The 72,089-nt window shown below is 42.1% G+C and overlaps 2 protein-coding genes and 1 non-coding gene across 11 annotated transcripts; 1 reads left to right on the top strand and 2 right to left on the bottom strand.

Annotated features, from left to right (window-relative positions):
• The first annotated feature begins 4,417 nt into the window (after positions 1 to 4,417).
• LOC110531602 (INO80 complex subunit B) lies at positions 4,418 to 10,198 on the top strand. Of its 2 annotated transcripts, none has more exons than XM_021614890.3 (5): positions 4,418 to 4,998; positions 6,571 to 6,844; positions 7,123 to 7,277; positions 8,775 to 8,953; positions 9,159 to 10,198. In XM_021614890.3, exons 1-5 carry the CDS (start codon positions 4,956 to 4,958, stop codon positions 9,624 to 9,626), a joined length of 1,119 nt encoding a protein of 372 aa, XP_021470565.1. In that variant the 5' UTR covers positions 4,418 to 4,955; the 3' UTR covers positions 9,627 to 10,198. The 2 variants fall into 2 exon arrangements, with proteins under 2 accessions (XP_021470565.1, XP_021470566.1); XM_021614891.3 differs by having other exon boundaries at positions 7,123 to 7,265.
• LOC110531601 (protein inturned) lies at positions 10,197 to 52,108 on the bottom strand. Of its 8 annotated transcripts, none has more exons than XM_021614888.3 (17): positions 51,576 to 52,108; positions 46,773 to 47,356; positions 44,991 to 45,076; positions 28,632 to 28,850; positions 23,262 to 23,380; positions 22,738 to 22,827; positions 22,233 to 22,310; positions 21,800 to 21,983; positions 21,101 to 21,154; positions 20,766 to 20,828; positions 20,220 to 20,459; positions 19,754 to 19,965; positions 17,688 to 17,997; positions 17,409 to 17,503; positions 17,023 to 17,212; positions 12,719 to 12,858; positions 10,197 to 11,681 (listed from the first exon to the last, which is right to left on the bottom strand). In XM_021614888.3, exons 1-17 carry the CDS (start codon positions 51,668 to 51,670, stop codon positions 11,570 to 11,572), a joined length of 2,871 nt encoding a protein of 956 aa, XP_021470563.3. In that variant the 5' UTR covers positions 51,671 to 52,108; the 3' UTR covers positions 10,197 to 11,569. The 8 variants fall into 8 exon arrangements, with proteins under 8 accessions (XP_021470563.3, XP_021470562.3, XP_021470560.3 ...); XM_021614887.3 differs by having other exon boundaries at positions 12,719 to 12,861; positions 51,576 to 52,107; XM_021614885.3 differs by lacking the exon at positions 51,576 to 52,108 and adding an exon at positions 50,687 to 51,011.
• Positions 52,109 to 54,710: 2,602 nt separating this feature from the next.
• On the bottom strand, positions 54,711 to 54,919 carry LOC118966198 (small nucleolar RNA U3). The gene has a single exon (XR_005053464.2). It is a non-coding gene; the product is annotated as a small nucleolar RNA U3 (small nucleolar RNA).
• Positions 54,920 to 72,089: the final 17,170 nt, after the last annotated feature.

Here is a 72,089-nt window from a genome sequence, read left to right on the forward strand (position 1 = left end):
ACCAATGCAGACCACACACACACACACACACACACACACACACACACACACACACACACGCACACACACACACACACACACACACACACACACACACACACACAAACACACACACACACACACACACACACAACACACACACACACACACACACACACACACACACACACACAGGTTGAGAGCGCTATAGACCAATACGAGACACTATTTATACAGATAGTAATAAAGCTAGATAAGGACCCATTAGAGAGATAACCTCCCTTCTAACACTGCCATTGACTAGTATAGGTGTCATGTTGTCCTAACCTTTTCAATGTTGAACAGCACTGTGACAGGTCAACAGTTTAAACAGGCCAATGATTTTACATTGTAAACTTAGCCAATTCCTGACCATATGAATTGTGTGTTAGAGCTAGCCATGTACTGTTTATTACTCTGTTTGTGTCAAGGGGAGATTTTGGAGGCTATGTTCTTGTTGACTCTCCTATATTGTAGCAATACGAGGGTAGCCCTGACCAGGACACGAACCAGTAACTGTCAACCCAACACCTTAACCGTTACGCCAAGAGATCCGAACCTCTTGACGAGGTCACTAGGTGTTGGGTTAAGGTTGTTACAATATCATGCTCTGAAGAAGCTTCCAGGATCTTTTAGAAGACTAGCCCTTTCGTGGGCTAAAATACTTAAGGGGGTTGTGGCCAATATACCACGGCTAAGGGCTGTTCTTAGGTATAAACCCCCGAGATGCCTTATTCCTATTATAAACTGGTTACCAACGTAATCAGAGCATCAAAAATAAATGTTTTGTCATACCCGTGGTATATGGTCTAATATACAACGGCTTTCAGCCAATCAGCATTCAAAGCTCGAACCACCCAGTTTATAAATCATAATAAACAATATCTTGGTCAAAAGTAGTGCAGCATATAGGGAATTGGGTGTTATTCCGTACACACCCAGTGTTTCCCGCTGGAGGCAGAGTACTGTAGAGCCCTCTTCATCATGGTCTCGTCGAAGGTGGTCGTGTCACCATTCTGTCCCCATTCTTCACCTGGATGGAGCAGGACTGGAAGGGGAAGGTGTTGGGAGCCCCTCCGGCCAGGGAGATCATGGAGGGGGAGACCTCTGCTGGGGGAGGATAATTATCTAAGATACTGTTTGAAGAGGTAGGGACATATGGACAGATAGGGTATTTACATGCTGTCTACTAATGTTGATTTTTGGGTCAAGTTACAACAAGACATAAAGACATAGTAAATACTGTTCACCCATCCCATGTGAATCATCTTCAGAAAAACGTGATTATGGTATAATGATGAGATGTGTTATACTATGTTTAGTTTGAGTGTGATATCCTTGGCACGTTGATAGAGTGCCTTGTATGTTACTGGCAAGACAAATACAGTAGTAGGTTGTGAACTAAACTCCTAAGTAGTTACGGTTACTATGTTGTCCTGCTCCTGCGTACAGCAGCACTGGAGTGGATTATCTTGCAATAAAGGCAGCGCGAATAGAGAGCAATAGTAATGGAGTATTTTTGTAGGCACTAACTCTGCCATGGTTGGTTGGGCAAAGCCTATGGGAAATTGAATGGCGTTTTTGTAGGGGTTTTCGATAAACGCCAGAAACAAGGTCTGTGGTAAACACAGTCTGAGGAGAGTTTTGTTCTGTGAGATACAGTTAGAGGACCATTTTCTTTTCATGAGCCTGGTTTTATTTCTATTACAGCATATCGGATGACTCTCATTCATATTCCATTCACCCAGTTCAATGTAACAGCGATAGGTTTAGGGTACTACATGATACTCAAATTTTCCCTATATCCACCATGAGGTTGCTGCAACCTAGCCTATGCATGAAAGTTTACAATGTTGGTGTGCACACAGGCCGAGAGACAAATGTAAGGCACTCTTGCCTGCATCTAGCTGATATAGGGTGTAATCATTAGTCCAACAGTTGCAAACAGGTATGTTTATCTCCGTTTTGTTCCATTTGCTTCCGTTTAAGAAACGTTTTTCAACAGAATCGGCAAAATGAATACACCTGATCACGGGTAAACAGAGTTCACTCTCATAACAGCAACGTTGTAATCATTTCAATTCAATTTGCTTTATTGGCATGACGTAACAATGTAAATATTGCCAAAGCTTACTTTGGAGATTTGCCATGTTAACATTATAAAAATGATAAAAATCAATGTTGTCAACGGGACAACAGTAACAACAATAATCAAGGGTCAAAATAACCAAACGCTGAACAATAACAATAATAATAGAGGACATGTGCAGGCTGGTTTGTGTCCCTCATCTTATGCTGCTTGTGGACTTCAATGCACAACAAATCAGCTGCATGTGACCAGGCGAGAAAACCTTTCCAAGCCAAACCTCTACAAACAGTTTACATCGTTGTCACCATATTAGCTCAAGTAACCTCATAGTCAGTATAGTTAATCTTTGAGTCAACTACTCACCACATTTTATACACCGCAGTGTTAGCTAGCTGTAGTTTATGCTTTCTGTACTAAATTAATTATCTGATCCCTTGATTGGGTGGGCAACATGTCAGTTCATGCTGAAAGAGCTCTGACAGGCTGGAGGACGTTCTCCGGAAGTTGTCATAATTACTATGTAAGTCTATGGAAGGGGGTGAGAATCATGAGCCTCCTAGGTTTTGTAAGGACGCCAATGTACCCAGAGGAGGATGGAAGCTAGCTGTCCTCTGGCTACACCATGGTGCTACCCTACAGAGTGCTGTTGAGGCTACTGTAGACCTTCTTTGCAAAATAGTGTGTTTCAATCAGTTATTTGGTGACGTGAATATATTTAGTATAGTTTTATCGAAAAAGGATCACTTTTAAAATCTTTGACAATTTCAATTTTTATGAAATTCACTGAGGAGCATGGTCCTCCCCTTCCTCCTCTGAGGAGCCTTCACTGATGAGATAATCTTCATCAGCAAACGACACTAGAATTTATGTAATAATAAAAAGACACAGAAAGCACAAAGACTTCATAATTCATAAAGATCATGTTAACTGACTGATATGATCTCATATAAGAAAACATATAAAATCTCCTAAACCTGTGTTAACCTCAGACCTTATTTTCAGCATTTATCCCAAAACCCTTTTCCTTCCCCATTCATTTTTGACATAGGAATGGCTGAACGAACCAGAGGTAACTTATTTCTGGGTTTTAGGAATGTTTTATATATATATATATATATATATATATATATATATATATATATATATATATATATGTATATATATATTTATGGGGATACAACCATCCCAGCTCTGCAGATTTTGCTGCAAAGAGACATAATCATTAGATCATTTGTTTTTGTACTGTCCATATGTAGCTTGTTTTTGGTTGCAAGATCGGGAATGGCTGAAGAATTGCAACATTTATTTGGAGCTAACTCTGCAAATAGCACTGCTGGGTGATTTAAAAAGTCATAGTCAATCGATCAACAATATAAGACAACTCTTAGCAAAAATGTTTATATTTTATTTACAATATGTAGAATCTATGAGAATAGAAAGGTTCAGCACTTTTGTGAAACATCACAGGACAGTTGAAAAATATATGGCAAATAGAAATATAAACTGGATGGTGTTCAGAGATAGATGGACGGGGTTGAGTCGAGCTGAAGGATGGGACTAAAAACAAACAAAAGATAACTATTTAAAATATTCTGTGTCCGTAAAATGCATATAGTATGTATAAGCTGGAAGTAGAAGCCTAAGAGTTGCTCACTATTAGTTTACTCCAATTAGGGGCGGGATGGTAGGGTTAGGGGAAAATATATATAAAATATTTACAAAAAATATATATGGGGGATTGGAAATGATGCAGACCATTACATTGATTGAAGCCGCAATCTATCTGCAATATTAAAGCGGATCTACCCTCCCAACAACAACAAAAATATATAAAAATTAAAATAAAGAACATAATGCACGGATTAAACCTGAAATACAGTGCACAAAAATCATATAATAGGAATACATTTGAGCAGACGAACAACAGATGTATGTATACAACCAAGTTTGTTTCATGACTGACCTTAAGCATTTGACACTTAAACGTACAGTGGCCACTGGATAATGTAGTTTTCACTGCAATAGTCCACTGGAGTCCAACCAAATCAAATGTTATTTGTCACATGCCCCGAAGACAACAGATCTTACAGTAAAATGTTTACTTTCAAGCCCTACATTACCCAGGGGTCAAAATAAGTATATAATTTTGAGATTACTGTACAAGTAATTATACGTATATCAACTAACTGCATGATGCAATTTAAAAAAAAATAATCCCTGATAATAAAATCGTAACAAATGATCTCCGATAATTTAATACTGAACCAGATCAACGTAACAGTCAAGGCTAGACAGTAATTCCACCGCCGCACCGGTGGGTGGCGGCAGCGTACCCGAATACACGTAAATAATCGTATTGAAACCCGCGAGGAAAATATTCCATTGCTGCTAGCACGTAGCTAGCTAGCTATTTGTTTTGATTTCTCGGGCTTGTGTATTTTCAAATAATAACTCAGTCATTACTGTCCCGTTTGTACAAATAACTAGCAACTTAACCGAAGGAGAGCAGCTGCATCCGCACCGTGAATCATTGATTTGTGAGCAACTAATTTATCTAAAGGCTAATGTTAGCTACAGTAGATAGCTAATCATTCCATCTAGCTAGTCAGTTGTTATTTGTCACATCAAACGTGCTTGCAACTGCGTTAGCTAGCAAAGTAGATGATTTTCAATTTACCAGGCTATCAAATCGTGTGAAAACTCTCGAGTAGGTTGCTCGTGCGTCGAGAAGCTATCGCGTTTGATAACACGACTTTTCCGCATATAGCTAGATCAAGGCCAACGACCTTGCTGTGATGTAAACTTGCAGAACACCTTTGCTTGTTTTGATTTACATATAGTCGTTTTAATGGGGAAAAGGAAAGACATGATCCACCCAAGGTTTCTTTTAGGTGAGTTTTTTTTAACAATTTTACTGTTATGTTATGTTTACTGTTACTGTTATGCTCCCACGACGCAAGCATGGCTGTTTTTATTTTAGTCCCCACCCCCTCTCTCTGTTACTGATCTAACCTGTAATCATCTGGATACAAATGCCTGGTTGGTTGTTTGTGAATTGAAGATTTGACACCATCATATTCACTTGCCATAAGAAGCGATTAGGAACAGTCCAGATGCCACTTGTCATTATTTTGAGTCATACATGGCATTATTATAATAATATATGCCACTAACAGTCATGCGGTAGAGCTGACCCTGCTTAGTCGACTGGTCAATACGCTGAGACTTCCTTAGTCAAGCATTCTCAAAAAAACTCCATGGTGCACAAGACACATAATATGCACGCAGCTCTCGCTCCCATGCCCTCCCTTTTCTTGATCTTCTTCTTCTTCTATTACAATTATTGTTATGATCATCATTATAATAGGTAATGTCATTATCATTAGTTGGTTTCTTGTATAACCACCATCGAGCCTTTAGGCCTTAGAGCCCGTCCTCTTTAGTCTTAGTACTGTAACTTACTTAGGTTTATTTCAATAAATAGGCTACTGTATCAATCAATGAATCGTTCGCTCATGTCATCATACAAGTCATTCACGCTTTGAAATGCAATTAAGCATTTTAGTTTTAAAATGAAATAAAAAAAGAAGCGAAACAATAAATAAACCGCAATTCACGAATGCATGCAACTGTTTATAGTCTGCTGTAATCAATGCTTCATAGACATTGACTGGTACATTTATACTTTATTTAGTGTAATTTACACTGTTCCAAATGGTAAGAAAAAATAATAATATTGTGATCTAAAAGCACCTGTTTGGTACCCGTGGTGTGTTACGGTGTTTGGAGTTGGTTATAACCAATTGATTCATGTGATTATGAGAGGTCAGGCCCTATTGGTCAAGTTCATGCAATGCATACATGTTTTACATAAAGAGAGTAGGGGTTGAGGGAATAGGGAATGATGTTCCTAAACAAATGAGGTATTTTTGGCCATTGGACTCCCCCTTGAGTCATTTGTGTGTCTTAGTTATTTCATCACACACTGCGCTTAAAGCATCAGAGAAGCTCAGTGCATATAGTTGATTTATTCAAACACATAGGGTGTGTCTATATATGAAAAAAATACATGTTTTAAAATTTTGAGCAGACTGGTCGAAAGAACAGAGCACTCTTTTTAAAAAATGTTTTTATTGTTGTGGACAACCATGCATACATTTTTTTTGATGGGTGGTCCCAGCAGAAATCAAACCCACGATCCTTGGTGTTGCAAGCGCCATGCTCTACCAACCGAGCCCATAACACCAGTGGAGGCTGCTGAGGGCTCATAATAATGGCTGGAATGGAGTGAAACCATGTGTTTGATGTATTTGATACCATTCCACCTTTTCTGCTCGAGCCATTACCTCGAGCCTGTTCTCCCCGATTAAGATGCCACCAACCTATGAACAGCACTTCTAAATAGGCCTGATTGTCTTTCTATCTATTTTGTCTACATCTTTATTGGTTATCTGTGACTACAGGTGATGGAGACCACCTGGGGTTACACAGCCTCCATAGGAGGAAACACAAGAAGCATAAGAAGCACAAGAAGAAGCATCACCGTGACGACGGACACAGCTCCTACTCCGAGGCCCTGGAGTCATCTTCTGGCATCCTGATCAAGCCCCCCACGCAGCTCCGACTCAAGCCCCCCACGCAGCTCCGACTCAAGCCCCCCACGCAGCTCCGACTCAAGCCCCCCACACAGCTTCGACTCAAGATCAAACTGGGAGGCCAAACGCTGGGGACCAAAAGGTGAGACCTCGCTGGCTTCTATTTTAAGAGTGACACAGAGACTACTGAGCTTAACAAGGGTGAGATTCTCAGAAAACATAAATATCATGGTTTGCCCAATGCCTACCAATGGTTTTAACATGGTCTTAGTGCTAAAGATATTCTTTATATTTTGGAGAAACTCACCCTGGCCCTGATCAGTTCCTATTGACTTCTGATGCAAAATATAGGTCCATCGTTCACGTGACCTGAAATTCTAACCCCGTTCTCGTTATCTCTCCTTTTTCTTAATGAACCAGTGTGCCAACATTCAGTGTGGTCCCTGGTGTAGCCCGCTCCCCGTCTCCTCTGATGATCGTGGACGATGATGACGACTCGGATGATGATGACGATGAGGAGCCTTCTGAGGGCGTCCCACTCGAGCAGTACCGGGCCTGGCTTGGTGAGTGCCAAGGTCTGTCTCTTACTCTCATCATGTCCAATCAATATAAAAGTCATTTCCTGTTTAAACTGATTGATTTACTACACACAGTGCCTTTAGAAAGTGTTCATACCACTTGACTTATTCCACATTTTGTTGTGTTACAGCCGGAATTCAAAATGTATTAAATAAAAAAAAATCTCACCCATCTACCCAATAATGACAAAGTGAAAACATGTTTTAAGAAACATAAGTATTCATACCCCTGAGTCAATAAATGTTAGAAACACATTTGGCAGTGATTATTGTGAGTCTTTCTGGGTACGTGTCTAAGAGCTTTCTACACCTGTATTATTTTCTGAATTCTTCAAGCTCAAATTGGTTGTTGATCATTGCTAGACAACCACCGAATCGTGCCATAGATTTTCAAGCAGATTTAAGTCTAAACTGTAACTCGACCACTCAGGAACATTTACTGTCTACTTGGTAAGCAACTCCAGTGTAGATTTGTGTTTTAGGTTATTGTCCTTCTGAAAGGTGAATTCATCTCCCAGTATCTGTTGGAAAGCTTACTGAACCAGGTTTTCCTCTAGGATTTTGTCTGTGCTTAGCTCCATTCCATTTATTTTTTCTATCCTGAAAAACTCCCCAGTCCTTAGAGATTACAAGCATATCCATAACATGATGCAACCACCACTATGCTAGAAAATATGGAGAGTGGTACTCAGTAATTTGTTGTATTGGATTTGCCCAAAAACATAATATTGCATTCAGGACAAAAAGTTAATTGCTTTGCCACATTTTTTCAGTGTTACTTTTTTTGCAAACAAGATGCATGTTTTGGAATATTCTTTATTCTGTACAGGCTTCCTTCTTTTCATTCTGTCAATTAGGTTAGTATTGTGGAGTAATTACAACATTGTTGATCCAGCCTCAGTTTTCTCCTATCACAGCCATTAAACTCTGTAACTGTTTTAAATTAACCATTGGCCTCAAGGTGAAATCCCTGAGCGGTTTCCTTCCTTTCTGGCAACTCAGTTAGGAAGGACACCTGTATATTTGTATTGACTGGGTGTATTGATACACCATCCAAAGTATAATGAATAACTTCGCCATGCTCAAAGGGATATTCAATGTCTGCTTAGATTTTTTTTAAATTTACCGATCTACCAATGGGTGCCCTTCTTGGCGAGGCATTGTAAAACCTCCCTGGTCTTTGTGGTTGAATCTGTTTGAAATTCACTGCGGGACTGAGGGACCTTATAGATAATTCTATGTGTGGGGTACAGAGATGAGGTAGTCATTCAAAAATCATGTTAAACACTTATTGCACACATAGTCCAATAAGTCCATGCAACTTATTGTGATACTTAAGCACATTTTTACTTCTGAACTGATTTAGGCTTGCTTTAACAAAGGAGTTGAATACTTATTGACTGAAGATATTTCAGCTTTATTTTTAATTAATTTGGATCGCAGCCATGTCATTCTAATATCTTGACCATGCACTTGTCTGTTTCTTGTCTCTAGATGAGGACAGTAACCTGGACCCGTCTCCTCTGCCAGACATGGACTCTGACTCCCTGGGGGGACTGGGGGGGCCGGTGGACGAGGAGGAGAAGTGGCTGGACGCCCTGGAGAAAGGAGAGCTGGACGACAACGGAGAGCTGAAGAAGGAGGTCGATGAGTCACTGCTCACAGCCAGACAGGTAACAGGGTCCGGACAGGCCTAGTCTAGTCTGACATGTAGAGTTCTGAGTTTTTCCTCCACCATGTGATTTAAGGTTACGATATGACCTGAGAAATTGCTAGTGGTTATAAACTTAGGTTACAGAAATGCCCTAACCCTATAGATTTAGGTCTACATCCTACTGTACCTGACTGTGTTTGTGTGTGTGTGCTTCTGTCTTACAGAAAGCCCTCCTGCATAAGCAACAGAACCAGCCTCTCCTGGAGCTGCCCATGGGCTACAAGGAGAAGGAGATGACCGCTGAGATGATGCAGAAGAGGGAGGAGCGTGCCCGCAAGAGGCGTCTGCAGGCTGCCAAGAAGGCAGAGGAGAACAAGAACCAGACCATTGAGAGGCTCACCAAGACCTCGAAGGCCAAGATCAAGAGCATGAGGGAACGCAAGTCCAAGCAGGCCCAGTGTCCCATGGTCCGCTACTGCGACTCGGCCCAGGGAATGGGGATTTCCTTTCCCAAGGGGGTGCTAGCCCCCACCCCTGCTCCCCCGTGCCCCCCTCCACCGGCACCGGTAGGGTGCGGAGTAAACGGGTGCAGTAATCTGAAGAGGTACTCGTGCTCCAAGACGGGGATCCCGCTCTGTAGTCTGGAGTGCTACAAGAAGAATCTGGTCCTTGTTGTGGAGAGCGTCACTTGAACTTGACCTCTTTGGAAGGTTTTGGCTTGCTGGCCGTACAGACTCTAGGGCTAAATCAAAGGACAAGGTGGATATTTTTTATTTAGCAGATTATAAAAATGCTTTCTTTTTTTTCTTGATATGTCCAGTAATTTGTCATTTCCTCTGCATTTCTGGTGGCAAACTAATGACATAATTATGTGTACTTACAAAAGAGATGAATGTTGTTCAAATCAATGCATCAGTCAGTCAGTCAAATTTAGCCCTGATAACACGCATCATAATAATGGAGGCTACAGCCACATTAGCCAGTTTGTATTTCATTTCTAGATCCTGTTTGTGGAAGTCCACGTGATGTAGATTGTATAAGAATTTAACAAGGTAACCTTGTTTTGTGAAATGAATCAGCTGAAGTAAATCAGCTTTTTCCTAAAATTACAGTGCTCGGTTGCCTGTTGATCATGAAGGACTTTCTTTTTTGTAAATATATCGTTAATGGTTTTGTATTCATTTAGGAAGCTGCAAAGCACTGTATAGCATCATGTTAACATGTTACACACTGTTTGATAAATTGAGAAAATGACCCCAGGAAACCAAAACAGGTTTTTATTTTAATCAACAGACTCAAAGGTGCATTTGTATCACAAATTATTTGACTTCTATGCAAAATACTGTACAGCTTAAATACAATACCACCCCCCCCCCCCCCACACACAATCAACAACATATAGGAATTTAACTCCACTTAAGGCGGTTGCCATGCCAATGTGGAGAGGCTAGCAAGCAAGAACAGTCACATTATTTGGTCAGGCACACTTAAAAGGTGCTACACATAGGATTTTTGCAGCTGGTGGACCAAAACCCAAAGTAAAGGCTCAAGTGCAATTCTCCGCCATGTTACGGGGAAATGGGATGAGGGGGAGTTTTGTTTTGAATGCAGCCTTAAGCTAGGTGAATTGCAAGATATTTCACAGAAATTTAGATTGTACAATGATTCCCTACACTATCCAGTGCTCGTTTTCACACAAACTGAAATTGAGCGAACAGTGTAGAATTTTTGCAACCAGGAAATGACAGAGGGATTTCCACTAGATAACACAGCCAAGTCAGAACAGCTTTCTCACTTTGACAACAGATGCTGCTCTGGCGGGTCAAAATGCAAAAATAAAAATCCAATGTGTAGCACCTTTAAATGAACAACAATGTCAGAATCACTGAACTAGAATGAGATTCTATTTCTACGGTCAGAACAGCAGCAAAATGCTTTCCCTGCAGCCTGTTTTCTGAGGTATTATTGAGTTTAGTGGCTTGTCCTACATGGCACACTATTCCCTACATAGTGCACTACATTTGACCAGATTCAAAAGCTGTGCACTCAATACGGAGTAGGGTGCCATTTCAGACACAAAATTGTTGCATCCAGTAAACCCAGGGCTTCGTTCAGTAGGCAAGTGTAGTGAGACGTTACAGATAGAAATGCAATGAATAGAGCTGACGTGATTCCTTACAATAATATTCTACATATCAGGCGTGTTTTTTCTATTTAATATATTTCTATCTGAATGTTCCACAGCGTTGTCCCCTGCTGTTCCACTGGAGCTGGTCCAAGTCTAACAGAGAACAACCTTGGTCTTTCCTTTCCTATCTGCTGTCAGGTGATCAATGTCTGTCTGGAACAAGACAAGTCTTAGTTCCCGCAATATCTCAGACAGACAGTAAGCAGGCGTTGAGGTCGACTATGAAACGTTGAAGACCAGGGTCGTGTTCATTAGGGTGTACTGTTGTAAAATATTTTGTGACGGGAAACAAACAAGCGGTTCTTATTGGAGTTCAGGTAGCCCCTCCCTGTTTCTATCAGTTTTCTTCCATTTGATGCCTAATGAAAAGAACCCAGGGTTGTGCACCGCTGTCTGTAGGTAGTAGTGTTATCAGAGTTCATTAAGAGACTGTTGGCAGACGGCTCGTCACAAGGCCAGGCCGAAAGATAGGCGGAAGGCCATCTCCACGGGAACCTCTGCCACGGAGTCATGAAAACACACATAGAATTCCTGAGGGACGGGTTCTAGAAGCATCCGGCTGGAACACAGAGACAACAGAGCTTCAAAGTGAGAAAGAGGAGGAAAATGGCAGAGTGGGTTTCTGGGGCATCCTAATAATATCTACATTCTCCTGAAGTGTGCACTTGTTCACTTCCCTTCATGGATTTTAAAGGAATTGACTGGTATATGGAAACACTCTCTAGCCCTTGCCTCCACCAATCCAATGCTTTTCATTTTGTGGGGAATAGTGAACGAGTGCACACTTCAGGAGAAAGGAGATATTATTGGGCCGCACCCAAGGCAGAGGAGCATAGGTAGGAGGACATAATTGCGAAGTGATTAAAAAAATTGAATAAAAAGCCCTAGAGGTCAAGAGAGTAGGCAATACAGGACCACCTTGATAAATGAAGATCTCTGCCCAGTATGCGTCTAACTGTCACTGAAACCTAAAACCCAGCTGTTACATGGTGATCTGCTACTCCAAGCCTCTCACTCAAAGTTAACTCCAGTGTTTTACTTCCTTTCTTTACTCTACCACCCAGACAGTTTTACTTCCCTTCTTTACCACTCAGACAGACCTCTCTCCCTGAGGGCCACCTGTAGTCTCTCTCACACACACAAAGGCGTCCAAAATCAACAGCCCGAGACAGAACCAAAGTGCCATCAGTCATTTCTACAAGGACAGACCACCATCCCTACACTAGAAACCCTACATTCATTACAGACATCACTCATAATGCTGCCAATGCACACAAAGCCATTATTCATAAACACTGACCCTGTATAGCAACAGAGGCTAAATAAATATCATAATAGGAGAATCAATCATATACAGTGGAGTTGGGTGGGCTGCCACACTATGTAAGCACAGACACAGTTGGCCTAGTCTTAATTGGCACCCTATTCCCCATATAGTACACTGAGCCGCTCTGGTCAAATCTAGTCTACAGCATATAGAGAATAGGGTACGTGACAAGACAAAGTGTTTCCTCATATAGTATATTGGCTAGGTCTCTAAATTGTGCACTACATAGGGAACAGGGTACCAATTTAGTATTTTGCACTGTCATATACCCTATCACCCAGTAGGTCATGGTAGGAGCAGGCTTCCTCTGGTCGGTCCAGTTCTCAGGTTTACACTGGAACAGAACCCCGTGTTCCTTCACTGGGCCCAGCCCATGGGTCCTCTGGGGTCTGTCTGTACCCCGCCTACCCTGCTAACAGAGATAAAAACACATTCATATAGACAGAGAAGTCTATGATTTTATACATAAACACTACCTTTGTTATTACAACTCTAGTCTCACATTGCCATACATCCCAAAAATCATCGTTGTCATACCTCCCTTGGAGGTATGGAGAATTTTGTATTGCAAAAACGGTTTGAATTGTTTGCTGGCTCCCAACTGCAAGATGTTTTTTTTTTGTACAATATATTTATTGGCATTTTTTTTAAACAATTTAACAATCATCAAAATATGACACAGATAATGCCCCGTTATTCCTCAACTGCAAGATTTGGATAGGATGTTAGATTTCAAGAACCCTCCCCCACACACCCATAGAAGGGGTGCTGTGTGTTCTGTGCATCACTGTTTTCCGTCTGGGTAGTTGTTCCCTATGCTAGTTTCAAGTGCTATTTTTTAAGTTATCAAGTGTGGCCGACAGTCTGCGATTTATACAGTGCCTTGCGAAAGTATTTGGCCCCCTTGAACTTTGAAGCCTGAAATGTGGCAAAAGGTCGCAAACAAAGATATAAAACTGTATTTTTTTGTGAAGAATCAACAACAAGTGGGACACAATCATGAAGTGGAACGACATTTATTGGATATTTCAAACTTTTTTAACAAATCAAAAACTGAAAAATTGGGCGTGCAAAATTATTCAGCCCCCTTAAGTTAATACTTTGTAGCGCCACCTTTTGCTGCGATTACAGATGTAAGTCGCTTGGGGTATGTCTCTATCAGTTTTGCACATCGAGAGACTGACATTTTTTCCCATTCCTCCTTGCAAAACAGCTTGAGCTCAGTGAGGTTGGATGGAGAGCATTTGTGAACAGCAGTTTTCAGTTCTTTCCACAGATTCTCGATTGGATTCAGGTCTGGACTTTGACTTGGCCATTCTAACACCTGGATATGTTTATTTTTGAACCATTCCATTGTAGATTTTGCTTTATGTTCTGGATCATTGTCTTGTTGGAAGACAAATCTCCGTCCCAGTCTCAGGTCTTTTGCAGACTCCATCAGGTTTTCTTCCAGAATGGTCCTGTATTTGGCTCCATCCATCTTCCCATCAATTTTAACCATCTTCCCTGTCCCTGCTGAAGAAAAGCAGGCCCAAACCATGATGCTGCCACCACCATGTTTGACAGTGGGGATGGTGTGTTCAGCTGTGTTGCTTTTACGCCAAACATAACGTTTTGCATTGTTGCCAAAAAGTTCAATTTTGGTTTCATCTGACCAGAGCACCTTCTTCCACATGTTTGGTGTGTCTCCCAGGTGGCTTGTGGCAAACTTTAAACAACACTTTTTATGGATATCTTTAAGAAATGGCTTTCTTCTTGCCACTCTTCCATAAAGGCCAGATTTGTGCAATATACGACTGATTGTTGTCCTTTGGACAGAGTCTCCCACCTCAGCTGTAGATCTCTGCAGTTCATCCAGGGTGATCATGGGCCTCTTGGCTGCATCTCTGATCAGTCTTCTCCTTGTATGAGCTGAAAGTTTAGAGGGACGGCCAGGTCTTGGTAGATTTGCAGTGGTCTGATACTCCTTCCATTTCAATATTATCGATTGCACAGTGCTCCTTGGGATGTTTAAAGCTTGGGAAATCTTTTTGTATCCAAATCCGGCTTTAAACTTCTTCACAACAGTATCTCGGACCTGCCTGGTGTGTTCCTTGTTCTTCATGATGCTCTCTGCGCTTTTAACGGACCTCTGAGACTATCACAGTGCAGGTGCATTTATACAGAGACTTGATTACACACAGGTGGATTGTATTTATCATCATTAGTCATTTAGGTCAACATTGGATCATTCAGAGATCCTCACTGAACTTCTGGAGAGAGTTTGCTGCACTGAAAGTAAAGGGGCTGAATAATTTTGCACGCCCAATTTTTCAGTTTTTGATTTGTTAAAAAAGTTTGAAATATCCAATAAATGTCGTTCCACTTCATGATTGTGTCCCACTTGCTGTTGATTCTTCACAAAAAAATACAGTTTTATATCTTTATGTTTGAAGCCTGAAATGTGGCAAAAGGTTGCAAAGTTCAAGGGGGCCGAATACTTTCGCAAGGCACTGTATATATTGAAATTGAGAGTGGATTACGCTGGTAAAGTCAAACGTCCTAGCACCTTCTAAACCGGGATCGAACCAGGGTCTGTAGTGACGCCTCTAGCACTGAGATGCAGTGCCTTAGACCGCAGCATGCTACAACCGAAAATATTGTAAAGATTGTCCATTATTTTGTTTTTGTAAGAACCAATAAAACATGCAACGGGAGAACCTATTCAAGTAAGTAAATACATTTTTTAAATGTTAAAAACAATGTATTATTAGCTAGCTATAGTAGGCACCTTTGCAGGCTAACTCGACTGAGCTGTCATCTAGCTAACTTTGCACACTCTTTAGCTAAGTTAATCAAATGTCATCAGCTAGCTAAATTCCTATTAGATCTCTATCTTGATGTAATCAGCTGTCAGTTAAGGCTACTGGATAGGGCAGGTAATTTTGTGGGAGGACATTCTCCTGTTCCAGTCCCTAGAGAGGACAACTTTGAGGAGAGAGATAATAGCAACATAATATTCAGTGCTGTCTAATTGGAGTATTCTGAAGCCTGTTTCTTTGTAATGTTTTCTGTCCACAGATAAGGGAAGCTGTGAAAGCCTGTTTGCAGATAAATATAGGTCCCAATAAATATCCCAAGAGACTAAGGGTATATCCTATATGTTAGCAAATGTTGTATACAAAATACAGTTAAAAATCACACACAATGTATAAACCTATTAGAATTGGAGCAGGGCAATCCTGCTAGAGGTCTGCTGGGTGTGCAGGGTTCTGTTTCAGCCCAGCAATAACACACCTGATTCAACATATCAAATCTAATGAGTTGATAATCAAGTGTGCTATTACTGGGTTCGAATAGAAGTCTGCTCACCTAGTGGATCAGGGATCAGTGGAGCAAGGTTGGCCAACGCTAGTATAGGGGATGCGCATTACAGGTAGCATTGTATTATTTTTTTGTATATATATATATATATATATATATATATATATATATATATACATATATATATATATTTTTTTTTTTCTGGCTTACGGCACCTGGTATTCCCATGCGGTCTCCCATCCCAGTACTAACCAGGCCCTGAACAGGTGTGTTCTGCTACTTCTTATCACCCTGCTCGCTTAACCTGCAGCGATCTAATAGGAAGTTAGCTAGCTGATGACATTGAATTAACTTAGTTTAACAGTGTGAAAAGGTAACTAGATAGCAGCTCAGTTGAGTTAGCCTACAGCCGCAACAATGTGTCAGAGGAAACACTGTTCGACTGATGTCCGGATTCAGCTTGCAGGCGCCCTGCCCTGTCACAAGGAGTCGCTAGAGAACGATGTGCCAAGAAAATCTCCACCGGCGAAACCCTCCCCTGCCCCGGACTGCGCTTGGCCATCCTGTCAAACAGCCTGGGATCAAAACCCAGGCTGGCTGTAGTGGCGCCTTGGCACTGCGGTCATTCATTCATTTTAGCAATGTTACATGCAAAATGATTGCAGTTGTTCCCATAGATAGACAGCACATGGTATCACTGAGCCTGGATAAGCTAGCGACTGGGCTAATACAGCTAACCTTTTAGGTCAATAATATGCTGTTTTTATTTAAAAAAAATGTGTAGGCTTTATAATGTTGAGAGAAATGTAACTAGCTAGTTAGTTATACCTAGGTAGCTTACAAGATTAGCTGACTTTTATCAAAACAAACCGCATTGTGGCTAGCTATTTATTGTCCCTCATGCTTTCCCTCAGGTCAGCATTGTAGGCCATTTCTCCCCTCTTGCTGCAGCTTTAGCACATCTCGAAATAACAGAAAATGTTGTCCCTACGTCACTAATTTGATTGGTTTGACGTGTTGCAAGGCGTCACTGATTTACAACGAGTTCCGACCCCTCTCTAGATGATTTCTGCCATGGAACATCCCCAGGCTTCCCATTTTAGGGAAGCCTAGTTCGCGACGAGGCTATTACAACTCAGACACATTGTTACATATGAGAATGTGTTGTGTGTGTGTGTGTGTGTGTGTGAGAGAGAGAGAAAGAAAGAGTGTGTCTGGGTATGTGCGTGCATGTACACACCCGTGTGTGTGTGTGTGTTTCGTATCTCACCCTGGACGTTAGACTCTGCTGGAAGGTGGCCCGTATGGAGAGGCAGCAGTGGTGGAAGTTACGTATGAGCTGAGGGTGGATGGAGCCGCTGAGCTGGGCCAGCTCCCTGTGTGTAGGAGCTATGAAGATGCCCTGTACTGTCTCCATCAGCACATAGTGGAACAGAGTGTTCTCTGCCCCAGATGTCAACCTGGGAACACAGCACAGAGAGAGAGTGGAATGGGATAGAATAGTAGAGAATGAATGGAATAGAAACGAATAGAATGGATGGAATAGAAAATAATGGAATGGAATAGAATGATAGAGAATGGAATAGAATGGGGCGTCAGACCATTATTACAACAAGGATAAACTAACTTCTAACATTGCTGGCCTGTTTCACTCACTTAATGGTGTGGTACATCTCCTCTGTCTCTCTCTCTGTCAGACTCTTCTTCAGGGTGCCCAGGTAGAATGGGTTAGGGTGCTTCATCTTGGGAATCTAGGGGAACAAATAGACAACAAAAGGTCCATTGGTAAATGACAAAAGCCATGGATTCCCACGCATACTGTGCTCACTAAAAACTATATTTTCTCCTAGTTGTGTATGCGTGTCTAACAAATGTAATGTATCAAAGTCAATACTGCTGATGGAACCTTAGCAATGGGGAAGGTTATGACGATACCTTGAAAATACTTCCACTGGCTCCACTCCCATCAGATCCACCCGAACCCAGCGAGTCTCTCCGCCCGTCCAGCTTCCGGGCTGAGTCCGGGGTGGAGTGTGGACTGAGCCCTGTCTGCCCTCCTACACCCCCCTCCGGCTGTCCCTCGCTCCCACTGTCCGACTGACTCCTCTGGGGGCTAGGTCTCCGGGCACCCCCTCCGAAGAGGCTCCTGCCCACTCCCTTCCCCCCTCCCTGGGTGGAGGACGGTGGCTTCACAGCCCCAGTCAGCTTACTGAGGACAGGGGACGATGCAGCCATGGTGTCCAACCTGAGGACCACAATGGAAGTAAGTATTCTGACCACTTTGTCTCATCCTGGAGGATTTTATACCAATGTCGGATCTTAATTTGATCACCCCTTTACAGTATAACTTCCCTGCAATGCAGGAAATGTAAAACTTGTAGTGTACAGTGCATTTGGAATGTATTCGGACCCGTTCACTTTGTTCACATTTTGTTACGTTACAATCTAAACACAATACTCGATAATAACAAATCAAAAACACGTTTTTTACATTTATTTAAAAAAAAAACTACTGAAATATCACATTTACAAAGGTATCCAGACCCCTTACTCAGTACTTTGTTGAAGCACCTATGGCAGCGATTACAGCTTCGAGTCTTCTTGGGTATGACGCTACAAGCTTGGCACACCTGTATTTGGGAAGTTTCTCCCATTCCTCTCTGCAGATCCTCTCAAGGTTGGATGGGAAGCGTTGCTGCCACTCCTGCGTTGTCTTGGCTGTGTGCTTAGGGCCGTTGTCCTGTTGGAAGGTGAACCGTCTCCCCAGTTTGAGGTCCTGAGTGCTCCGGAGCAGGGTTTCATCAAGGATCTCCCTGTAATTTCCTCGGTTAATCTTTCCCTCGATCCTGACCAGTCTGCCAGTCCCTGCCGCTGAAAAACATCCCCACAGCATGATGCTGCCACTACAATGCTTCACCATAGGGATAGTATTGGCCAGGTGATGAGCGGTGCCTGTTTTCCTCCAGACGGGACACTTGGAATTCTGGCCAAATAGTTCAATCTTGGTTTCATCAGACTAGAGAATCTTTTTTCTCATGGTCAGAGTCCTTTAGGTGCCTTCTGGCAAACTCCAAGCAGAGTGGCTACTGTCTGGCCACTACTATTAAGGCCTGATTAGTGGAGTACTGCAGAGATGGTTGTCATTCTAGAAGGTTCTCCCATCTCCTCAGAGGAACTCTGGAGCTCTGTTAGAGTGACCATCGGGTTCTTGGTCACCTCCCTGACCAAGGCCATTCTCCCCCGATAGCTCAGTTTCTTGGTGGTTCCAAACTTAATCCATTTAAGAATGATGGAGGCCACTGTGTTTTTTGGTACCCTTCCCCAGATCTGTGCCTCGACACAATCCTGTCTTGGAGCTCTACGTAAAATTCCTTCGACCTCATGGCTTGGTTTGGCTCTGACATGCACTGTCAACTGTGGGTTTACCACAGGTGGACTCCAATCAAGTTGTACAAACATCTCATGGATGATCAATGGAAACAGGATGCACCTGTGCTCAATTTTGAGTCTCATAGCAATGGGTCTGAATAGCTATGTAAATAAGGTATCTGTTTTTTATGTTTAATACATTTGCAAAATGTCTAAAAACAAGTTTTTGCTTTGTCATTATGGGGTATTGTTTGTAGATTGATGAGGGGGAAAAAGTATTTAATCAATTTTAGAATAAGGCTTTAATGTAACTAAGTGGAAAAAGTGAAGGGGTCTGAATACTTTCCGAAAGCACTGTATTCAAGGTTTAAAAAAGGCTTCTGAAGGTTGTAATTTCCACTTTGAAATGTCAGACTTGATTTTCCCTTACGAAAAAGGTATCAAACCCTACAAAAATGTACATTCATTAAAATTCACATTTCCTGTTGCTGCAAACTTATTTTCCAGGTGTAGCAAACTGGCTCAAATCAAGATCCTAAATGTGTATGTGTGATTTACAACTAAACTAAGGTTAATTTGTTGTAAAGTATTTAACTTAACAAACTAAACTTAACTATTAAACTAAAACTAACCTGTCCCGGGCAGAGGGGAGGAACCAGTCAGCACAAGAGAGGCAGGGTGCGGGCGGGGCGGCCAGGCGTTCCTCCACCCCTACGTCCAGCCCCTCCAGCTGCAGGAGGGTGGCCTTGACCTGGTCCACGTACACACAGTCAGGTCCCGGGGCCCCCAGGGCAGGGGACGCACAGCCCCCTGCCTCCAGGAGGACGCACTGCATGAAATGCCTCTGGGGGAGAAGGAGAGAGAATGTGTGGGTTCACAGAAATGTCTGGGTGGAAAAGGGTCAACTCACTAGATGGAAAAGGTTGATAGGTGTCTAAGTTGATAATGGCAGCCATCTTGGTCAGGGATCAAGTCTAACTGGATTAAGATGCATTTCTTCTTTTTAGTAATGCAGAAGAAAATAATGTGTTTCTAGAATGAAAGCTTTCCAGACCAAGATGGCCATCCTTTAGTGTTCTATTTAATACTACGATTTACCAGTCCCACTATGAGCAGGAAGTAGCGTCCCTGTGGCTGGCAGTAGCCGGGCCTGGTACAGTGGTTGTTATTGGTCTGTGTCTGGGTGTTCTGGGTGCGATGTTGTGGGAACACCTCTCTCCAGATGACCAGCTGGCCCACGCGCTGCTCTGCTGCCAGGGGGAGGAGACAGTAGTGCTGGCAGTACAGACAAACATCCAGCAGGTCCTCCTTGGGGAGGTGGTTGGCTATCAGGTAGCCCTGTAGAGAGACAGAGAACACAGACCCACAGGAACAAACACACACACGTAGACAAACAGAGAACACACACACAGGAACAAAAGAACGCACACACGCGCACACACACAGGGAATGAAGAAGTACAGCGTGTTATCCTGGGTGATGTTATGTGATTATATAGATAGCATTTAACTGGCTCTTTCTTCCTATCCATCCAAGGGTGTCTGTGAGGTGTTGGGCTTCACCGTGGGCCCAGGTGTCAAGTGTGTGTGGAAAGGACAGCGATCCAGCAGACAGGTGTCAGGTGTGTGTGTGTGTGACACCCACCTTGTAGAACAGACAGGAGCCCAGCGTCACGTAGAGACGCCTCATGCCATAGAAGTCTTCTGACTGAGAGAGAGAGAGAGGACTATCTTCATTATCAGTTTCAGAAGGTCAGACATGAATGATTAAGTGATTAAGTAGCCTGCTGCTCTCTCTCTCTCTCTCACTGGCTCATTAAATATCCACAGGCAGGTCCAGAAATAGACTCACCTTCTCCTCTCACTACTAGGCCCAACAGAGGGAAGGAGACAGCTGGTGGCTCTGTTTAATGAAATGGCACCCTACTCCCTATAAAGTGCACTGATTTGACCAGAGTCCTATGTAACGATTTGACTTACCATTTCTCCAAAATCTGACGATTCAAAGTCTGAGAGAACAGTGTCAACCTCCATCTGTGAATAGACAGACGAGACGATCAATAGAATTCTGACATACAATTGTAATTTTACAGCACAGATGTAGTGACTTATTTCTGCATTAACAATGGCTGCAGAGTCAACCATGCTCTGGAGCATCTCGCATTGGAAAAGAGTCTGAGCAGAAAACTGGTTGGCAGGATCCCTTGTAATTTTTACCGCCAGACAGCAGAGGGCAGCAAAGACAAGACATAAATCAATAAAGACATCCAAGATCATGGATGGGCAAATCCAGTCCTCAGGGCCTGATTGGTGTCACACTTTTGCCCCAGTCCCAGCTAACACACCTGACTCCAATAATCAACTAATCATGATCTTCAGATTAGAATGCAATTAGTTAAATCAGCTGTGTTTTGCTAGGGATGGGGGGAAATAGTGACACCACTCCAGCCCCAGAGGACTGTAGTTGCCCATCCCTGATCAAGATTGCAAAAAAGCCCAGTCATATTATAGCAAGAGCAAATTCCTAAACTTATCACTGACATGCGAGTCTAAAACACTTTTCATAGGACAAGAAAAGTAGTTAAAGCATGAGAAAGCACAAACACCAAATGGTGAAGACACAAATGAACAGGAAGTGCTTCATCACATCCATGGCCCGAAGCTGTGGCCCATGCAGACCTTTATCTCAGGAGGCAGGGTGAGCCATCGGACCGCCGGCAGTCCGTCCAGGAAGAGAGTCTCCGAGACATCAGGGGGCGTGGCCACGGAGCTGCCACTCAACCTGGAGGGGTGGATCAGCTGCTGGAAGAACAGGCAGAAGAAATGGTCCAGTCTGGGAGCGTGGTCCACCTGGCAAAATGCACTGAGGAGGAGAGGATGAAAAGATGGAGGGAGAGATGGAGGATGGGAAGAGGTGGAGGGAAAGAAGCCTATTTAGGTTTGATGTAATATAACAGCATCAAATGGGAAGCCAGAAAGACTGGAACTGCTTGAACCGGGAAATCAAACTAGCGTCCGAAATGGCACCCTATACCCTACATAGTGCACTACTTTTGGTCAAATTTAGGATGCATCCCTAGTCAATGACCAGGACTGGAGACCGTCAACAGACCTGCCCAGAGAGCCATACATCACGTTGAGAGTCCTGACCACACCTCCCAATACCGTCTGCAGAGAGAGCAGAGGAACCCTGAAGAAAACAAGAGAACATAACACACAGTCAACGAGGAGGAGGAGATCAAACATATTATTAGGGCACATGGTCAAGAAAAGCTATAACATTTAGCTGACATGTGATTGAGTGAGACGGTGTATTGAATATGGAAGTATGTATTTGATGCTATGATTGACTTCGGATGACTTTGATGTGTTGATACCACAGGAGGTTGGTGGCACCTTAATTGGGGAGGACGGGCTCTTGGTAATGGCTGGAGCCGAATAAGTGGAATGGTTTCAAATACATCAAACACATGGTTTCCACATGGTTTCCACATGGTTTCCACATGGTTTCCACATGGTTTCCACATGGTTTCCATGTGTTTGATGCCATTCCATTTACTCCATTCCAGACATTATTATGAGCCATCCTCCCCTCTGCAGCCTCCACTGGTCGGTACCTCTCAGCAGGCAGGCCGATCACCAGCAGGTTGTTGCTCTCCTTCCAGTAGCCCACATGGACCAGCTGTTTACGGAGCAGCAGAGACGAGCTGATGAGAGGGGGATGGGAGGGGAGGAGGAGAAAGAAAAAGAGAAGACGGGTAGAGTGCAGACAAAAAAAGAGGGGGAATAAGACAGAAGAGGAGAGGAGGGGGAGGAGAAGGCAGAAGGTTAGAGCACAGAAAAGAAAGAGGAGGAGAGGAAAGCGAGAGGAAGAACCGGAGCAGGAGAAAAGATAGAGAAGAAATATAACCATGGCAGGAATTTCCATTTTTAGTAGTTCGTATATTTAATTGGGGCTTTGTATATTCACTACCTCCGTGGCAGTCTTACCTGACTAACCTAACCCTTTATTTGCTGTTCCCAATAAACTTCTTCAGTATTTCTGGAGGCCACGGCAAACAGGAAGTGGACATTTTCTTATTTCCTTGGAATTCTTACTGAGCTCCCACAATATGTATATGATTGTACAGACTTTGTTTACCTGACTATCTGTCCCCCGGTGACATTCTCCAGCATGTCACACAAAGTGAGGAAGATCCCTCGGACTCCCTTCAGCTGGCTGGACGCCTCAGAAACAGGGTACTGGTACAGGATCTCTTGCTGAGAAAGTACACAGACAGACAGTCTGTTAGAGAAGACAGAGCACGGGGCAGGCTCCCCTGTATTGTCTGAGCCGACTACTTCAGGAGAGGGCCGGGGGGAGTTTGGGCCGACCACCTTGGACAATGGCTGGGGGGGGGGGGGGGGGGGGGGTGAATGAGGAGTAGGGCTAACTATCAGCTTCCACCCTATTGCTTTCACCTGTCAAGTCTGTCAAGTCCTCCTTTTTCCATGAAAATAAATAGAAAAACACTCACACTGTGTGTGTACCCACAGAAACACAGATTTCAAAATGCACACACACAGGCTACACACAACAACTTCTGTCATTTCTCCTACTCTACAATCGGCGGACAAGCGGATGTGTTTTCGAATTCCAAGTTCTGAGAGAGAGTACTGGTGTAGAGAGAGAGAGAGAGAGAGAGATAAATGGTGTAGAGAGAGAGAGAGAGAGAACTGGTGTAGAGAGAGAGAGAGAGAGTACTGGTGTAGAGAGAGAGAGATAGAGAGATAGATAGAGAGAGAGAACTGGTGTAGAGAGAGAGAGATAGAGAGATAGATAGAGAGAGAGAACTGGTGTAGAGAGAGAGAGAGAGAGATACATGGTGTAGAGAGAGAGAGAGAGAGAGAACTGGTGTAGAGAGAGAGAGAGAGTACTGGTGTAGAGAGAGAGAGAGAAAGCGGGAGAGAGAGAGAGTACTGGTGTAGAGAGAGAGAGAGTACTGGTGTAGAGAGAGTACTGGTGTAGAGAGAGAGAGTACTGGTGTAGAGAGAGAGAGTACTGGTGTAGAGAGAGAGAGAGTACTGGTGTAGAGAGAGAGAGAGTACTGGTGTAGAGAGAGAGAGAGAGAGAGAGAGAGAGAGAGAGAGTACTGGTGAAGAGAGAGAGAGAGAGAGAGAGTACTGGTGTAGAGAGAGAGAGAGAGAGAGAGTACTGGTGTAGAGAGAGAGAGAGAGTACTGGTGTAGAGAGAGAGAGAGAGTACTGGTGTAGAGAGAGAGAGAGAGTACTGGTGTAGAGAGAGAGATAGTGTACTGGTGTAGAGAGAGAGAGAGTACTGGTGTAGAGAGAGAGAGTACTGGTGTAGAGAGAGAGAGAGTACTGGTGTAGAGAGAGAGAGAGTACTGGTGTAGAGAGAGAGAGAGTACTGGTGTAGAGAGAGAGAACTGGTGTAGAGAGAGAGAGAGAGATAACTGGTGTAGAGAGAGAGAGAGAGAAAACTGGTGTAGAGAGAGAGAGAGAGAGAGAGAGTACTGGTGTAGAGAGAGAGAGAGTACTGGTGTAGAGAGAGAGAGAATGAATCCCATGAAGAGTTGACATTCTATATAACTGGCAGTAATACATCGTGTAACAATCATCCATGTACGTGTTGTTGTTGATTTACTAGCCATTCTGTTTTTATTTCATTAAATGTAATCAACCGAAGATTCCACCATATAACAACGGTAGTGTTGTACCTGTATACATGATTACACAGTATGTACAGTTGAAATCGGAAGTTTACATACACTTAAGTCAGTAAAACTTGTTTTTCAACCATGCCACAAATTTCTTGTTAACAAACTATAGTTTTGGCAAGTAGGTTAGGACATCTACTATGTGACACAAGCATGACACAAGTCATTTTTCCAACAATTGTTTACAGACAGATTATTTCACTTATAATTCACTGTATCACAATTCCAGTGGGTCAGAAGTTTACATACACTAAAGTTGACTGTGCTTTTAAACAGCTTGGAAAATTCCAGAAAATGATGTCATGGCTTTAGAAGCTTCTGATAGGCTAATTGACATCATTTGAGTCAATTGGAGGTGGACCTGTGGATGTATTTCAAGGCCTACCTTCAAACTCAGTGCCTCTTTGCTTGACATTATGGGAAAATCAAAATAAATCCGCCAAGACATCAGAAAAAAATTGTAGACCTCCACAATCTGGTTCATCCTTGGGAGCAATTTCCAAACGCCTGAAGGTACCACCTTCATCTGTACAAACAATAGTACGCAAGTATAAACACCATGGGACCATGCAGCTGTCATACCGCTCAGGAAGGAGACACGTTCTGTCTCCTAGAGATTAATGTACTTTGGTGCAAAAAGTGCAAATCAATCCCAGAACAACAGCAAAGGACCTTGTGAAGATTCTGGAGGAAAACAGGTACAAAAGTATCTATATCCACAGTAAAACGAGACCTATATCGACATAATCTGAAAGGCCGCTCAGCAAGGAAGAAGCCACTGCTCCAAAACCTCCATAAAAAAGCCAGACTATGGTTTGCAACTCCACATGGGGACAAAGAGCGTACGTTTTGGAGAAATGTCCTCAAATTCTCTAAAACAAGTTTGGAGTCGGCTTAACATTCAATTATTTGGCAACAGCTCTGGTGGACATTCCTGCAGTCAGCAGGCCAATTGCACGCTCCCTCAAAACTTGAGACATCTGTGACATTGTGTTGTGTAACAAAACTGCTAATTTAGAGTGGCCTTTTATTGTCCCCAGCACAAGGTGCACCTGTGTAATGATCATGCCGTTTAATCATCTTCTTGATATGCCACACCGGTCAGGTGGATGGATTATCTTGGCAAAGGAGAAATGCTCACTAACAGGGATGCAAGCACATTTGTGCACAACATTTGAGGGAAATAAGATTTCTGGGATCTTTTATTTCAGCTCATGAAACATGGAACCAACACTACATGTTGCATTTATATTTTTGTTCAGTGTACTTTACTTTCCCACAGAGCAAGAAAACCTAGCCCTTCACTACAGGTCCTCTGACCTCTGCTGAGTCTGCTCCAGCATGGCTGCCTTCCGCAAAGCTAAAGGGACAGTTTCCCGGACACAGTTTAGGCTCATTGCTAGACTTTGTCAATTGAGCATGCTTTTTATGTCACGAAAAGTCTTGTTCTGTGTGAGGGAAAACTGTCCCAAAAAGTGTAAATAGTTATTATGTACAGTGGGGCAAAAAAGTATTTAGTCAGCCACCAATTGTGCAAGTTCTCCCACTTAAAAAGATGAGAGAGGCCTGTAATTTTCATCATAGGTACACTTCAAACATGACAGACAAAATGAGAAAAAAAATAAATAAATAAAAAAACAGGAAAATCACATTGTAGGATTTTTAATGAATTTATTTGCATATTATGGTGGAAAATAAGTATTTGGTCAATAACAAAAGTTTCTCAATACTTTGTTATATACCCTTTGTTTGCAATGACAGCGGTCAAACGTTTTCTGTAAGTCTTCACAAGGTTTTCACACACTGTTGCTGGTATTTTGGCCCATTCCTCCATGCAGATCTCCTCTAGAGCAGTGACGTTTTGGGACTGTTGCTGGGCAACACGGACTTTCAACTCCCGCCAAAGATTTTCTATGGGGTTGAGATCTGGAGACTGGTTAGGCCACTCCAGGACCTTGAAATGCTTCTTACGAAGCCACCCCTTCGTTGCCCGGGCGGTGTGTTTGGGATCATTGTCATGCTGAAAGACCCAGCCACATTTCATCTTCAATGCCCTTGCTGATGGAAGGAGGTTTTCACTCAAAATCTCACGATACATGGCCCCATTCATTCTTTCCTTTACACGGATCAGTCGTCCTGGTCCCTTTGCAGAAAAACAGCCCCAAAGCATGATGTTTCCACCCCTATGCTTCACAGTAGGTATGGTGTTCTTTGGATGCAACTCGGCATTCTTTGTCCTCCAAACACGACGAGTTGAGTTTTTACCAAAAAGTTATATTTTGATTTCATCTGACCATATGACATTATCCCAATCTTCTTCTGGATCATCCAAATGCTCTCTAGCAAACTTCAGACGGGCCTGGACATGTACTGGCTTAAGCAGGGGGACACATCTGGCACTGCAGGATTTGAGTCCCTGGCGGCGTAGTGTGTTACTGATTGTAGGCTTTGTTACTCTGGTCCCAGCTCTCCAGGTCATTCACTAGGTCCCCCCGTGTGGTTCTGGGATTTTTGCTCACCGTTCTTGTGATCATTTTGACCCCACGGGGTGAGATCTTGCGTGGAGCCCCAGATCAATGGAGATTATCAGTGGTCTTGTATGTCTTCCATTTCCTAATAATTGCTCCCACAGTTGATTTCTTCAAACCAAGCTGCTTACCTATTGCAGATTCAGTCTTCCCAGCCTGGTGCAGGTCTACAATTTTGTTTCTGGTGTCCTTTGACAGCTCTTTGGTGTTGGCCATAGTGGAGTTTGGAGTGTGACTGTTTGAGGTTGTGGACAGGTGTCTTTTATACTGATAACAAGTTCAAACAGGTGCCATTAATACAGGTAACGAGTGGAAGACAGAGGAACCTCTTAAAGAAGAAGTTACAGGTCTGTGAGAGCCATAAATCTTGCTTGTTTGTAGGTGACCAAATACTTATTTTCCACCATAATTTGCAAATAAATTCATTACAAATCCTACAATGTGATTTTCTGGATTTTTTTTCTCATTTTGTCTGTCATAGTTGAAGTGTACCTATGATGAAAAGTACAGGCCTCTCTCATCTTTTTAAGTGGGAGAACTTGCACATTGGTGGCTGACAAAATACTTTTTTGCCCCACTGTATCTATGAGGTGTGAGTCCCCCCCCCCCCCTACAATGTAAAACACATTGAGCACTTGGAAAAGCGTCATATAATCCAATTAATATATTGTATTGAAGTCAGTGAAATTAACGTTAATCACTTCAATCCTTGTGCAATTATTGACATGTATTTATCCCATTACTAATGTAATGGTTTTGTATCGTCAGGGGAGATATTATCAAAAGGAACTAAATTTATTCTTCACACCTTTCCCCCGTTTCTATTTTTCCACTGTGTATGTGTGTGTTTGTGTGTGTGTGCCTGTACATTTTGGATGTTGTTATAAAGAGGCAAAGGCCCTGGATCTGAAAGCCTACCAGAGTGGTAGTTCTGTTCTCTAAAGCTTCTGCTTTGTGTCAGAAAAAAAGTTTGTTGGCACACTGTGTTAAGTGCTAAGGAATTTCCTACATGGGTATTTTTTATTTATTACATTTAATGACTCAATGCAGTCAAGTACTCATTTATTGAGTGTATAAAAATGAACTGCATCCATGAGGTGCTTTTCACTGGGTCTGAAGAAAGCACTTAGCTAACATTGAACTACAGTTAGACGCACAATACGTTTTAAATTTCATTTCGGGTTTTGTTTCTTGGTCGAATGTGTTCGTACCAAGCAGTGCACTATATAGGGAATAGGGTGCATTTCTGAGACCTACTGAACTGACCTCTTCCAGGGGGGAGTCTGAGTCCAGTTTGAGTGACAGGTACATGACGATGTGAGGGATGTGTCCTATAGACATCTGGAGCTCCACCGTGTCCTCGCCCCACAGCAGACGCACCAGCTGGCTGACCGGGGGAGAGGGCCTGAGCCTGGGGGCAGAGGACACGTCCACACCCCCCTCCCCTGGTCCTCTTGCACTGGCTGTCACCAGGGTCAGTTTCACCTGGGCGGGAGGGGGAGAAGAAGAAGGAAGAAAGAAAGAAAGAAAGAGAGAGAGTGGGGGGAATAGGCAAAGAAAGAAAGAGGCAGAAAGAAAGAAAGAGAGAGAAGGGAGAGAGAGACAAAGCAAGTTAGCTATCCAAAGAGATCATCATCATATTTCCACCACATTCTACATAGTTTTTCCTTTCTGAACACTTTAAAAAAGACCCGTTGTGGGTTTGGCTACAGAACATAAGCCAGCAGTGAGTTTGTACGAGTCTGAAGAATCACTGTTGGCAAGAATCAGCATGGGAACTACACTGTGATCATAATATGGTCATAAACAGCATTTTATCCCGTCCATTAGGGCTGCAGCTTAACTCATGCGCTCCCCATTTCATGGTTTGGCCTGGCGCTACAGGAAAGGGTTCAGTTAAATCCCGTATACAGAGCCATCAGTGATGTGATTTACTTAGGAAAAGAGGAAGGAGCGTAAACAGAATAATGTTGATTGTCAGAGAGAGATTATATTCCTCCTGACCACTGAAAGTGAAGCGACATGGTGTGTGTGTGAATCAGAAACAGATCCCACCACAAGGCAGGCCCCAGAACAGTGACAGAAGAACATAGAGCTGCACAACCCTCTGTAATTCTCAGAGCTCATTCCACACTGTACAACACACACACACACTTTACAAACCAACCCAGGCAGACAGGCACACAAATGGAAACACATACAGAAACAGTATGGTGGAGATTCATGCTTGACAAATTTATAGATGAATATTATTGTCTGTCATTCTCACATTTCAACACAGACCCTAAATACTATGGCCTACATACACGCAGCCTCAAACTCAAACACACTGTACAAATGCCGAAAAGAATTGTGTAGACACACACACACACACACACACTAGATGCACATACGCACCGGGCTGGCTCTGGGAAGTAACCTGTCACCACTTGAGAGGTCTGCTAAGGATTTCTGGTTGACTTTAATCAAGACAAATCAGGACCAGAGACCAGATGTGTGTGTGTGTGTGTGTGTGTGTGTGTGGATGCGTCTTCAACACTGACAATGGTCTGATTCTCTCTCCAAGAACTGTTCACTGCCCTAATGGATTACAAATGAATGGACTGGTGTCAGAAAAATGGTAGAAAGTCCATGCTTACACCAATCCAACGTTGTTGATTTGCGTAGTTTTTCATTTTGTTAGGATCCCCCTTAGCCGACGCCAATGGCAACAGCTGGTCTTACTGGGGTCCCACATAACGGGAAAATACATTACAGACAAAATACTTTACAATTTACATACATTTAAAAACATGAAGATGTAGTGTGTGTGCATCTAGCAGTTACACGTACATGTCAGTACGTACACACAAAAAGTAGGCCACATTGGGGGGAAAGAGGTGTTCCTTTATTTGTTTTTTGAAACCAGGTTTGCTGTTCGCTTGCACTATATGAGATGGAAGGGAGTTCTATGCAATCATGGCTCGGTATAATACTGTACGTTTCCTTGAATTTGCTTTAGACCTGGGGACTGTGAAACGACCCCTGGTGGCATGTCTGGTGGGGTAAGTGTGTGTGTGTCCTTGCTGTGTGTAAGTTGACTACGCAAACAATTTGGAATTTCGAACACGATTGTTTCTTACAAAAACAAGAAGCGATGTGGTCTGTCTTTCCTCGACTCTTAGCATGCATAGTATAGTATAGCATAGTAGGTCACCCCTGTGTCTCAGCTGGTACAGGCAACTCTGGGTCTTCCTTTCCTGAGGCGGTCCTCATGAGAGCCAGTTTCATCATAGAGCTTGATGGTTTTTGCCACTGCACTTGAAGAATCTTTCAAAGTTCTTGAAATTTTCCAAACTGAATGACCATGTCTTCAAGTACTGATGGTCTGTTGTTTCTCTTTGCTTATGTGAGCGGTTCTTGCCATAATATGGACTTAGTCTTTTACCAAATAGGGATATCTTCTGTATACCACCCCTACCTTGTCACAACACAACTGATTGGCTCAAACGCATTAAGATGTAAAGAAATTCCAAAAATGAACTTAACAATACACACCTGTTAAATGAAATGCATTCCAGGTGACTACCTTGTGAGGCTAGTTGAGAGAATGCCAAGAGTGTGCAAAGCTGTCATCAAGGCAAAGGGTGGCTACTTTGAAGAATCTCAAATATAAAATAATGTAAAAAAAAAACTTTTTTGTTACTAGATGATTCCATATGTGTTATTTCATAGTTTTAATGTCTTCGCTATTATTCTACAAAGTAGAAAATAGTCAAAATAAATAAAAACCCTTGAATAAGTAGCTGTGTCCAAATTTTTGACTGGTACTTTATTTAAATAAGGTATTTCTGTTTTTTATTTTTAACCCATTTGCAAAAATGTCAAAGTCAAGGGGTCTGAATACTTTCCGATAGTATTGAACTTCATTCAATTTATCGAATCAGTTATCGTTTTCTTGCTCAAACCGTGAACAACACCTGTCAAACTCAAACATTTCTCTCAAAACACAGGGATGTCTATTTTTTTTATGTAACCTTTATTTAACTAGGGAAGTCAGTTAAGAACAAGGGCTAGGCCCTTTTTTTTTTCTCAATTTCCGCCTGTCTGACGTGCCCAAAGTAAACTGCATGTTGCTCAGGCCCTAAAGCCAGGATATGCATATAATTGGTACCATTGGAAAGAAAACACTTTGAAGTTTGTAGAAATGTTAAAATAATGTAGGAGACTATAACACAATAGATATGGTAGAAAGAAAAACCAACCAGAATTGTTCTTTTGAGAGTCCATGCTCTTACAATGGAAAGTATAGGGGCATACTGAATTCTAGCCCCCAGGATGCAATTCCTATGGCTTCCACATGCTGTCGGCAGTCTATGTTCAACGTTTCAGGCTTGTAACTTCCAAAACAAATAAGAAATATGAGTTTTAGAACAGGGACACAGTCTTGGAAATTTGTGTTTGGGCGAGCGATGAAGACACACCTGCTAAAATCGGTTTCCTATTCAACATACTTCTTTCCGTAAGAAATATTGTAGTTTGATTACATTTTAGGGTATCTGAGGAGTTAATAGAAATGTAGTTTGACTTGTTGAAACAAAGTGGTAGGTTTTCGGATTCCTTTCTCTCCATGTTGAACGAATGGATTACTCAAATCGATGGCGCCAACTAAAACAGACTTTTTGGGATATAAGGAAGGATTTTATCTAACAAAACAACACTACATGTTATAGCTGGGACCATTTGGATGACAAACTAGAGGAAGATTTTCAAAAAGTAAGTGAATATTTAATTGCCATTTGTGAATTTATGAAACCCGTGTTGGTGGAAAAATATTTTAATATGGGGCGCCGTCCTCGAAATAATCGCATGGCATGCTTAACACTGTAATGGCTACTGTAAATCGGACAGTGCAGTTAGATTAACAAGAATTTAAGCTTTCAACCGATATAAGACACTTGCATGTACCTAAATGTTTAATATCCATAATGTTTATGATTATTTATTTGAATTGCGCGCCCTCCAGTTTCAACGGAAGTTGTCCCTCCAGCGGGACGCCAAGCCCAAACAGGATAGCAACATAGGAAAAGGTGCCAATTCTACGACGCACTGAAGATTGTTCCAGAACCGCAGACAGCGACCGTATCCAAACCTGCAGAAAGCGCATGTTTTCAAGGTCCACTTACCAACTAGGAATTCACAAAATGAGACAAACACCAAATTGAGACAGCATGCAGAAATCTGCAAAAACATCCTTGTGTACAAACGTAAATAATAATGCATGCAGAGGAAAATTAGGATGATTCCCACTAATGATCAAAATCCAGAGAAAAAGCAATTCAATTCTACAAGCATCTAAAAGGAAGCGATTCTCCAACCTTCAATAACAAAGCCATCACTTACAGAGAGATGGACCTAGAGAAGAGTCCCTTTAGCCCGGCTGGTACTGGAGCTCTGTTCATTAACACGAACAGACCCCACAAAGCCCCAGGACAGCAACACAATTAGAACCAACCAAATCATGAGAAACCAAAAAGGAAAACAAAAACAAAACTTGACACATTGGAAAGAATGAACAAAAAATGCTATTTGGCCCTAAACAGAGAGTACACAGTAGCAGAATACCTGATCACTGTGACTGACCCAAACGTTGAAAAGCTTTGACTATGTACAGACTCAGTGAGCATGGCCTTGCTATTGAAAGAGGCTGCCATAGGCAGATCCGGCTCTCAAGAGAAGACAGGCTATATGGCCACTGCCCACAAAACAAGGTGGAAACCGAACCGCAGTTTCCAACCACCTGCCAAATGTATGACTATAATAGACACACATATTTCCCTCAGATAACACACACTCACAAAGAATCACATTTTGATCAACTCCCATATCTATTAGGTGAAATCCCACAGTGTGCCACCTCAGCAGCAAGATTTATGACCTGTGCCACAAGAAACCAGTGGAGCACAAACACCATTTTAAATAAAACTACATTTATCTGTTTATTTATTCTCTTTCATACTTAAACTACAGATTCAGTCACCTTGACTTTTTCCACATTTTGTTATGATATAGCCTTATTCGAAAAATTTATTAAATAGTTTTTTCCCCCTCATCAATCTACAGTCGTGGCCAAAAGTTTTGAAAATGACACAAATATTAATTTTCAAAGTCAGCTGCCTCAGTTTGTATGATGGCAATTTGCATATACTCCAGAATGTTATAAAGCGTGATCAGATGAATTGCAATTAATTGCAAAGTCTCTCTTTGCCATGCAAATGACCTGAATCCCCCAAAAACATTTCCACTACATTTCAGCCCTGCCACAAAAGGACCAGCTGACATGTCAGTGATTCTCTCGTTAACACAGGTGTGAGTGTTGACGAGGACAAGGCTGGAGATCACTCGGTCATGCTGATTGAGTTTGAATACGAGACTGGAAGCTTCAAAAGGAGGGTGGTGCTTGGAATCATTGTTCTTCCTCTGTCCACCATGGTTACCTGCAAGGAAACACATGCCGTCATCATTGCTTTGCACAAAAAGGGCTTCACAGGCAAGGATATGGCTGCCAGTAAGATTGCACCTAAATCAACCATTTATTGGATCATCAAGAACTTCAAGGACAGCGGTTCAATTGTTGTGAAGAAGGCTTCAGGGCACCCAAGAAAGTCCAGCAAGCACCAGGACGTCTCCTAAAGTTGATTCAGCTGCGGGATCGGGGCACCACCAGTATAGAGCTTTCTCAAAAATGAGAGCGGACAGGTGTGAGTGCATCTGCACGCACAGTGAGGCGAAGACTTTTGGAAGATGGCCTGGTGTCAAGAAGGGCAGCAAAGAAGCCACTTCTCTCCAGGAAAAACATCAGGGACAGACTGATATTCTGCAAAAGGTACAGGGATTGGACTGCTGAGGACTGGGGTAAAGTCCTGGAAAAAACATTGTCCGGAGAAGACAAGGTGAGCGCTATCATCAGTCCTGTGTCATGCCAACAGTAAAGCATCCTGAGACTATTCATGTGTGGGGTTGCTTCTCAGCCAAGGGAGTGGGCTCACTCACAATTTTGCCTAAGAACACAGTATATGAATAAAGAATGGTACCAACACATCCCTGAGAGCAACTTCTCCCAACCATCCAGGAACAGTTTGGTGACGAACAATGCCTTTTCCAGCATGATGGAGCACCTTGCCATACGGCAAAAGTTATAACTAAGTAGCTCGGGGAACAAAACATCAATATTTTGGGTCCATGGCCAGGAAACTCCCCAGACCTTAATCCCATTGAGAACTTGTGGTCAATCCTCAAGAGGTGGGTGGACAAACAAAAACCCACAAATTCTGACAAGCTCCAAGCATTGATTATGCAAAAATGGGCTGCCATCATGTGGCCCAGAAGATAAATGCCAGGGCGGTTTGCAGAGGTCTTGAAAAAGAAGGGTCAACACTGCAAATATTGACTCTTTGCATCAACTTCATGTAATTGTCAATAAAAGCCTTTGACACTTATGAAATGCTTGTAATTATACTTCAGTATTTCATAGTAACATCTGACAAAAATATATAAAGACACTGAAGCAGCAAACTTTGTGAAAATGTATATTTGTGTCATTCTCAAAACTTTTGGCCATGACTGTACACACAATACCCCATAATGACAAAGCAAAAACAGGTTTTACATTTTTTTGCTAATATATTTAAAATAATACCTAAAAATCTAATTCACATAAGTATTCAGACCCTTTACTCAGTACTTTGTTGAAGCACCTTTGGCAGTGATTACAGCATTTAGTCTTCTTGGGTATGATGCTACAAGCTTGTCACATCTGTATTTGGGGAGTTTCTCCCATTCTTCTCTACAGATCCTCTCAAGCTTTGTCAGGTTGGCTGGGAAACATTGCTGCACAGCTATTTCCAGGTCTCTCCAGAGATGTTCGATCGGGTTCAAGTCCGGGCTCTGGCTGGGCCACTGAAGGACATTCAGAGACTAGTCCCGAAGCCACTCCTGCATGATCTTGGCTGTGTGCTTAGCGTTATTGTCCTGTAGAAAGGTGAACCTTTGCCTCAGTCTGAGGTCCCGAGCACTCTGGAGCAGGTTTTCATCAAGGATCTCTCTGTACTTTGCTTCATTCATCTTTGCCTCGATCCTGACTAGTCCCCCAGTCCCTGCCCCTGAAAAACACCCCCACAGCATGATGCTGCCAACATCATGCTTCACCGTAGGGATGGTGCCAGGTTTCCTAAAAGATGTAACGCTTGGCATTCAGGACAAAGAGTTTAATCTTGAGTTTCATAAGACCAGAGAATCTTGTTTCTCATGGTCTGAGAGTCTTTAGGTGCCTTTTGGCAAACTCCAAGCAGGCTGTCATGTGCCTTTTACAGAGGAGTGGCTTCCGTCACTAACATAAAGGCCTGACTGGTGGAGTGCTGCAGAGATGGTTGTCCTTCTGGAAGGTTATCCCATCTCCACAGAGGAACTCTAGAGCTCTGTTAGAGTGACCATCGGATTCTTGGTCACCTCCCTGACCAAGGCTCTTCTCCCGCTCAGTTTGGCCGGGCGGCCAGCTCCAGGAAGAGACTTGGTGGTTCCAAACTTCTTCCAATTAAGAATTATGAAGGCCACTGTGTTCTTGAGGACCTTCAACAAAGCAGCTTTTTTTTGAGCACCCTTCCCCAGATCTGGATGATCAATGGAAACAGGATGTTCCTGAGCTCAAATTTGAGTCTTATAGCAAGGGGTCTGAATACTTATGTAAATAAGGAATCTGTTTTTTAGTTTTAATACATTTGCAACAAATTCTAAAAACCTGTTTTCACTTTGCCATTATGGGGTATCGTGTGTAGATTGATGAGGATTTTTTTTTGTTATTCAATTTTAGAATAATGTAACAAATTGTGGCAAAAGTAATGGTGTCTGAATACTTTCCGAAGGCACTGTATTTGCACATTGTCACAACACTGTACGTAGCCAATAATAACACTGTACATAACAATAACATTTGAAATGTCTCTATTCTTTTGAAACTTTTGTGAGTAATGTTTACTATTCATTTCTGATTGTATATTTCCCTTGTTTATTTCCCTTTTGTTTATTGTCTATTTCACTTGCTGTGGCAATGTAAACATATGTTTCATATGCCAATAAAGCCCTTTGAATGTAATTGAGTTGATAGAGAGAGAGAGTATAGTATCATCAGTAATACTTTACTATGGAGGGTAGGCAGAGGTCCAAACCTTTATACAAACTGCTGCTACGCCCATGTAATAGCTACTGTCTACCATGCTCTACCTGGGAGGGCGGACGTTCCCACACGCAAAAGGGCCAACATACATACAGCTGGCCAGCCGCGCGTGTAGCCACACTCACAGAAAAACACACATACGCACACAGAGAGAACCACCACCAAAGTTTACGTTTCCTCGGAGTATGCCAGTTCTACAGTAGCTCCGTCCTAAGCCACGACGGACCGACGAGAGGCCTTGTTGTTTTTTCTCCTCTCTTCTCTTCTCCTCTCATCTATTCTCTTCTTCTCCTCTCTTCTCTACAGTGTAATTTGCTATCTGGCCGAGTCTTCTAATCAGCTGTTCTCTCAGTAACCACAGCGTAATGGTTGTTTTCCTGTGGTTATCCCAAACAACTACCTCTACCTCTGTCTCTGTCTCCCTCTCTCGTTGCAAACGCCATCACTCCCCAGACACACTGTCATTTACAAAATCCTTCTTCTTGAGGCCCTGTTTTGACCGTGTGAGGAGACGAATGAGCAAAAAGCTTGAGCAGTTTCCTGAATGGCGATCAAAGCACCATATCTCAGAATTTGATAGTTTTCCTCATGTAAAAAGGTGGAGATTGTTACCTACTATAGAGGTTTTGACAGCCGATCGAAGCCTAATGGAATGGGAGAAGATGTGGAGTGGTGAGCGCCATTCCACTCAACCATTCCTCCTACAATGGATTTACAGACACTTAAAGACATCTTTGATCAAGGGAGCAAATTAAATACGGACAAACATACAATTCCTAAAACAGTCACACACAGAGATTATAGATACAGTGCCTTCAGCAAGTATTCACACCCCTAGACTTTTTCCACATTTTGTTGTGTTACAAGGTGGGATTAAAATTGATTTAATTGTCCTTTTTTTGTCAACAATAAACACAAAATACTCTGTAATGACAAAGTGGAAGATCATTTTCTTAAATGTTATAATTTATAAAAAATAAAACACAAACATAGCTTGATTAGATAAGTATTCAACCACCTGAGTCAATACATACTATCATCACCTTTCGCAGTATTTATAGCTGAGTCTTTCTGGGAAAGTCTTTGCAGACCTGGATTGTACAATATTTTCACATAATTTTTTTTATGTATTCTTCAAGCTCTGTCAAGTTGGTTGTTGATCATTAATAGACAGCCATTTTCAAGTCTTGCCATAGATTTTCAAGCTGATTTAAGTCAAAACTGTAACTAGGCTACTCAGGTACATTCAATGTCGTCTTGGTAAGCAACTCTAGTGTATATTTGGCCTTGTGTTTCAGGTTAATGTCCTGCTGAAAGGTGAATTTGTCTCCCAGTGTCTGTTGAAAAGCAGACTGAACCTGGTTTCCCTCTGAGATTTTGCCTGTGCTTAGCTGTATTCCATTTCTTTTCATCCCCAAAAAACTTGCTAGTCCTTGCCGATGACAAGCATACCCATAACTTGATGCAGCCACCGCCATGCTTGAAAATATGAATAGTGGTACTCAGTGTTGTTGGATTTGCCCCAAACATAACACTTTGTATTCAGGACATAAAGTGAATTTCTTTGCCACATTTTTTGCAGGTTTACTTTAGTGCCTTATTGCAAACAGGATTCATGTTTTGGAACATTTTCTATTCTGTACATGCGTCCTTCTTTTCACTCTGTCATTTAAGTTAATATTGTGGACTGACTACAATGTTGTTGATCCATCCTCTGTATTCTCCTATCACAGCCATTAAACTCTAACTGTTTTAACTTAAGGGGGCAGCATTTTCACTTTTGGATAAATAGCGTGCCCAATTTCAACTTCCTGCTACTCATGCCAAGAATATAAGATATGCATATTATTAGTAGATTTGGATAAAAAACACTGAAGTTTCTAAAAACTGTTTGAATCATGTCTGTGAGTATAACAGAACTTATGTAGCAGGCAAAACCCTGAGGACTAACCGTTCAGAAGTTTAAACATTTTTTTTTTTAGGTCTCTGTCTGTTCACTGGGTTCTCATTGGGAAACGATATTTCTTAGGAACTTGTTTTCAGTTCCTACTGCTTCCACTGGATGTCACCAGTCTTTGGAATTTGGTTGAGGTTATTCATTTGTGCAATGAAGAAGTACGGCCATCTAAGAACTGCGTAACACTGTTGAGAGTTGCGCAAGACTTGAAAAGTAGCTTGGTTTGTTGTCTTCCTGTATTGAACACAGATAGACCCGTCTTCAATTTGATCGATTATTAACGTTTTAAAATACCTAAAGTTGTATTACAAAAGTAGTTTGAAATGTTTTGGCAAAGTTTACAACCAACTTTTGAAATAATTTGTAGTGACTTTGCGCAATTTGGAAGCTGTTTTTTTCTGGATCAAACGCGCCAAATAAATTGACATTTTGTATATATGGAAGGAATTAATCGAAGAAAAGGACCAATTATGATGTTTATGGGACATATTGGAGTGCCAACAAAAGAAGCTCGTCAAAGGTAAGGCATGTTATATATTTTATTTCTGCGTTTTGTGTAGCGCCTGCAGGGTTGAAATATGCTACCCTCTTTGTTTACTGTTGTGCACGAGTGTAGCTCGAGTGTAGCTATGAGTGTAGCTTTAATTTTGTATCTTACATGTATGATTTAATGAAAGTTAGATTTTTATATCAATTTATTTGAATTTGCCGCGCTGCATTTTCTCTGGCTTTTGGCCAAGTGGGACGCAAGTGTCCCCTATACCATAAGAAGTTAGTCACCATTGGCCTCATGGTCAAATCCCTGAACGGTTTCCTTCCACTCCGGCTACTGAGTTAGGAAGGACGCCTGTATCTTTGTAGTGACTGGGTGTATTGAGACATCATCTTAAAAGTGGAATTAATAACTTAACCATGCTCAAAGGGATATTCAATGTCTGCTTTTTTTTGTCATTCAAAAATCATGTTAAACAAGATTATTGCACACAGAATGAGTCCATGCAACTTATTATGTGACTTGTTAAGCACATTTTTACTCCTGAACTTGAACTTGAACTTATTTAGGCTTGCCATAACAAAAGGGTTGAATACTTATTGACTGAATACATTTCAGCTTTAATATTTAAATAATTTGTTAACATTTCCAAAAATATAATTCAACTTTGACATTATTGGGTATTGTGTGTAGACCAGTGACACAAAATCTTGTTTTAATATATTGTGGTATCCCAGGAGGTCTACCCCGGGGGATGGTAATAGAGGGGAGGTACGTGAGGCGACGTTGGCTCCCTCTGCTGGGAATACAGGAGCTGGGCACCCCGACACGGACAGCTTTAAGTGGAGGTAATTAGAGGAAAGTGCCAACCAGCCGTGGAGGCAAATAAAAGGAGCACGGTGGCACACCGCGACACAGAATGGGGAGAAGGACCGAGCCAAACCTAAGTGATTTTCTTTGTTATGTTTATTTTCTGTCTTAGTAAACTTGTTTTTGCGGACTAAAACCTCCCCGTCTCTGTGTCAATCTCTGCCCGCTCAACCCAACACCCCACAGTTTACAACATATGGTGGAGAATGCAGGTATCTCAGTAGCTTTGGGTGCCGTGGGGTCGAGCGTACGGAGATTACCATGGAGGAGCTGGTGGCTCAGTTCATCCTCAGCCAGCAGAAGCAACAGGCTCTCCAGGAGCAAGCCCTGGAGAAGCAGCACCAACAAAACCACAGACTGGTAGCGGAGGTAGCCCAGTTGAAGGTTGGGAGGGCTCAGGAGTCTGGCCCAAATCAGTTCCTGGTTCCGTTAAGGGAGGAAGATGACGTGGAGTCATATTTGTGCACCTTCGAGAGGACGGCACAGCGGGAAGGATGGCCCCAGCCCAAGTGGGCCAGCCTGTTGGCACCCTACCTCTCTGGGAAGGCCCAGAAGGCCTACTTTGATTTGAACACTGACCAGGCCGCAAATTATGAGGGACTCAAACGGGAGATATTGAGCCGTTATGGGTTCAATCTCGCACACCGTGCACAGCTGGTCCACGGCTGGGCCTTTGACCCCACCCTTTCCCCCTGTGCTCAGATGAGCGACCTGGTGCGCCTGACCAATGGCTGGCTACTGACTAAAGTACCGTCCCTCCAGATGCTCAACAAGCTCGTCCTGGATAAATACCTTCAGAACCTGCCATAAGAGATGACGAAGACGGTGAGCATGCAGAACCCCCAGAGCCTGGAGGAATTGCTGACCACGGTGGAAATTCACCAGAACACCCAGGACCTGCTGAGAGGCCCGAGCGGAAAGGAGACGCGGTGAGCTGGGGCACCCCCAGCTCTGGGGTAACCCGGATGGCGAGTTACGTCACCTCCTGTTGGGCGCACACCGAGACAGCCACTCCGATGGTTCCTGTACGAATCGATGGCATCGACACCAGCACTCTGCTGGACTCCGGCAGCATGGTGACCCTGGCCCACCCGCAGTGGCTCACATGAGAGGGGAAGGAGAAACCGGGGGACGAGGAGGTGACGGTGTCCTGTGTACACAGGGACATGAAGAGGTACCCAACGGTGCCAGTGAGGATAACGACCCCAAGGGGGGAGTGCCAGATGCGCGTGGGAGCTGTCCCTAACCTACCTGTGTCCATTCTCCTCGGTCGAGACTGCCCTCTCTTCCAGAACCTGTGGAGGAGGGACCTGGGGAGGCGAGCACGCGTGGTGTGAAAAAAGGAAAAAGGATGGTGGCCTGTGCAACCCAACCCCCGCCACGAGAGGTGTCCACTGGGCCCGAGTCGGACCCAGAGGACGGAGACGACCCCACTCCGGCAAGCGAGCCACCGTGCGAGGAAAATTTCAGGCTACCCTTTATGGAGGTGGAGGCCCTAGACGGACCTCCCGACACTAGAATCCTCACGAGTCAGTTTGGGACGGCCCAGTTAGAAGACCCCAATCACCAGAACGCTAGGGGCCAGGTGATTGCGGTGGATGGCGTACTGTTACCTGGGATAAGTGATTGGCGCTACCCCCACTTCGCAATCAAGCATAATTTATTGTATCAGGTAGTAAAGCATAATGGGGAGACAAGACTTCTTACTCATACCCAGCCAGTATGTTAGGACTGTGTTGCAGCTTGCCCTCACCCACCTGCTTGGGGCACACCTGGGGATGGAGAAAACCAGGGAGCGGATCCGGAACAAGTTCCACTGGTCCAGAGTCAAGCGTGCCGTGGAGGATTACTGCTGTAGTTGCCTGGAGTGCCAGATCACAGCTCCGAGGATGCATTATCGAAACCCTTTGGTTTCCTTTCCCATTATAGGAGTGCCATTCAAGCGGGTGGAAATGGATCTGGTGGGTCTGTTGTTGAAGACCATGAGGGGACACCAATACATCCTGGTCATCGTGGATTATGCCACGCGGTATCCTGAGGCAATCCCGCTACGCACGGCGGCAGCAAAAGGTATCTTCCATTTATTTAGCCGGGTGGGTATTCCGCAGGAAATCCTGACGGACCAGGACACCGCGTTCATGTCTCGGGTGATGAAAGATGTTTGCAATCTGTTACGAATAAAACAGGTGAGTACCATCCAGCCCACGACAGGCTGGTGGAACGCTTCAACAAAACCCCAAAACAGATGCCTAGAAGGTCGTCGAGAGAGAAGGGAGGAACTGGGACTAGCTGCTGCCCCACCGAATGTTTTCAGTGCGCGACCTACCCCAAGCATCCACGGGGTTCTCCCCCTTTGAGCTCCTGTATGGTCGTCGGCCCCTCGGGCTGCTGGACCTAGCCAAGGAGGTCTGGGAAGAGCAGCCGACTCCCCTTCGCAGCATAGTAGAACATGTGGAGAAGATGAGGGAGAGGATGACGGCGATTTGGCCAGTGGTGAGAGAGCACATGGCCCAGGCGCAATATGCCCAGGAGCGTGTCTACAACCGGGGGGCCCAACCACGAGAATTCCAACCAGGTGACAAAGTCTTGATGCTGATCCCTACAACAGAGAGTAAATTCCTGGCTACATGGCATGGGCCCTACGACATCGTTGAGCGGGTTGGCGACGTCAAATATAAGGTCCACCAACCGGGGCGGAGAAACACAGCTTTACTATGTGAATTTACTGAAGAAAGGGCACGCATGCTGTGCGTAACATGGACCCGGCCACAGCAGGGCCCGCCCTCGGTCGAAGTTGCAATGGGGGAAGACCTCAGCCCGACCCAACGACAAGAGCTCAGAGAGTTGGTCCAGCGGAATACGGCCGTGTTCCCCGAGGTGCCGGGGCATACGGATCTCGTGGAACATCATATCCACACCCGTACAGGAGAAAAAGTGCGTAAACGGCCATACCAGATACCGGAAACCCAGAGGGTGGCGGTCCAGCGGGAAGTGGCGACAATGCTAGAAATGGGGGTACTGGAGGAGTCACACAGTGAGTGGTCTAGCCCCATAGTGCTGGTTCCGAAACTGTCCGCTTCTGTAATGACTTCCGGAGCCTGATCAGGGTCAGTAAGTTCGATGCCTACCCCATGCCCCGTGTGGACGACCTGAACAACCGCTTGGGGATGGTGAGATATGTCAGCACCTTGGACCTGACGAAGGGGTACTGGCAGGTGCTACTGGCAGTGGGGGGCTATACCACTACCGGGTTCTGCCTTTCGGGCTCCACAGGGTACCAGCGACCTTTCAGCGACTCATGGACCGCGTCCTGCGGCCGCACAGTGAGTACGCCGCTGCTTATCTGGACGACATAATTGTGTACAGTGACAGTTGGGAGTCGCATCTTTGTAGGTTACAGGCCGTGGTGGATGCGCTAAGTGGTGCAGGTCTGACCGCGAACCCCCTCAAGTGCAAGCTGGGCTATGCCGAGGTGGAGTACCTGGGCTATCAGATCGGGAGGGGAAATGTGAAACCCCAAGAAAAAAAACGTTGCTATTAGGGGATGGCCGGTCCCCCGAACAAAGAGGCAGGTGAAGTCATTCCTGAGGTTTAGCAGGGTACTACTAATTTTGCCACAATAGCTTCTCCCCACAGACTTAAAGGCACAACTACCCCAGATGGTGCGATGAACGGAGGTCTACTCCGGGGGATGGTAATAGAGGGGAGGTACGTGAGGCGAAGTTGGCTCCCTCTGCTGGGAATACGGGAGCTGGGCACCCCGACACAGACAGCTCTAAGTGGAGGTAATTAGAGGAAAGTGCCAACCAGCCGTGGAGGCCAAATAAAAGGAGCACGGTGGCACACCGCGAGAGAGAACGGGGAGAGACCAACAGCAAGCCACAGTAGAGAAGGACCGAGCCAAACCTAAGTGATTTTCTTTGTTATGTTTATTTTCTGTCTTAGTAAAGTTGTTTTTGCGGACTAAAACCTCCCCGTCTCTGTGTCAATCTCTGCCCGCTCAACCCAACACCCCACGGTTTACCACAATATTGTAGCACAACAAAATCTGGAGAAAGTCAAAGGTTGTGAATACTTTCTGAAGGCACTGTACACTTAGCTGGGTTTGGTTCATTTATTTATTGAATAATGTGATTCTGATGTAGGGCAGTGACACAACATCTCTATTTTTAATTAAAAACTTAGACTGTGACACAAGAAAATGTGAAAAAGTCCAAGGGTGTGAATACTTTCTGAAGGCACTGTACACTTAGCTTGGTTTGGTTTATTGATTCATTGTGCAAAGCAAGATAAGTATCTGGTATTCGTACTTCAGATCACACACTTTATCTTGACATTTCAAGCACGTCTCTCATTGAGGTCAATTAATGATTTAGCTCACTTTTATCTCAGCTCTGAATCAGGCCAACTCAAGGCATTCTAGCCTTATGAATGTGTGACTTTGGTCAGAGCTACAGTATAGCATCCATTGGGCTTATGCTAACATCCTAGGCCTCACTTTTAAAGTGTGGGGCAGTGGAATGATCCTGACACACAGTCTTAGTCTGCCTTGTGTGTCTGTGTGTCTACCTTGCGTCTTAGTGTGTGTGTCTGCCTTGTGTGCACCTGCCTGCCACGAGTGTGTAGAAACCAGCTTCTAACACTTTTGAGCAGAGCAGACGTGTTGGTTCGAAAAAAGGAGTTTGTCTGTAATTGAGTTCATGTGGAGGACTTCCCTTTCTTTGGCTGCTGTTGCTGTTTCAGAGGCTACGTCCCAAATTGCACCCTAATCCCTACATAGGGCAATACTTTTGATCGGCGCCGGGTGCCATTTGGCGCACAGAGACGTACGTGTATGTTTTATGTGGTCTTTTCATGAAGAAAACCAAGAGCTGAGAAAGATACATGATCATGGAGGTCAAATCATGTGAATAGGGCTCAACAAACAACATCTAATCTGTTGGAGGTCTTTGGCATATTTTCGCATTGTGGAAGCAGCATTACAGCTAATAATACACTTACCTCAAACACAACACACAACATACTTCCCTCTAACTACTGTTCTTTTAATATGGCAGTAATGAGTGGGGTGGGTGGTCTTGGAAACACACACACCTGTGTAGGCCCAGGAATGCAGGAGAGAACCCTCTCAATGTTCTCTGTGGTAACATCCACATCGTCCACTGCCACTAGGTCATCACCTGAGGAGGAGGAAAAGGAATTCAATGCATAACAGCAGCATGTTATTAACGTAGATAGCAAAAAATAAGCGTCAATAGTGATATTTCTGCAAACACACTCTATCGAGTCTGTACTGTAGGCTAAGCAAATGAATGTACAGTTGAAGTCAGGAGTTTACATACACTTAGGTTGGAGTCATTAAAACAAATTTTTAAACCACTCCACAAATTTATTGTTAACAAACTATATTTTTGGCAAGTCGGTTAAGACATCTATTTTGTGCATGACAAGTCATTTTTCCAACAATTATTTACAGACAGATTATTTCACTTGTAATTCACTGTATCACAATTCCAGTGGGTCAGAAGTTTACATACACTAAGTTGACTGTGCCTTTAAACAGCTTGGAAAATTCCAGAAAATTATGCCATGGCTTTAGAAGCTTCTAATAGGCTAATTGACATAATTTGAGTCAATTGGAGGTGTACCTGTGGATGTATTTCAAGGCCTAACTTCAAACTCAGTGCCTCTTTGCATGATATCATGGGAAAAATAAAACAAATTGTAGACCTCCACAAGTCTGGTTCATCCTTGGGAGCAATTTCCAAATGCCTGAAGGTACCACCATCATCTGTACATACAATAAATAGTACGCAAATATAATATACACTTGTGATTTCATGAAAATTAAATATTTTTGGCGCTCTGCAATTCAGTGGATATTGACGAAAATTATCCCAAGATGCGCCAAGAAGTTTAAATTGTTTTACGCAATGCTACCAAATAATAATTGAGTGTATGTAAACTTCTGACCCACTGGGAATTTGATGAAAGAAATAAAAACTGAAATCAATCATTCTCTCTACTATTATTCTGACATTTCACATTCTTAAAACAAAGTGGTGATCCTAAATGACCAAAGACAGGGAATTTTTACTAGGAATTTGTAAAAACTGAGTTTAAATGTATTTGGCTAAGGTGTATGTAAACTTCCGACTTCAACTGTATGTATGCGTGTATCTTTTCGGCCCTGTTTTTAATGAGCTGCACTGTTTTTAATGAGCTGCAAGTCGAATTCCTAACAACTTTGGTTGGTACGGCGAAAAAGTATTGTGTCATCTGTTTTCCAAATAGTATGGTTTTAGTGGAGGAGCACAGTCTGGAGATATAGTCCACGGATATAAAAAGAGCCAAACATGCTGTTGTTTCTTTTTGTATATCAAGGAGTTTCACCTGCCCCTGTGCAGACCTCTATCCATTCTTATCTCCTTAACAAAGACTTCACCTCAATTATTTCAGGTATTTAACGAGTCTAGGCTAATTGTTTTAGCATGGAGTGGTAGGCTACATGAAAGGCATGGCTTTAAACACTAACTCATGTGGAGTTTCTTTGCATTCCTTGGTCTGCCCAAAGCAACTGTGTCGACGTCAGTCTCCACAAACATAAGAAACAGTTTGCTGTAAAACAACTTTATAAGTACTTAATATCATGTCAATAAAAAATGTCTTGCAGTCTTTCTGGGATTTCTGCCAGTGCCCATCCAAAAGTCTGGCAATGTGTATATGACAGGCACATTATGTGAGTCTGAAATGGCACCCTTATTCCCTTTAAAGAGCACTACTTTTGACCAGGGCGATTATGGTCAAAATCCGTTGGCTATATAGGGAATAGGGTACCATTTCGGACATCCCCACAGTGAGGTTTTGAACACTCACCGATCAGTATCTGTGTACACTTGATGGCGGGGCTGTTGGGCACCAGGCCGTGGACGGTGATCCTCTCCCCTCTCCCCCCTGCAGGGTCTCCCTGGCCCCAGGACGAGCGATGCACCACCCCCAGCAGAGCCTCCAGTAGACCCCCTCTCTCCGGGGGAGGAGGTGAGCAGCTGCCCAGCCGTTTGGGGTTCAGGTAGACACACACCTCTTTCAGATGCTGCTGCTGGACCACCAGCCCCGCCCTCTGCCCCGCCTGGTTTTTCAAGATGGACGTTGGAAGCGATGACGAGTCTTTGGCTCCTCCGTCGGGCCCACTCCGCTGGGATGGCCGCCTCTTCCTCCGTAGGATCCTGGCAAGTCTTTTCAGCTTGGGCTCTCCTTTGGTTGGAGTGCCATCAGAACGCTTCCTGCACTCCTCGCTGATGATCTCCGCCTCCTTCTCACTGAAGTGCACGTGATTGGTGGGGAGGCCATTATTGGCGGCGGCCTGAGCTAATGCCGCCTCCTCCTCGCCCTCGCTCAGCTCCAGGTAGAAGAGCTCGCCGTTCTTCTGGACGTCGTCCAGCCATTCTGGCTCTAGGTCGCTGGGAATGAACAGACAAAAAGCATAGACTGAGTGAAACTGTTTCAGAGCAGAGTCAAAAGTGATGGTTTGCCTGCCCAGTGAACCCATCTGATAGGGACTGTCAGGTTAAGAACTACAGTGTAGAGGCGTAAGGCTCACTTGAGGATTAAAAGTGCATTTATTCTAATCAATTTAGAGCACATTGGCTTTCATCATAATATGTCAGATTAGCCCTTGTCGACTTCAATCCCCATCTAAACAGGAGTCTTGTATGATGCTATTCAAATGAGTTAGTAACACAATTACACTACAGTGTAACAAGTGAAACTCTGTCAAACAGCCAGAAAGTCTGATAGCCCATCTTGTATTGTGTTCTGAGTCAGTGTAGAACTCCAGTCAAGGAGAGAGCGATGACTGAAAGGCACATTTGCAAGAGGACAACCACCATGTAGGCTACAGGTGTAAAGTTGTATGACATACATTGTTGTTTTAATTTAATAATACTTCAAAACAACTACATTTACAAGACGTTTTATTATCCCCTAATCTTCTCTCTCACTCATTCCCAGGGGAGTGCATTTCTGTTCTAATTTATTGTGTGGCATTTAGGGGAGAAAGAAAACAACATGCCTGGAGAAAGACTAGAAATTGCATTTTTTTGAGACAGGCAGAGACAAGAAAAAGGGAAACCCACATCACCGCCCGAGAGAGAAAATGCCCTAACTCGGCAAAAAGAAAACCTAAAAAAATTCAGCCAGGCATTTTTTTCTGTCGGTCGGTCTCCCTCTAAATGAAGCTGTGCTGCCTCTGTGGTAGACTCTTGGAAAACACATCCATAAATTCACTAAGGATGGTAAATAGCATATAATTATTTATGAAGGTTAAGTTTCCAAATTGGAATACATTTTGAGTTCTATCAAACTTTGATAGAAAAAGAGGAGAGTAGTATACTAGGCCCAGAATAGTGCAACTACACTTATGGTTCCTTTTACTTTTGCCATCTCTTCTGTTTCAATACCACGTCTCCGTCCCCAATGGCACCCTATTCACTACATAGTGCACTCCATTTAATCAGGGCACATGGGATTCTAGGGAAAAGGGTGCCATTTGGACGCATTCCATGGCTTACAGTTGAGTTCTACATTAATTGAGTACAGATGACGGCCTTCTTTGAAAGGTGACATGGCCAGATAACTATCTCTGCTATCCTTCCTATCTGTTCATACCAGTGCTGCAGTGCAGATAGAGCTCTGGTCCCTTATCCTAAAAACATCTCAGAGTAGGAGTACTAATCTAGGATCAGGTCCCAACCAGTCCATATAGTGTCATTCATGATGATCTAAAAGGCTAAACTGATCCTACATCAGTACTCATACTCTGAGAGGCTCTTTGGATACGGTGAACATAACATTTAAACATAGTTGCCATGGCGCCCTAAAAGCAGCCTAAGCACAGAGCTCCTGTAAATGTGTAGCTACATATTTAGCTATATTTTAGGTGTTTTTAATTATAGAATTTGAATCAGCTCTTTTGTTTTGATAACATAAGAGTTTTTATTGTATATATACAGTCTCTGCTGTTTTTGAGCCACGGATTTCCATATTGACTGACAGGTTAACACGTTTTGGCTAGGCTAGATTTTTGTTTGAAAGAGTCGCTTGAAGCCTAAGAAAGAGGACTACAGCAGTGCTAAGGCAGAGGGCACGTAGTGAAGACGACTGGCTACTATTCTGAACTGTGAGTGGCGATCTTTCTGGCGCCCAGACCTGATGAAGCATCAGCCAAGTGTCTGCTACACAGAGTGGAAGAGAAGTCCAGTAGCTACAAGATCATCAGCAGACTCCATCACCATCATCAACCATGCAGCTTTCAAAGACTTGGCCTCTATTGATTGATCTGTCATGATATATTGCTTGTTTGTTTTTTGCTCTTGAAGCACTTTGAGATTCTATGAAAAGCGCTATAGAAATGTAATAAATTATACACTTTTAAATTAATCTCATAGAATCCATATACTACACAGACTTTGTTAGGTGAACATAGCATTGGCCTACCTTGCCTTTATTATAAGAATGCATGCCATGAGCTTAATGATGTTGATACTGCAAAGCCATGCATCGATCACCATCCACACATTGGTGAAGAATAATAGTAGCCAGTAAGCCACCTCTAGACCACTTTATAGTCAGTGTGCATCCTGCTTCACCTGCCAAGTCGCTTCCAGTGAGCTGCCTCGGTTGTCAAGTTATAAAGTTGAGGTGGCAACTGATGAAGATGACTAGACAGCTGAGGTTGCAAACAAGGACTGCACCCCCCCCCCCCCCTCCTCCTTCTCCGTGGCCAACGTGAGTAAAACATTTAAACGTGTTAACCCTCGCAAGGGCCCAGACGGCATCCCTAGCCACATCCTAAGAGCATGCGCAGACCAGCTGGTTGGTGTATTTACCGACATATTCAATCGCTCCCTATCCCAGTCTGCAGTCCCCACATGCTTCAAGATGGCCACCACTGTTCCTGTTCTTGAGATAGCAATGATTACGGAACTAAATGACTACTGCCCCGTAGCACTCACTTCTGTCATCATGAAGTGCTTTGAGAGACTAGTCAAGGATCCTATCACCTCCACCTTACCGGCTACCCTAGACCCACTTCAGTTTGCATACCGCCCCAACAGGTCCACAGACAATGCAATCGCCATCACACTGCACCCTACCCTGTCCCATCTGGACAAGAGCAATACCTATGTAAGAATGCTGTTCTTTGACTATAGGTCAGCATTCAACACCACAGTACCCTCCAAGCTCATCATCAAGCTGGGGGTCCTGGGTTTCAACCCCGCCCTGTGCAATTGGGTCCTGGACTTTCTGATGTGCCGCCCCCAGGTGGTGAAGGTAGGAAACAACATCTCCACTTTGCTGACCCTCAACACTGGGGCCCCACAAGGGTGCGTGCTCAGCCCCCTCCTGTACGCCCTGTTCACCCATGACTGCGTGGCCATGCACGCCTCCAACTCAATCATTAAGTTTGCAGACAACGCAACAGTAGTGTGGTGTCAGGAAAACAACATCTCACTCAATCTCAACAAAACATTCACCCCTTTAGATGTGTGTATTAGGTAGTTGTTGGGGAATTGTTTGATTACTTGTAAGATATTACTGCACTGTAGGAACTAGAAGCACAAGCATTTCGCTACACTTGCATTAACATCTGCTAACCATGCGTATGTGACCAATCAAATGTGATGATTTGTATTTTGCAAACAGTCAGGCAGCCCTTCAATACCATAGCCCTCTCAAAAATAGGGGTTATTTTTGGAAGCAACAAGCAATAATGTACAGGGTTATCTTACTCGGAGTAGTCGGACTGACTGTAACTTGATGATGTTGATTCACTATCATTCCCGTTGTCATGCAGTTCCTCCCTGTCGTCGCCCTCCCGTCTCGGGTGCTTACACGCTGCTGCATGGGGCTCGAGCGTCCCGCTATAATCTTTAGTAGTCATAATTCCATTCGTTAAATGTGTTCGACAAGATGATACCGGTCATAACTCTAAACTTAAAGCTAATACGTTTGAGCTACTTTCTACTTTGTGAGCATCGGCAGTCTATCGCCATGTTGTCTGCATACGGGCTCTTCAACTATGCCACGTGACGCAAATTGTCTCAGTGTGGTTGGCTGATGTTCACGTTTCCCTGACAACATGGAAGCTTTCCGTCAGCAGGGTAGAACACAGACATTACGCGTGCAATAAAAAGAGGTTGACTGAATAAATGTTTCAGTGTAACAACGTTAACAGTAACAAAAATGTAAACTAAGGTTAGGTACCTCTTCTTGACTATGCCTAAACTAAGCGAAACATTTGTCTGAAACGCTCTGGAAATATGAGATACAAATGTATCTCAAATGTGCAAAGTATCTAATAAAATCACAAACGCAGCTAAATCAAAAATATTGCGACATTTTAACAAGCTATCTCCCGCTGAATAGATGGGCAAGAGCACCAATTGTGTTTAGTTCGCCCCCTCCCCATCCTCACGAACTGCACCAGATCTTTAAATCCCCTTTAAAATCCCATATGGCATTCAGAGTGCTTTGGACTTTGGACAAAGCAACAACAGTCAAACAAAAGTGCAATGAATGCGAGAAGAAACACAAAGAAAGTGCAAATAGTTTACCTAGACATTTTCATATCAACTCTCTTCGTCGTTGCCGTAGCATAGCATGTATCAATATACTGACCTGTATAGAAGCACCCTGCGTATGGAATCGAAATCCTCAAAATTATTAGAGAACGACCTGGACGTTCCCCTATCTGTAGCAATATTAAACATCATTTATGTTTCATGTTTTAACGGATAGGGTGAGTTCAGCACAGATCATCAAGGCTTTCCGATAAAACATTTCCATTCCGGACAAAAAGTCATGTCTCACGGCTTGGGATGAATTGTGCCGTTTTGGACCAGTCGTCTGCCAGCAGGCGTTTTCTACATTTTTAAATGCAGTTTACATGTTTAAATCCTATGTCTTGGTCCGGTGGTGAATGTAGAATCCTTGCCCTAGTCCGAATGAAAACCTAATGCTGCTGTCGATCCTAACAAAAATTCCAAACTTCTCCTCACGATTTCTCACGTCAATCACTGATTCAAGGATACGCAGTTCGCCTGCCGATGCGTTTGAAAACGAAAAGAAAGCCGTCCTGAATACTTCTCCAGACTCCAGACCGTAAGCGAGCGCAGGGCAACACATGCACGAGTTGAACCGCTTCTGGTCTAGCGGGTGTACTTGGCAGGTGGAGTAAAATGCCGCCTCTTTTGCTCAATAGATCAAATCAAATCCAATAGTATTAGTCACATGCGTCGATTACAACCTTACAGTGAAATGCTTACTTACCAGCCCCTAACCAACAAGGCAGTTTAAAAAATACGAATAAGAATAAGAAATTAAAGGAACAGTAATTAAAGAGCAGCAGTAATATAACAATAGCGTACAGAGCCAATTGAGGTAATCACTACATGTAGGTAGAGTTATTCATTTCCTTTGTTAATATGGACTATTTTGATCTAAATTGCTTTTGTTTTATAGAAGAGCACTGAACTGCATGGCCTCTATTGGCACATTTAAAAGTGTCCCATACAATAAGGAGATTTGCTGTACCTATGTTATGTCGAAAAAGTCAGTTATAAGTTCTTCTCTCCAAGTTATATACAAGTTGTCATGACGTAGGCTTTGATTACATTTCCAATATCCTCGCCCACGTGGAAATTCTGTAAGAGTAATATATATGCCAATTATGTGATGATCTGACCGCATTCTGTCCCCTGTCAACCCCTTTTTAAGTTTTGGTGCCAGAGAGAATGACATAAGAAAGTAATCAAGACGACTAGCATGATTAAGCCTCCGCCATGTATATCTCAAGAGGTCAAGGTATTTAAGTCTCCATATATCCACTAACTCCAATATATCCAAGACATTCATGATTTCCTTAGTGCCTGAGGGTGATAGTTTGTAGTGTTATTTCCTTTATGATCCATTGAGGTATTTAAAACCGTATTAAAACCCCCCACCATAATAATAGAGTCTAGTGTTGCTTGTAGAGTTGATAAATTCTTATATATATTTTCAAAGAAGCTTGGATCATCATTATTCTGACCGTATAGGTTAATAAGCCATATCTGTTTATTGCCCAATAACAAATTTAAAATAATCCATCTACCTTGCTGATCTATTCAGCCAATTTGCACATTCGGATCAAAATTACTGTTAACTAATATCATCTCCCCTTTTGAATTTCTTTGCCCATGTTCGAAATATATTTTGCCCCCCCCCCCCCCCCTCCCCCAGTCATTTTTCCACAAAACTTCATCTAAAATTGTTGAATGAGTTTCCTGTAAACAATAGATATTATATTCCTTCTCTTTTAGCCAGGTAAATACTGATCGTCTTTTCTTATTATCTGCTAAGCCATTACAATTATAGCTGTCTGTTCTTATTTCACCACTTACCATAATGAGACACAAGTTTCAACTCTATTTATCAAAATATATGTTTGTAAAAGTATAATAAAAAAGTAACATGATGATTGAGTGTCAATATAGCTGTACCATTATATTTGCATTGCTACTAAGTAAACCTCCAATTGGTCCCAGCTATTCCACCCGCTAAAAGCCCTCCTCATCCTGAGTTGGGTTGTCATCCCAATGCCCGGCAGACCACCCCCGACCCCCCAGATCCCATAGCCACGGAGAGTCCGGGATCCGTCCTTCGAAAAGAGCACATATTCCCCCCCACAGAAAAGAAGCAGATCAACCACCCAATGCATGTCATCGGCAAACTTAATGCTGTTGTTGGAGTTGTGCCTGGCCGTGCAGTCATGAGTGAACAGGGAGTACAGTAGGGGACTGAGCACTCACTCCTGAGGGGCCCCTGTGTTGAGGATCAGTGTGGCGGACTTGTTGTTACCTACCCTTACCACCTGGGGACAGCCCGTCAGGAAGTCCAGGATCCAGTTGCAGAGGGAGGTGTTTAGTCCCAGGGTTCTTAGCTTGGTGATGAGCTTTGATGGCACTATGGAGTTGAACGCTGAGCTGTAGTCAGTGAATAGTATTCTCACATAGGTGTTCCTTTTATCCAGGTGGGAAAGGGCCGTGTTGAGTACAATAGAGATTGCATCGTCTGTGGATCTGTTGGGGCGGTATGCAAATTGGAGTGGGTCTAGGGTTTCTGGGATAATGGTGTTGATGTGAGCCATGACCAGCCTTTCAAAGCACTTCAGGGCTACAGACGTGAGTTCTACGGGTCGGTTGTCATTTAGGCATGTTACCTTACTGTTCTTGGGCACAGGGACTATGGAGGTCTACTTAAAACATGTTGATATTACAGACTCAGACAGGGAGAGGTTGAAAATGTCAGTGAAGACACTTGCCAGTTGGTCATCGACATGCTCGCAGTACAGGTCCTGGTAATCCGTCTGGCCCTGCGGCCAAGTGAATGTTGACCGGTTTAAAGGTCTAACTCACATCGGCTGCGAAAAAACATCCAAACGGATGGCACTGTGATAGACTTCATCGAATTTACTGAATAGAGTGTTGGAGGCTATTTTGTAAATGACATCGCCGAAGTCAAGGATCGGTAGGATAGTCCGTTTTATGAGGGTATGTTTGGCAGCACGTGTGAAGGATGCTTTAATTTTGGATTGGAGATGCTTAATGTGAGTCTGGAAGGAGAGTTTACAGTCTAACCAGACACATCTCTGTGTAGCTATGAATATACTATACAAGCTTTGTTGTAGGATTTACACCTTATTTGAGTCTCATATATTTTGTAAAAAAAATACATTTCTTTGACTTAAAATTCAAATATACAAGGCTACCCTACTCCTCTGATCATACTTCCTCCATATCCCCAGAGAAGACATGGAACGTCATCAAAAGCAGTGATCAGAAGAATGAACTCTAAAACCTCTGCCCGCTTGGCGCTCAGAAAAGAGTATCAAATCTCGTCATCGTGGATAGCGAGACCATTTAATGTATAAACACAATTTCCAAGTACAAAACTATTGAAAAGAATCCTGAAAATATAGTATTACTGTATAAACCCTTTTGCACCAGGTCTTGTACCACGAGCATACTCTTTTCAGTCATGGTGACAACACCAAATCTGAGCAGTACACATAGAGTAAGACACTGAAAAAAACTTTGTTATTTTTCCTCCGAAAAAACATCAAAATTACTCACTACATTAAGGATAAAAGTCACATTTTTCAAATAACCACAACGCTATCTGGTAGAACGCACAATACGTTCAATGGTTACTGAGCACTGTTGACAATGCTGGTAGTCCGCATGGTAGTTAGGTCCTTGTTGGGAGTGAAGCAAAATGTGGCTCAGATGGCTCAGTCATAAGGTTGCTGCATACTTCAAAATGAATATACTTATCCAATAGTACTTTTTCATAAAGATATGAGGAAATTACATTTGAAGTTTGTTAGCGAAAAGCATGAGCTCACACTGAGGTATAGTTGCCTAGTTAAAAAAAAAAGCTGAAACAAGTGTATGTATGTATATTAAACGTGTCCGGCTTGAAACGGGAGATGTTCTTCTTCTTTGGTATCATGGCGTTCGTACATTTGTTTGTGCATTCTGCCAGGTACTTTGAAGGAGCGTGTGGTCGACCACGTTACCACAGAGTTTCTAAACCCAGAGGCGCAACATCGCAAGACTTCTGGTAACGCTTGCGAACTGACCAAACTGAAATGGCCGGCGTTTAGAGTTTGAGAAGTCAATGAAAGAAGTGAAAAGTTCTTCCTTAGTTGTTATTTTTTTCGAAATCTAAAGGCACAATTTAGATTAGAGCCAATGTCATAAGGAGGTGAACACAATTTTACTCCAATCTCGTGAAAGTGTGAAACTGATACGTTTTCATTTTTGTCAAGTACTATTTTATATCGAAGAAGTGCCGTTGATTTGACAACTGCACACGCGCAGTTCAGCGCGAGACTAACGTTAGCCCGGAGATGAGCTTGTCAGCAATGGCGAAAAATCATTCTGTCCGTCAACATCTCAATTTCTCTCAGAGATTATCAACATAATTTTCCTAGACTTTATATGGAAAAATAAACAACACAAACTTAAGAAGTATGTAATATCAAACTAAAGACTTGATGGTGGGCTTGAAGTACTAGATGTAATTGATATCAACAATACAATTAAAGGAAATTGGATAACAAGATGTATGCTTAGCTCTAAATCTATATGGTACTTAATTCCCTGTCACATTTTCATGAATTTCTGTGGTCTTCAATTTTTGTGGAAGTGCAACTATTCTTCATTAAAATGACCCATCAAACTGTCCAAATTTAATGTACAGCCCTTTTAGCCTGGCAACTATGTTATGTCCACAACTTCTCCCTACACAAAACCCTTCTGTGGAACAACAAAGACATTGTTGTTGAAAACAAGTCTTTGGTGTTCCCTAAGTGGTTTGAAATAAATATTATATTTGTGCTTGATTTATTTGATAAAGAATGGAATATACTCTCTTACAGAAAGTTCTTACAAACATAGAACTTCCCAATGCGTTAGAAATTATGTAATACTATATGCAAAAAAAATACCTTCAGGATTTATTCAATTAATTCAATCTCATTTGTGTTTGGAGAACATGTCAAGATAGATGCACAATTTATGTTAGAAGGTTTCCCCCTGCTGGATAAGAAATGTAACAATACATTCTTATTAAGATACATCTCCTAGAGGGACATTCTTCTTGGAATGCATATGTACTGAAATTGAATGAAAGAAACAAAGCTTGGTTTCTCCCTCCCAAATTTGGTATATCAAATAAAGTAAAATAAATTAACTTGAACTTTAACTTGCCCAAAATACACTCTTGCAATAACTTGTTGTCTTGGATGACATATGCCTTTTCTGTGATAAAGAAGGGAAATTCTTATTATTACTAATTTTTTTATGAGTGTGACTCTGAAGGTATTTTGGAGCGAGTTAAGTAGTTAATTTTTTTATTTAATTAATAAGACCCTTGTATTTACAGTGAAAGATGTAATATGTTATTATTCAAATGAAAACAAAACAACTGAATTAGTTGTGAATGTATTTATTCTCTCTGGTAAATGTTATATACACAAAAACAAATAGTTGAAATCTGTCCCCAAATGCAATATATTTTTACTTGAAATCCAATATTGAATAAAATCTCTAGAATTAGTCAATAACAAAACAAAAAAACACTATTCTTACAACTCTATCATAGGTTTATACAATTGTAACCCCTGACCTTATTTTATTATAGGTACTTTAACTTTTGAAACTCAATTCATGTGTAGTGATTTTTATTGTATTTTTTGACTTTGTTATTTTATGTTTCTTTAGAGAAAATATACATCTAGTGCTGTCCTATGTTTTTTTTGTTATTGTATTGTAATAAAAAATTAAAATAAAGGTCGCCTACAAGTGTGATCGGGCAGAAGCCGTTTTAACCTATCTTCATACTGTACTGTCTTTGACGTTACATTTTGTGATATTTTAGATACCTCCTGTGTCTGTCAAAATTGTCAGACTGCAACAAAACTTCACAAAATTAGCTATATAGTAAGTCAAATGTACTCAATGTTAGAAATGCAACTGTTTGAATGGCATCATCTGTGTTGGGGAAGGTACTCTGAAAATATAGTTTTCACACGGGAAGAAGTTAAGCTAAACTAAAGCTAACCTTAAGAAAAATATAGTTTACTTAACTAAAGTTACGTTGAAAAAGTAGTTCACTACATTCAAACTACTTGGTGATAAATTCTCATATCTATCTGAAATGTCATAAGATAGATGTGACTATTCTCAAATCCACATAAAGAAAATATGCACATTTTCCCACCAGCGGTGTGTTTCCACCAAATTGACTTGTTGCAGATTAAAATCGAATACTGTGCAAAATGTACTTTTTCGCTTACGGTTTCATATACCGAACAAAAATTGAAAGTTCAAAGTGTTTCCATCGCATTTTCAACCCTACTGATAGTTTTGTCACATTTGTCTTTGCTTTAAGTAACAGATGTGCCTACTCTGATCTTGACAAGTATGCTCTAGCCAACAGCTCACAGATACAGCGGGTAGGCTAGTCTACATGATGACATTATAGATAAGATAAGATAAGATATTTTTATTTGTCAAATGGCAGTCAAGCATCAATCATCATGTCACCAGACCCTCGACATTTATAGGAAAGGAGCATCAAGCTCATCACCGTGCACTTTCACCACCCTGTGAAGTTCATCATAACTGATTTATTCTGTATCCTAATAAACTGCATGGTTTCCCGAGGGGTAGTGGGAGGACCACACGCCACATCATTGCATGACTCCAAGATGATGGTTACAGTGCATTCAGAAATGTTTCACACCCATTGACTTTTTCCACATTTTGTTGTGTTACAACCTGAATTTAAAATGGTTTAAATAGAGATTTGTTTTGTCACTGGCCTACACACAATAACCCATAATATCAAAGTGGAATTATGTTTTTAGAAATGTTTACAAATTAATGAAAAATGAAAATCTGAAATGTCTTGAGTCAATTCAACCCCTTTGTTAGGGCAAGCCTCAATAAGTTCAGGAGTAAAAATGTAATAAGTTGCATGGACTCTATGTGCAATAATAGTGTTTGACAATATTTTTGAATCACTACTTAATCTCTGTACCCCACACATACAATTATCTGTATGGTCCCTCAGTTGAGCAGTGAGTTTCAAACACAGATTCATCCACAAAGAACAGTGATGTTTTCCAAAGCCCTGCAAGGAAGGGCAGCTATTGGTAGATGGGTAAAAATAAAAAGAGCACATATTGAATATCCCTTTGAGAATGGTGAAGTTGTTAATTACACTTTGGATGGTATATCAATACACCCAGTCACTACAAAGATATGTACAGTTGAAGTCGGAAGTTTACATACACTTACGTTGGAGTCATTAAAACTCGTTTTTAAACCACTCCACAAATTTCTTGTTAACAAACTATAGTTTTGGCAAGTTGGTTAGGACATCTACTTTGTGTATGACACAAGTCATTTTTCCAACAATTGTTAACGGACAGATTATTTCACTTTTACCTCACTGTATCACAATTCCAGTGGGTCAGAAGTTTAAATACACTAAATTGACTGTGCCTTTAAACAGCTTGGAAAATTCCAGAAAATTATGTCATGGCTTTAGAAGCTTCTGATAGGCTAATTGACATAATTTGAGTCAATTGGAGGTGTACCTGTGGATGTATTTCAAGGCCTACCTTCAAACTCACTGCCTCTTTGCTTGACATCATGGGAAAATCAAAAGAAATCAGCCAAGACCTCAGAAAAAACATTGTAGACCTCCACAAGTCTGGTTCATCCCTGGGAGCAATTTCCAAATGCCTGTATGTACCACTTTCATCTGTACAAACAATAGTGTGCAAATATAAAAACTACGGGACCGCTCAGGAAGGAGACGTGTTCTGTCTCCTCGAGATAAATGTACTTTGGTGTGAAAATTGCAAATCAATCCCAAAACAACCGCAAAGGACCTTATGAAGATGCTGGAGGAAACAGGTACAAAAGTATCTATATCCACAGTAAAACGAGTTCTGTATCGACATAACCTGAAAGGCCGCTCAGCAAACGTCTCCAAAACCGCCATAAAAAAGACAGACTATGGCTGCACATGGGGACAAAGATCGTACATTTTGGAGAAATGTCCTCTGGTCTGATGAAACAAAAATATAACTGTTTGGCCATAATCACCATAGTTGTGTTTGTAGGAAAAAGGAGGAGGCTTGCAAGCCAAAGAACACCATCCCAACCTTGAAACACAGGGTGGCAGCATCATTTTGTGGGAGTGCTTTGCTGCAGGAGGGTCTGGTGCACTTCACAAAATAGACGGCATCATGAGGAGGAAAATTATTTGGATATATTGAAGCAACATCTCAAGACATCTGTCAGGAAGTTAAAGCTTGTTCACAATTGGGTCTTCCAAATGGACAATGACTCCAAGCATACTTCCAAAGTTGTGGCACAATGGCTTAAGGACAACAAAGTCAAGGTATTGGAGTGGACATCACAAAGCCCTGACCTCAATCCCATAGAAAATGTGGGCAGAACTGAAAAAGCATGTGCGAGCAAGGAGCCCTACAAACCTGACTTAGTTACACCAGCTCTGACAGGAGGAATGGGTCAAAATTCACCCAACTTATTGTGGGAGGGTTGTGGAAGGCTACCCAAAACTTTGACCCAAGTTAAACAGTTTAAAGGCAATGCTACCAAATACTAATTGAGTGTACGTAAACATCCGACCCACTGGGAATGTGATGAAAGTAGTAAAAGCTGAAAATCATTCTCTCTACTATTCTTCTGACATTTCACATTCTTAAAATAAGGTGGTGATCTTAACTGACCTAAGACAGGGAATTTTTACTAGGATTAAATGTCAGGAATTGTGAAAAACTGAGTTTAAATGTATTTGGCTAACGTGTATGTAAACTTCCGACCTCAACTGTACATGTGTCCTTCCTAATTCATTTGCCGTAGAGGAAGGAAACCGCTTAGGGATTTCACCATGAGGACAATTGTGACTATAAAACTGTTACAACATTTATTGTCTGTGATAGGAGAAAACTGTAATTTAGGTTAGTATTGTGTAGTAACTACAATGTTGTTGATCCATCTTCAGAGTGAAAAGGAAGCTTGTACAAAATACAAATATTCCAAAACGTACATCTTGTTTGGAGCAAATCCAATACAACACATTACTGAATACCACTCTCCATATTTTCAAGCATAGTGGTGACTGCATCATGTTATGGGTATTCTTGCAATCGTTAAATACCGAGGAGTTCTTCGGGATTGAAAATAAAAGTAATGGAGCTAAGTACAGGCAAAATCGTAGAGGAAAACCTGGTTCAGTCTGCTTTCCACCAGACACTGGGAGATTAATTCACCTTTCAGCAGGACAATAACCTAAACACAAGGCCAAATCTACACTGGAGTTGCTTACCAACAGTGAATGTTCATGAGTGACCGAGTTACAGTGTTGACTTAAAACTACTTGCAAATCTATGACAAGACCTGAAATTGGTTGTCTAGCAATGATCAACAACCAATTTGTGAGAGCTTGAAGAATTTTGAAAATAATAATGGCAAAATGTTGCACAATTCAGGTGTGGAAAGCTCTTAGAGACTTACCCTGAAATAATCACAGCTGTAATCACTGCCAACGGTAATTCTACAAAGTATTTACTCAAGGGTGTAAAAACGTATGTATTTTTTTTCCAATACATTTGCAAACATTTCTAAAAAAAGTTGTATAGTTCCAATAATTAGCTACACTGTTACATGGCAACAACAAAAAAATAATTAACTATACTGAAAACACAATAGGGTTGTCTCGACCCACAAAAAAATATTGGTGACCCCAAAAATATATTGGTGACTGTTCTTTCGACCAACCAATTGGGCGAAATGTTAACACTTGTATTTTTCATATATAGACACATCCTAGGTGTTCTAATCAAACTATATGCATTAAGCTTGTCTGATGCTTTAAGCGCACTGTTTGATGAAATAATTAAGACTCGTAAATTATTAGAGTGTCCGACCACAATGGATTTGATTGTGCCTTGCTGGGCTCCAGACTGTGTAAAAAGAAAAAGACAGCAAGTGACTGTGTGACTAGCACCCATTGTCTCGGTCTCCACCCTGCTGCAGCGACCAACCATGTTGCTGAAGCTGCATCATAATTACAGCCATTTCTGACTGAATAGGTATTTTACCTCATTTGTTTAGGAAAAATATTCCCTATTCCCTCAACCCTTGCTCTCATTACGTGACATAATGTATGCATTGCATGCATGTGACCAATAGGGCTTGACCTCTAGCATATCATAATCGCATTAATAAATTGGTTATAAGAAACTCTGAACACTGTAACACATGTGACAGCAAAGCGGATGCAGAGGACGTAACAAATAAAATCTAAACGTGTGAATGGAATACATTTGACTAGTTGTAGGAAACACTGGATATCAAGAAATAGAAGGTAAGGAGCTAAACAGGCGCTGTTAAATTACAATATAATTTGTCTGACCGTTTAGACAAGGTAAACAACACTAAATAAATGTTAGTGCATGCTATAATTGGTGCCTAAAAACACAGCACACCCATACAATGAGAGTAAATACTGTGTGTACTGATGTGCAAATATTTATTCTGAATCAAAGGCAATAAACACTCAGAGTAACTCTGAAAAAAGAGGAACCTAAACTTTTTAAAATCTGCTTTTTTAAGTCATTAAGTACCATGGTCTTTCACAAAACCAGGCATATGTCCTATACACTCTTAGAAATAAGGGTACTGTATTGTTCCCTGTAGTACAAATGTAACGGTTGTCGTTGGTGGAAGAAGGAGAGGACCAAGGTGCAGCGTGGTACGTGTTCATGATCTTTTAATTACCCTGAACACTAGACCAAAAAGGAACAAACGCAACAGTCCTGACAGAGACAGAAAACAACTACCCACAACTCAAGGGCGAAAACAGGCTGTCTAAGTATGGTTCTCAATCAGAGACAACGATTGACAGCTGCCTCTGATTGGGAACCATACCAGGCCAAACACATAGAAATACAAACATAGAATGCCCACCCCGACCAACCTAAAATAGAGACATAAAAAAAGGAACTAAGGTCAGGAAGTGACAACAAAAATACGAAAAATATACATATTGTACCTTCAGAGGTACACAATGATCTCACATGGTGAGAGTGTGATGATTGTATCTTTATATAAAATATGGAATATAATAATATAACATTAATGGCTGTGTACTGGGCTGGTACCCTGAAAAGTCAAATTTGTACCATAATTATTATCATCATATTTCCCAGCATGCTCTACTGCAGGTACATTTTGGGGGAATTGTTTTGATATGTGTACATTAATTAGAGTGATTAATCATGATCCAAGGTGGAAAAAGTACTCAATTGTCATACTTGAGTAAAAGTAAAGATACATTAATATAATATAAAATGGTTCAAGAAAAAGTTAAAGTAACCCAGTAAAATACTACTTGAGTAAAAGTCTAAAAGTATCAGATTTTAAATGTACTTAAGTACAGTGGTGGAAAAAGTACTCAATTGTCAAAGTAAAAGTAAATGTTGTACACCAAATTCCTTATATTTAGCAAACCAGATGGCACAATTTCCTTTTTTATTACTTTTGTTTGACAGCTAGGGGCAACTACAACACTCAGACATAATTCACAAAGTAAGCATTTATGTTTAGTGAGTCCACCAGATCAGAGGCAGTAGGGATGACCAAAGATGTTCACTTGATAAGTGTGTGAATTGGACCTTTTTCCTGTCCTGCTAAGCATTAAAATTGTAACTAGCAGAGGTGTGGACTCAAGTCACATGACTTGGACTCGAGTCACAAATATGATGACTTGCAAGTCGACTTTGACACTAATGACTCGTGACTTGACTTGGACTTGAGCCTTATGACTCGACCTGACTAGATACCCTCCACAAGCCCAAATATTAAAAATGATGCTTTTTAAAAAAGTGTGCAGCGCATCAACTCTTCATTTAACGGATTACAGTTTGAATCGGACGGCAGCCAATCAAATTGTGCGCGGCAGTGCAGAGGAACGTCGGCGGGTGAATTCAGATGGAGCCCTTGGAATGATGATACCCCAAATTATTATTTTCGGATATAAAGACGACGCTGTATCAACAAAAAACGGATTGCAACTTGACAAACATGCGGGAAGAAAATTACTGACTGAGGCGAAACAATTTCCAACTTTGTTCGAAATTTGAAGTTGCACGAAGAACGGTAAGTCGTGGCTAATATAGCTGACAGCTATCCATCACACAAAGTTGTGTGTTTATGAGTGTGTGTAACTTGTTTCATGAATTTATTTTTGCTGGCTTGTGATGTCTGGAGCCTGTATTGTTATGTGTGCTCCTCACAGCTTGCCTAGATTAGATTTGCAGATTGACTCGCCACAGCGCTGTTTGGAGCTGGAAAAGATCAAATGAGCACATTTGTGGCAGAGTGCCTCCTAGAATGGTTGTGTACTCTTCCTAACCTGCTGAATACGGCAAGCGCTTGAACCTCTGATTGTGTTTATGCTTCACCAAAACCCACCATCCCCCTCTCTGCTGCCCTCTGCAGTTTTGAGCTTTCTCCATTGATAATGAATGAAGAACGGCAGTTTATTTCATCTGAAGCACCGCGTTCAGATAGAGTTTCCCAGATAGAAATGAAATATATAGATTTGTACTCGATTCTCTATTCTACACGGGCAAAGGCTGTTGTAGGTGATGTATTTGTATGCAACCACCCCACACGATCCAACCCAGTTTACCACGCCTCTCCCGCTGTCAGAGAGAGAGAGAGAGAGAGAGAGAGAGGGGTCTTTCTCATGGCTACCCATGTATTTCCATGGAAATATGGAAATGGTGAAGAGCACATTATGACTTGTTTAGGACTTGAGACTTGACGGTCTTGATTTGAGACTTGACTCGGACTTGCCTATCTTGACTTGGGACTTGACTTCAGACTTGAGTGCTAAGAATTGAGACTTACTTGTGACTTGTAAAACAATGACTTGGTCCCACCTCTGGTAACTAGTACTTTTGGGTGTCAGGAAAAATGTATGGAGTAAAAAGTACATAATTTTCAATAGGAATGTAGTGAAGTAAAAGTATTCAAAAATATAAATAGTAAAGTAAAGACCCCCAAAAAATTACTTAAGTAGTACTTTAAAGTATTTTTACTTACAGTGCTTTGCGAAAGTATTCGGCCCCCTTGAACTTTGCGACCTTTTGCCACATTTCAGGCTTCAAACAAAGATATAAAACTGTATTTTTTTGTGAAGAACAACAAGTGGGACACAATCATGAAGTGGAACGACATTTATTGGATATTTCAAACTTTTTTAACGAATCAAAAACTGAAAAATTGGGCGTGCAAAATTATTCAGCCCCCTTAAGTTAATACTTTGTAGCGCCACCTTTTGCTGCGATTACAGCTGTAAGTCGCTTGGGGTATGTCTCTATCAGTTTTGCACATCGAGAGACTGACATTTTTTCCCATTCCCAAAGCACTGAGTAAAGTGTCTGAATACTTATGTAAATGTGATATCTTATAAATGTGCTGAATTTTCTTTAAACCTGTTTTTGCTTTGTCAATATGGAGCATAGTGTGTAGATTGATGAGGGATTTAAAAAATATATATTTTAGAATAAGGCAGTAATGTAACAAAATGTGGAAAAAACAATGCTTTCCGAATGCACTGTTTAGCAGGCCTTTGTTCCTGCGGAGAAGGGTAATATCTGAGGTATGTACTGGAGTACAGTTATGTACCTACAACCAATCTGTTATTTTTCCCCTTATTTTGTATGAGAATATTTTCTGTTCCACTTGCTCCTGTAGGCGAGAACAAAAGTAAAATAAAGTGAAATAAACTAAAATACTTATTTTACAGACATTGCAGTTAGGTTCAATTTAGGTTCTGAATGAAATCGTCAAAAGGTATTTTCAGTATATATAAAATACATATTTTCCAGGACGTTGAATCTGAATATTTTCCGGATTTTAAAAATACGTATCTGAACTGAACCAAACATAGACGTCTATAATCCATGCTTTTGTCACTTCTAGATTAGTTTACTGCAATGCTCTACTCTCTGGATACTGGGATAAAGCACTAAATAAACGGATAACGCACTAATAAACACTAAATAAACCAGCTAGGGCTGATTTCAAGGTTTTACTGCAAACCTACAAAGCATTACACGGACTTGCTCCTACATGTCTCTCCGATTTGGTCCTTCTGTACATACCTACATGTACGCTACTGTCACGTCCTGACCATAGAGAGTCCTTATTTTCTATGGTGGATTAGGTCAGAGTGTGACTGGGGGGTTAGTCTAGTTTATTATTTCTATGTGGGGTTCTAGTTTTGTTTTCGATGTTGGTGATTTTGTATGATTCCCAATTAGAGGCAGTTGGTACAGTAATTGTTGTCTCTAATTGGGGATCATATTTAGGTAGCTTTTTTGTGGGATATTGTTTATGTGTAAGTTGTATGTCAGCACTCCATTGTCATCACGTTTCTTTATTGTTTTGTTATGTGGTTCACTTACTTTAAATAAATAAAGAGGTGACGTTGGTCCGAGTATCCTTCCAACGATCCTGACAGCTACGGTCACAAGACTCAGGACTCGTTATTGTCCCTAGAATTACTAAGCAAACAGCTGGAGGCAGGGCTTTCTCCTATAGAGCTCAATTTTTATGGCATGGTCTGCCTATCCATGTGAGAGATGCAGACTCTGTCTCAACGTTTAAGTCATTACTGAAGACTCATCTCTTCAGTTGGTCCTACCATTGAGTGTAGTATGGCCCAGGGGTGCGAAGGTGAACGGCAAGGCACTGGAGCAACGAACCGCCCATGCTGTCTCTGCCTGGCCGGCTCCCCTCTCTCCACTCGGATTGTCTGCCTCTGACCCTACTACAGGGGCTGTGTAACTGGCTTACTAGTGCTCTTCCATGCCTTCCCTAGGAGGGGTGCTTCACTTAAGTGGGTTGAGTCACAGACATGATCTTCCTGTCTGGTTTTGCGCCCCCTTGGGCTCGTGTGGTGGAGGAGATCTTCGTGGGCTATACTCAGCCTTTAAAAAATATATATTTCACCTTTATTTAACCAGGTAGGCTAGTTGAGAACACATTCTCATTTACAACTGCGACCTGGCCAAGAATAAAGCAAAACAGTTTGACACATACAACAACACAGAGTTGCAAATGGAATAAACAAATATACAGTCAATAATACAGTGGAAAAAAGTATATTTTCAGTGTGTACGGTAAGATAAGGGAAGTAAGGCAATAAATAGGCCATGGTGGCGAAGTAATTACAATATACCAATTAAACACTGGAGTGATTGATGTGCAGAAGATGAATGTGCAAGGGAGCAAGATAAATAAATAAATACCCTATGGGGATGAGGTTGTTGGATGGGCTATTTACAGATGGGCTATGTACAGGTGCAGTGATATGTGAGCTGCTCTGACAGCTGGTGCTTAAAGCTAGTGAGGGAGATCTCCAGATTCAATGATTTTTGCAGTTTGTTCCAGTCATTGGGAGCAGAGAACTGGAAGGAAAGGCGGCCAAAGGAGGAATTGGCTTTGGGGGTGACTAGTGAGATATACCTGCTGGAGTGCATGCTACGGGTGGGTGCTGCTATGGTGACCAGTGAGCTGAGATAACGTGGGGCTTTACCTATCAGAGACTTGTAGATGGCCTGGAGCCAGTGTGTTTGGCAACGAGTATGAAGAGAGGGCCAGCCAACGAGAGCGTACAGGTCGCAATGGGGAGGGGAGGGGGGGGGGGGGGGGGGGGATGGCACTGTGATAGACTGCATCCAATTTGTGAGTAGAGTGTTGGAGGCTATTTTGTAAATTACATCGCTGAAGTCAAGGATCGATTGAATGGTCAGTTTTACAAGGGTATGTTTGGCAGCATGAGTGAAGAATGCTTTGTTGCGAAATAGGAAGCCGATTCTATATTTAATTTTGGATTGGAGATGCTTAATGTGAGTCTGGAAGGAGAGTTTACAGTCTAACCAGACACCTAGGTATTTGTAGTTGTCCACGTATTCTAAGTCAGAACCGTCCAGAGTAGTGATGCTGGACGGGTGGGCAGGTACGGGCAGCAATCGGTTGAAGAGCATGCATTTAGTTTTACTTGCATTTAAGAGCAGTTGGAGCTGCCAGATCGTAATCTCTGCTCAGTCAGTCCATGTTTCTAGCTGTTTGTTCCTGTTGTGCCTGTTTTCCTAGCTTGATGCTGTTTTCCTCTCCGCCACAGTTCTGCCCGCTCTGACTCTGGTCCCTGTCTCCAGTCCAACTTCTCGTCAGTCCTGCAACTGTGTCCAGAATTCCCCACTCTACGACTCCCTTGGATTCCCCTCCAGACCTGCTTACCCTGTCCCAAAACCTCTTGCTGCAGCCTCAGCCTCCGCACATGGTTCCCGGCAATCCGTCCAAGCTTCCCCTGGCCTGCACTCAATCTTCCCCCCGTTTTTCAATAAATACCTTGGTTACATCATCCCAGTCTTCTTGTCTGAGTCTGCTCTTGGGTTCACCTGTTCCGCTCCGCGTGACATTATTCATATTTACATGGCATACAAGGTTGTTATTAAGGCATAAGAAAGTTCACATGTTCCAGAAGGCATTCCTGCCAAAAAAAACGCATTTTGATTTAAATAAAAAAAGTTTACGTTCAAATGGCTCTCATGTAAAGTAATGATGCGCAACATACGTCTAGTTTCCTGAAACGAGTCACATACAGTACCAGTCAAAGTTTGGACACACCTACTCATTCAAGGGTTTTTCTTAATTTGTACTATTTCTACATTGTAGAATAAGAGTGAAGACATCAACACTATTAAATAACACATACTATATGGAATCATGTAGTAAGCAAAAAAGTGTTAAACAAATCAAAATATATTTTAGATTCTTCAAAGTAGCCACCATTTGCCTTGACGACAGCTTTCCACACTCTTGGCATTCTCTCAACCAGATTCATGAGGTCGTCCCCTGGAAGGCAATTCAATTAACTGTTGTGCATTATTAAAAGTTAATTTGTGGAATTTCTTTCCTTTTTAATGCATTTGAGACAATCAGTTGTGTTGTGATAATGTAGGGGTGGTATATAGAAGATAGCCCTATTTGGATAAAATACCAAGTCCGTATTACGGCAAGAACAGCTCAAATAAGCAAAAAGAAATGACAGTCCATCCTCACTTTAAGACATGAAGGTCAGTCAATACAGAAAATGTCAAGAACTTTGAAAGGTTCTTCAAGTGCAGTTGCAAAAACCATGATGAAACTGGCTCTCATGTAAGACCCAGAGTTACCTCTGCTGTAGAGGATAAGTTCATTAGAGTTACCAGCCTTAGAAATCACAGCCCAAATAAATGCTTCACAGAGTTCAAGTAACAGACATATCTCAACATCAACTCTTCAGAAAAGACTGCGTGAATCAGGCCTTCATGGTCGAATTGCTGCAAAGAAACCACTACTAAAGGACACCAATAATAAGAAGAGATTTGTTTGGGTCAAGAAACATGAGCAATGGTCATTAGAGTGGTGGAAATCTGTCCTTTGGTCTGATGAGTCAAAATATGAGATTTTTGGTTCCAACCACTCTGTCTTTGTGAGATGCAGAGTAGGTGAACGGATTATCTCGGCATGTGTGGTTTCCACCATGAAGCATAGAGGAGGAGGTGTGATGGTGTGCGTGTGTTTTGCTGGTGACACTGTCTTTGATTTATTTAGAATTCAAGGCACACTTAACCAGCATGGCTACCACAGCATTCTGCAGAAATACACCATCCCATGTGGTTTGCGCTTAGTGGAACTATATTTTCAACAGGACAATGACCCAACACACCTGCAGGCTGTGAAATGGCTATTTGACCAAGAAGGAGAATGGTGGAGTACTGCAATAGATGACCTGGCCTCCACAATCACCCAACCTCAACCCAATTGAGAAGGATTGGGATGAGTTGGACCTCAGACTGAAGGAAAAGCAGCCAACAAGTGTTCAGCATATGTGGGAACTCCTTCAAGACTGTTGGAAAAGCATTCCAGGTGAAGCTGGTTGAGATAATTTGTTGAAGGAATTTAATTCCTCTGTTTTAATTCCCAATTAAAATGAAACACTGTGAATTCATAAGAATTTGTAAGACCCTTATTTTATAGGAATGGACAGAGTCCCGGTCTTAAAGTCAAGTAACAGCCTTTATTCAAGAGAGTACTGAGTTCATACACATTTTACCACAGGTTATAAACTGAAAATGACGTCAGCGTTTTCTAAATGTTCCGTCTCTTCTTGACACTGGTAGAAAGGCCCTATAGCTCTCAAGCCTTCCCTCCTCGCCTAGAGCCAAGGTCAGTCAGTGTAGATAAGCATTCTAGACAGTCTGGAGATAGTTCATTCATTTGTACCAAGGAACAGACCGTCATTGTTCTAAACTTTTGCCCACGTCCACACACATTAATTTCCAGTACTGGGATCAAGAAATGAAACTTATACATATACAGTAACATTTAGTATTCTGATTAGTACATGTACAGTAACATAAGGGTATTCGGATTAGTCAGTCCTGATTGAAATGTATACATAATTAGTCATCAATGATAAAAATTCCCTTAACATATCCACCCTTTGATTAAATATTATACATTCAATCACACATTGTAGTTATATTGTAATATTAAAAAGCCCATTTCTATTTTTATTAGAGATATTTCTTGTCATCAAAAATTCCCTTAACAGAATTCCAAGTGTGCAAATCTGTCATCTAGGCAAAGGGTGGCTACTTTGAAAAATCTCAATTCTAAAATATATTTTGATTTCGTTTTAACACTTTTCTGCTTACTACTTGATTTCATATGTGTCATTTCATCATTTTGATGTCTTCACTATTATTCTATAATGTAGAAAATAGTAGAAATAAAGAAAAACCCTTGAATGAGTAGGTGTGTCCAAACTTTTGACTGGTACTGTATGTAAACATTGGTAAATATGAAGAAGTGTATTGATAGTTAAAACTATCATTTTGATCTAATGGATGATCAGAGCACATCGGACTGTTAGCTTAATAGCTTAAGAGGCCCATCGGACAAATTCTTTGGCCACTATACCTATTTTGCTAATTGTCCTGGTATACCCCACGGATCCGTCTGCAGAAGTAACAGCGCGAGTGTGCCACAACAGACTTTCTTCCGTCGCGACGTCCCTCAAAGGCCCTTCTGCTAGCTTGCTAGCCCCGGCCCGCTAGCTTCCTGAAACCACTCACTGGACTCTAATGATCACTTGGCTACGCATGCCTCTCCCTAACGTCAATATGCCTTGTCCATTGCTGTTTTGGTTAGTAAATATTTCCTTATTTCACTGTATGGCCTCTAGCTCTGCCCAATATGCCTTAGTTAACGCTTTAGTTCCACACATGCAGTGAAATCACCTGGTTTAAATTATATTTCTAGAGACAATATCTCTTTCATCGTCACTCTATGCACAGGTTTACCCCTACTGTATTCACATCTTACCATACCCTTGTCTGTATATTATGCCTTGAATCTATTCCACCACTCACGATCGTGTGTTGAATTAACCTGTTGAGTGTGGGGGTCAGTATTTAGATTTTTGGATGAAAAACGTACCCAAATTTAACTGCCTATTTCTCAGGCCTAGAATCTAGAATATTCATGTAATTGTCAGATTAGAATAGAAAACACTCTAAAGTTTCCAAAACTGTCAAAATATTGTCTGTGAGTATAACAGAACTGATATTGCAGGCGAAAACCTGAGGAAAATTCAACCAGGAAGTGGCCTCTATTTTGAAAGCTCCATGTTCCATTGAATGCCTTCCCTCCATTTAAAGGGATATCAACCAGATTCCTTTTCCTATGGCTTCCCCATGTTGTGAACAGTCTTTAGACATAGTTTCAGGCTTTTATTTTGAAAAATGAGCAAGAAAGTGTATAGCTGGGTGTCCCCAGAGTTTTGCTTGCGCAACAGCTTCGATCAGCCATTGTCTCTCTCTCTCCTAATAAAGAAGCTAAAGTTTTTTCAATGATATATTGAAAAAACAACCTGAGGATTGATTATGAAAAATGTTTGCCATTTTTCTGTGAACATTACGGATACTATTTTGAATTTGTCTGCGATGTCGTGACCGCTCGAGCCTGTGGATTTCTGAACATAATGCGCCAAACAAATGGAGGTATTTTGGATATAAAAATAATCTTTATGGAACAAAAGGAACATTTATTGTGTAACTGGGAGTCTCGTGAGTGCAAACATCCGAAGATCATCAAAGGTAAACGATTTAAATTTATTGCTTTTCTGACTTTCGTGACCAATCTACTTGGCTGCTAGCTGTTTGTAATATTTTGTCTACTAAGAGAGATGTTCTTACATAAACGCTTGGTATGCTTTCGCCGAAAAGCTTTATTGAAATCTGACATGCCAGGTGGATTAACAACAAGCTAAGCTGTGTTTTGCTATATTGCACTTGTGATTTCATGAAAATTAAATATTTTTAGTAATTTAATTTGAATTTGGCACGCTGCAATTCAGCGAACGTTGACGTAAATGATCCCGCTAACGGGATGTGTGCATCAAGAATTTTTAACACACCAA

This window comes from Oncorhynchus mykiss, chromosome 9 (assembly GCF_057628025.1).
Source record: "Oncorhynchus mykiss isolate SJ-2025 chromosome 9, ASM5762802v1, whole genome shotgun sequence".
Taxonomy (NCBI): domain Eukaryota; kingdom Metazoa; phylum Chordata; class Actinopteri; order Salmoniformes; family Salmonidae; genus Oncorhynchus; species Oncorhynchus mykiss.

What these genes read in the sequence shown, in the direction of transcription:
- LOC110531602 (XM_021614890.3), top strand. Translation starts at nt 4,956, where the DNA reads ATGGGGAAAAGGAAAGACATGATCCACCCAAGGTTTCTTTTAG. An exon ending in CAAACGCTGGGGACCAAAAG is followed by an intron (nt 6,845 to 7,122) that starts GTGAGACCTCGC and finishes TTAATGAACCAG; the next exon opens with TGTGCCAACATTCAGTGTGG. An exon ending in CTGGCTTGGTGAGTGCCAAG is followed by an intron (nt 7,278 to 8,774) that starts GTCTGTCTCTTA and finishes TCTTGTCTCTAG; the next exon opens with ATGAGGACAGTAACCTGGAC.
- LOC110531601 (XM_090183679.1), bottom strand. Translation starts at nt 50,838, where the DNA reads ATGACTACTAAAGATTATAGCGGGACGCTCGAGCCCCATGCAGCAGCG. An exon ending in GCATTCCTGGGCCTACACAG is followed by an intron (nt 28,851 to 44,990) that starts GTGTGTGTGTTT and finishes CCTCCCGCCCAG; the next exon opens with GTGAAACTGACCCTGGTGAC. An exon ending in GCTCCTGTCTGTTCTACAAG is followed by an intron (nt 20,460 to 20,765) that starts GTGGGTGTCACA and finishes GTCTCTCTACAG; the next exon opens with GGCTACCTGATAGCCAACCA.